Consider the following 72,089-nt stretch of genomic DNA (forward strand, 5'->3'; position numbering starts at 1 on the left):
TCTTCTCCTACTCTGTGGCTTATATTTTCTATATCTGAATGACATCTTTTGATGTTATAAACATTGTCAAATATACACAACTATTCCCATAGGATCATATTTATATGCTCTCTTAAAAAATATTCCTCCCAAAGATCATAAAAGTGTTTCTATATAAAATTGTGAAAGTCCTATTGTTTTGCCATTCTGATTTATTTAAGAAAGTCTTTAAATATTATACAGGAGATTTAGAGCCTGAATACACCAGTATATCTTTGGATTTCCTGATTTTGCACAAATAGGGCTTATCTTCTTCCAGTCTGTTGCTTGACAGCAATATATCATTCCCTTAATTTTCAATTTCCACAGTTAATTAATAAAAGTCCCTGTTAGTGACCTTTGTTTGTATTGTGGGTGTATGTGGTTAAATCAGGGACAGGAAACTTGATTGGATTTTGTTTGTGAAAATTTTTTCTCAAGCAATAAGGACACACTGAGGTAAGCTTGACTCCTTCATTTGTGCTACAGTCCCATAGAAGAATAAGCCACTCAGTTACGTTGACACTCTTGCTGTATAATCAATGCAGTCCATAATGAGCACAGACAGCAGTGTAAATATCACACTGCAACACATGTCAGGGAAAACAATTCTTAAAAAAACACCCATTTTCTCTAATGTGTTTCTATAGGAACTGAAATTGGATGTCAGCCTGATGCCTGTAAATAGATTATTTTTGAATCTGAAGGTCTATGCTGGAAGAAGCCATTAGTTCTCAATCCTGAACGAATCATGCTGGATCATGAAAAGTGGTCTGGTGATAAATTGATCTGGTTATTGTATTTTAGAGTCTAAAACCTATGGAAGCAACAGTTGTAATTAAACATCTTTTTATTCAAGCACATGGCGAAAAGGTCACTTTAGTTTTCATTCGAGAACATGGATCTGAATTCATTAATATTCATTCATCACCAAACATTCATTGAATGCTAAGTGCATTTACTGCAGTCACTGTGTTGTCCGCTAGAGTTCCAGGAACACCTATTATTGCCCTTAAGGACCTCTTAGTTCACCATAAACATATCATCTGTACCAGAAAGATTGCACTCTCAATAATCTGCTTGCAACTCTGTGTGTGTGTGTGTGTGCACGTGCACACATGCATGCACACGTTTCCTAATGAGGGCTTGTCTCTCTGTGTCTCAAGATAACAATAAAGATTGAATTAATAATTGATTTTAAGGCTCTGATGAACTATAAATTAGAAGTCGATGTAGGACTTCATTTATTTTGAAAAGTAATTTAACAGTATTTTCATTATGCAAGATAAAGCACCAGCTACTTTCTGTTTCTGAAGATGTATATGGAAGGACCATATTAAATATTTTAAAGCAGTTAGACCAATTAAGTATTTAAAACTCATCAAGGCCTGTGTTTCTAAGCAGGCAAATTTATTCCTTCATATTTTCATAACATAATTATACTAATGACCTCTATATAATGAAATATAAAGTTTTGTGAATTTGTGTGTGTGTAGTAGTAATCAATAGCAAAAAGTACAGAATGTTAGATGTAGATGTTCGTTCTGATGACTGGATTTTTCCTTTCAACTATGAAATTTTCTTTTTCTCTAAAACTATTAACACGTTTTGTTCTTTCTGATCTTGCTCTTACACTTCATCTTGCATAATATGTATCGCACTTATTTATTTGATTTATTGTCAGCCTCCGGGTACCCCCATTGGAATGCAAGCTTCAGTGGAGCAGAAAATATTGTCCCTTAGTACACAGCTTTGTTCCTACCACTTATAAAAATGCCTGGTACATCGTGAGAGCTCAGTAAGTATTTTTGAAAGAATACTTCTCAGTGAATATATTTGAATGACTGAGTAAAAAAAAAATCTAGGAATAATTTCCAGGGTAACAAAAATTTTTTGATAGACGCTAAATGTTTGCATAGGAGTCGCAATTTACTTTTTTTAAATATGATTGAACAATTAGCACCACGTGAAGAAGAGTAACGTCATTCTTATTCTTGCATGTGTTTTCCACTTCCCCCCACTACCAATCATCCAAGTTGCCCTCTTGTTTAACTCCTGTATAGCATCAGAAAACCCTATTCCTTTATCCTTTCTGGATTGGATATAGACACACAGCAGTCCTATGTAGTAAGAAACATAGTATGGTATCAGCTTTTGGAAAGTTACCCCAGTGTTCTAGAGGGGCGTATACACTGTTACCATATTATCCACAGGGTCCACGAAACACCTGTGGACCAAAAAGAGAAGGGATGAGGAATCTGGCCAAAGCCTCAGTGAAGAAGCTAACCAAAGACCTGTTTTATTGGGTATCATTGTTTCTAACATACACCAGAAATATTTGTTACAAATAAAACTGCTCATTCTAAACATTACCTGTCATTCTACAGATAAATCAAGTGACAATTTTTGAAAAAAGAGAAATAAGCCATCTGTTGCTCATGTCAATGAGAGTCCACTCTAGCTTGATGTGTCTTTCCAAATAGTTACCACTTTGGGGTAACTAAGGCAGTATGAAACTGGCTCAGTCCTTGGTTACTGCGTTTATCTGGCTCTTCTTTTTATTTTTATTTTATTTATTTTTTATTTTTATTTTTTTAAAGATTTTACTTTCATTTTTTTGAAGAGATAGAGACAGCCAGCGAGAGAGGGAACACAAGCAGGGGAAGTAGGAGAGGAAGAAGCAGGCTCATAGCAGAGGAGCCTGATGTGGGGCTCGATCCCAGAACGCCGGGATCACGCCCTGAGTCGTGAAGGCAGACGCTTAAGGACTGCACCACCCAGGCGCCCCTGGCTCTTCTTTTTAAACAGCACTGAGCAGTTTCCTGCCTGATTTCTTCGGTAGACTGATTAATAAATTACCTTTTCCTTGTTGCCCTAGAAGTCACCCCCACTTTAATCATTAAGCCTGTGATTAACTGACAACATTTTATTACCAAGGAGGTGTAATGTTTGGAACCAAAGAACTTAAATCTGTGAAGAGCATGAAGTAACGTGCCACAGCACTTGTGTTCCTAAATGACTATGGACAGGATTTAAGAAGTGTGGCAAATTGTATACTTTCAGGAAATGTGTTTTATTGACTTTGCGCCTTACAGAGAATATGAATCTTTGAGATTTTTCTTACATTGCTTTGTGAACATTATTTTGCTCAAGTAATTAAAGTCACAGTTAACAAATGTTTAATCTAAACCCCGCAAATCAATTCCAAAAGATGATTGGAACACTACAGCTCCAGTTTATAGAATATTTACTGGAGTTTTTTATTCTGGTTAGAGGGGTAATTGGATCATGTAGTCTATAACATTTATTTTGTTTCATTTTATTTTGATAGATATTGTCTGCACATAGTTTAAAAATGGTAGAGTGGTCAAAGGCCCAAACAAAAAACACAATTCCCCCGCACTACCCATAACATACTCACTTTTCGAACTCCAGAGGAAAACACTTTCAATGCTTTATCTGTTCCGATGTAAACATAGCAGTTACCAAATAATAGGCTTATAGTGCTATTTTTTTTCTTACATACATTACCCATCATCTGCTACTACTGAAGAGATAAATTCTCTTAAATTTATTGCTGAGAAAAGATGCACTGGAGATCAGCTTTTGAGATCTTGCAAACCTGAAAACATGCTCATTTTACCTTCACATTTGATTGGTAGATTGTCTGGATTTAGATTTTCAGTTGCCAGTAAAGTTGCCTTAGAACTTTTAAGGCACTACTCATTGCTCGTCTAGCTTCTTGTGCTGCTCCTGAGAAGTCCATTGTCCTTCTCATTGTGGTCCTTCACATGACCTGAACTTTCTTCCCTCACTTTGGAAGCTTTTAGCATATTCTCTTTATCTTTAATGGTTTGCAGTTTCATAAATGATGTACCTTTGTGTGTGTGTGTGTGTGTGTCTTGTATTGTGCTGAGCATTTTACACACCTTTCAATGTGAAAACATATTCTTTAGTTATTCAGTTGTATTTTTTATGTAATTTTAAAATAATTTCTTCAGCTCCTTTTTTCGTCTCTATTTTTCCCTTTCTGTAACTCATGTTGGTTAGACTAACCATATTAAGTAACTTTCCTATCATCTCTCTGTTACTCAGTCGGATTTTTATTCTTCTATATGTAATATTTTCTGAACATTCTCATCTAATAGTTTTTGAGTCTGTAATTTGTTTTTTAATTTCCAAAGGCTTTTTATTATCTAAATGTTCCTTTTTACATTTTTAATAATAAACTGGTCATGTATAAGGGACAAAATATCTTCTTTCTTCTTTGAGTATATTAACTGTACATTTTGCTTATTGTTTATTCTTTTTTTCATTTGTTTTAGTTTCTTCTCGGGTTAAGTTTTGTTTACTGAGGTGTCTCGGTTTTTAGAACAGCAGGTCAACAAATATTTGTTGGATAAATAAATGAATGGATGGATGAATATTTGGCAGTCTTTCTTACTTAAAAAGGAGACACTAAAAGTCTATAAGAATTCCTATGAGGGATGCCTGGGTGACTCAGTAAGGTGAACGTCTGCTTTTGGCTCAGGTCATGATCCCAGGGTCCTGGGATAGAGGCCCACATTGGACTCCCTGCTCAGTGGGGAGTCTGCTTCTCCCTCTGCCTGCTGCTCCCCCTGCTTGTGCTTGTGCGCTCTCTCTCTGACAAATAAAAAAAAAATTCCTATGAGCATGGGGTGATCTAGTAGACATCTCAGTTTTAGTGGCGAGGTCACAGGGAGAGAGCTGGACCATTTGGTTTGATGACCTTTGTATCTATGGACTTTTTCTCTTCATCCTGTTTCTAAAAGTGTTTTCTAATCTCCCGTTTGATGGAGGTGACGATAGTTGATTCTGCCTTCTAGAATCTGTAACCTGAGTGGGGAAAAGATACCGGAAGATTTTACCCTCTTCCTTATTTAGACTTTCACTTAATCCCGGTGTTTTAAGGATGGTGACTCACCTGATTTGCCCTAAAGAGTACCTGTCGCTAAATCCAGTCTCTGGTTCAGTTTCTCTAGGGAGCAAAGTTCTACTACCCGCTGGGCTGTAGGAAGGATGTTCTCTTCTATGAGTGGGGTGAGAGATGAGATCTAGAGATTACAGTGCTTTCTGTACCCACCTTCAACTATTCATATACAGATTTAAGTACCACTTCTTACCCCATTCTCAAAGCAGGTGAAAGATTTAGCATATAAAATTAGAGGATGCTTAGTTACATTTGAATTTCAGAGAAGGCGAAATTTTTTTTTTTTTTACAATTAGTATGTCCCCTGAAATGTTTCAGACATATCTGTGCCAAAAGATGTTATTTAATTTTCAAATTTAACTGAGTGTCTTCTATTTTATGTGGCAACTCTACCAGAGTCACCCATTACCTTCAGTTCCTAATCTCTTCTGGGGTATTTTGCTCTACATTGATTTGGATTTTATGAGCTTTCCCCTCCCCTGGCATCTAGATTTCAACTTTCTGTGCTCTGAGAGTCAGCGTGCATCCACACGCTTTGCATCTGCCTAAAATATTGTGGATATATTTCACCTGCGTACTTCTCCTTTCTGTTCCCTATATGTTCTAGACTATATACCTTTTGTTCATTTATTGTCTTTTTGTTCATTTATTGTTGAAGTTTTTGGACAGAGTGATGATTAACAAATGTATTTCATATGATAGATTTACCTGGAAGTCTTTTTTTTTTTTAAAGATTTTATTTATTTATTCGACAGAGAGAGAGACAGCCAGCGAGAGAGGGAACACAAGCAGGGGGAGTGGGAGAGGAAGAAGCAGGCTCTTGGCAGAGGAGGCTGATGTGGGGCTCGATCCCAGAACCCCGGGATCACGCCCTGAGCCAAAGGCAGACGCTTAACCGCTGTGCCACTCAGGTGCCCCTACCTGGAAGACTTTATGATTACTTTAAAGCTTTGAGGTTTAGTTTCCAAACTATTCCTTCACATAATATTTCACATTTTTCCAGAATAATTGTCAAGAAGTGAATGAATACACAGAACTAATATTTTTATAATGTTGCGATAGTTCTCTTGGTTTTATAGGCAGATTGTAAAATAAAGCTTATAGAAAACTTTTATTTTCACATCCAATGAAACTACTTAAGCTCGGGATGCCTGGGTGGCTCAATCAGTTAAGCGTCTGCCTTCGGCACAGGTCATGATCTCAGCGTCCTGGAATGGAGTCCTGCATCAGGCTCCTTGCTCAGCAGGGAGCCTGATTCTCCCTCTGCCTGCTCTGCCTGCTGTTCCCCCTGCTTGTACTCTCTCTCTCTCTCTCTCTCTCTCAGACATAAAAAAATAAAAACCTTAAAAAAAAACCAAACTATTTAAACTCAATAATTAAATACTTTGACTTGATGAAATTGTTTAATTTTTTTAAAGACTTATTTATTTTAGAGAGAGAGCAAGCAAGTGGGGGGAGGGACAGAGGGAAAAGGAGAGAGAGAATCTCAAACAGACTCCCTCCTGAGCGTGGAGCCTGACGCAGGGCTCTGTCTCACAACCCGTGAGATCATGACCTGAGACACTTAACAGACTGAGCCACCCAGGCACCCCTGTTTAATTAAATTTTATATGGGTCACTACATTATTTGATGTATATGTATGGAAAATAGAAATAGTTTTGATATGCATGCTTCTTGTCACACAGTGATGCAGACCTAAACGATAAAGTCAGGATTGATTTCTCACTGTCAAAGAGATCTTTAACAACAGAAATAGATTTTCATATATTTGCACCTAGTAAACTCAAATATACATGAGCATGTTTAGTAAATTAAATGGAAAGATTGTTTTATTTGCCTTAAGGAGACATTACAGTACATGTTCTAAAAGATAAATGAAGAGAGTTGAAATACAGCATAAGATGGAGCATTTGTCAAATCAAAATTGAAGGCAGCAGGCAGTAAATTGGATTTTCTTTTACAATAACATGTAGTTCACCTTCTATCATTGTAACAAATATTATAATATATACTTTATGACATCATATCTTTCATCTACTTTTGTGGCTGAAATTTTAAGAATAAAATGAGTATTGTTGCTCTACCACAGTTCACCCTTAAGCATGCAAAGTGTGTTTCCTTAAGGATGTGTTTTTCCACAGAGAAAATATTAGCCATCAGTTGTCAACTCAGATACAGAATAAATAGCACCATTAGTACCCAGTTCAGGTTCAAAGGAGTCTCTGAATTGTGGTGTTGAGCCTGCTAGAGGTACTAATCACCTCTCAAGGCCCAGCTGTTCTCAACTGCAGGGTATTTCATTGTATCTTTTCTTCCCCCAGATACTAAAGAATAAATGGAAGAATTGGAAAAGAATAACATTTCTTCGTTCATCAAATCACAGAAAGGGTCTGCTAACTCAGGTGATTTGTAAGAATACATTACAATTGAGTTAAAAAAACAAAAGAAAACAAAACAGAAAAACACTTTCCCCAGGAATTTTATAACATTTATATTGTGATTTTCGGGTGTTTGATAAAGAGTTGCTAACTGATTTGTGATCAGCAGTGGAAAATAGCTGATGATTCTCATCTCCCCTTCAAGAGATAGAAAATGCAGTTTCCCTGGGACTATATTTCTTAAGCTAATGTGAAATATTTGATACAAAGAATTCTAAAAATTGAAATAGCACCCAGCGCTGAGAGGTAAAAAGCGCATGTTTTTATGGAGTTATTTTTCTTTCCAGAGAGGAAGCCTGGTGTAATTGTTGAGTTTCTGCTATGTGCTAAAGTGTAATCCGCTGGTGTTGGACCAGTTCACTTTATGTGCCTCTCATAATCCGCCACATGTGGTGAGTATTTTACTGTCATTTTAGAGACCAGAACAATGAGTTTTAGAGAGGTTATAAGCAGCCTTTCAATGTTTGGCAGCTAATAAGTGCTGCAGAAGGGATTTGAGCCAACATGGCCTGATGCGAAAGCCATGCTTGTCCATTACAGTAAGAGTCGCATGCAGAACTTGGTTCCATCAATCATCCATTCATCCATCTTTGAGAAGAACAAATACTTACAAGTATTTAAACATCCACCTGCTTGGTGATTAATAAAGATTTTTAAATATTTATCTAAAAGCTTTGGGGGGATTATTTATGGTAATTGGAATATTGAAATGTTTTAAATGATCCTGAAAAGACTAAATTTATCCCTTCATTGAGGAGCTAAGCCACAACATGGAAAGAGAAGGTAGATCAATGATAAATAGATTAGATAGATAGGTAGTTGATAGATAAATGATTGATGATAGATAGATGATAGAGAAACAGAGAGATGACATTTAGAGGCACTGCTATGATGACTCAGGAGACAGATGTGTTTGTGAAAGGAAATTGCCCATATGGTGCCTCTTCCAGAGACTTCAGTAAAGATTTAAATTACTTTATAGCATTAATTACTTTTAACATCGCTTTTGAGTATGACACCATTTTGTGACTAACCATAAGGAAGCACAGATTTTATTAGGGTAATATTGAGTACTTATTAGATGCCAAGCATGATCCTAGATGTTAGGAGCACAAAGATGAAAAAACAAAATGAAACAAAACAAACCCATGATCCCTGCCTTCCTGAAGATTTCAGTTTAGTAAGGGACACGTATGTGTAATAAAGAAATAATCATGCGAATGACAGTAGAGTCACAATTTTCATAAGGGTTCTGGGGGCAAGAAAACAGTACACTTAAAGATGATGGGAGATATTTTATGTTGAGGAAATTATAGTTAAATGCAAAACTGAAAGAGTATGAAGAGTTAAAGTGCCAGGAAGAACATTCTGTGCAAAGGAAGTTGCCAGGGAGAAAGTTCCCGAGACAGGAGCCTGGAGGAAGGCAAGTATGTGTGGAGGGAAATGAGGCTGCTTCAGTGGGCATGAGTCAAATCTGGCAAAGCCTATGCTTTAAATGTTTACAGCCTTGCCTCTGCTCCCATCTGCTGTTTGCCAAGCACTGCTCTAGATGCTAGGAATAGAATACTGAGTCTGTCCGCGTCCAGGCCCTCATGGGGCTTCTATTCCAGGGGAAAAGAAATAGCCAGTCAAATGATACATATAGGTGATACGGAATGTGAAGAAAAAGTACAGCCAGGGAATGGACTGAACTGGAGCCAAGGGGGTGAAATTATAACCAGTAGTACCCATGGCCTGAGTTTGTACAGCTACAAGCTATACTGCTCTTTATATTTTAGAAGTGTTATACAAATTTAAAAAACAACTATGCAACAGAGACTGTCTGTGGCTTGTGATACCTAAAATATTTACTGCCTTGCCCTTTCCAGAAAATGTTTACCAACACGACCCCCGGGTTAGAGAGAGGCAGGGCATACTCTTTTTGATTGTGTGGTGAGGGGCATCTTCCCTGGTGTTTCAGTAAAGACCTCTCTGAGGCAAGAGAGTATCCTTCCTCCTATCAGGTGACCTGCTTCAGGGACAGAGGGAACAACAAAAGCAAAGATGCTGAGGGGGAAATTGGGTTGTGTGCCTAGAGAAACTAATAAACCAATGATACCGGAGCAGTGAAAGATGTATGATTTCAGAGATGAAGGCAGGAATAGTATGAGGTTCAGCTTTATCAAGATTTTCTGTATCATTCCAAGCATGATAGAAAGCCTTTCAACGGTTGACAATAGAGAAGTTATATGATCCAGTGAGATTTTTAGGCGAATGGTCATGTGGAAAAGAGCCTCCAGGGGCCGGGGTGGAAGCAAAGAGATTGGCCATGGGCTGTTATGATTAAGGAGAGAGGAGTGATGGGGCTCAGTTCGGGGTGCTAATATAGCAACAACTTTTTTTTTTTTTTAAGATTTTATTTATTTGACAGAGAGAGACAGCCAACGAGAGAAGGAACACAAGCAGGGGGAGTGGGAGAGGGAGAAGCGGGCTTCCAGCAGAGGAGCCTGATGTGGGGCTCGATCCCATAACGCCGGGATCACGCCCTGAGCCGAAGGCAGACGCTTAAAGACTGCGCTAACCAGGCGCCCCAATATAGCAACAACTTAACAAGTGAGAAGTAGTTGGATTCTTGATATGTATTTTAATTAGAACTGATAGAATTTTGTTATGAATTGAATGTGAGATGAGAGAAAATATAGTATCAAAGGAGTTTTGCTGTAAAGTGGAGGAGAAAAATATGGCAGTGGCTGTTAGGGATTTTATTATTTTATTATTCTATTCTATTTATTTTGGTCTATTCTATTTTATTCTATTTTATTTTGAGGAAAGCTATTAAGCATGTTTGGCAGCTGGTGAGAATGATTCTGTACAGAGGAGGAAAAAAAATTAATTTGAAGGAGAGAGGGGAGATAATTTTGGGTTGAGTTCTTCAGTAGGTGGGAAAAGATAGAACCTATTAAAAATCGGTTGTTTATCTTAAATAATGGCACAGGCAGTTCATCTGTTCTAATTGAAGAGAAGGCAGAATGCATATATACATGTGCTTATTGATAGTGGGAAGATGGAAAAGGTAACATATTGATTATTTTATTTCTGTGAATTTCAAAGCAAGGTCATTAGCTGAATGGGGTGAAGACAACGTTAGCAGTAAAAAGCAAGAAAAAATGTGAAATACATAGTTTGGAAAGAGGGAGTATGAATTTGCTAGCAGCATAAGATAGTATTACTGTAAGGATATCAGGAAAACAGGATGTAAGACTATTTTTCTGAGCTAACATAACAAAACACTTGTTTCCCAGCTAAATTGAAATTTGTGTCCCTAACACTCAAACACTACCTTTCCAATGAAGTAGTTGCTGGCTACTTGTAGCTACTGAGCATGTGAAATGTGACTAGGATGTGTTATTTGTGTGCATGTGTATGTGTGCACGTTTGCACACACGTGTGCACACCTCATGTGTTACGGGCAGGGAGGATTTCAGTCATATTGCATGTGTTGGGTCATATTTTCAATTGCATATATGAGACTATTTTGCACCAGAGTAAAACTATAGAGACTAAGTGTGAGGAAGCACATGTACACACAGCTTTCTAGAAAAGGAGACAAACTGACATTAGGCATTTATTGAGTGCTTATCATGTGTCAGGTGCTTTATGAGTGGCATGTTTCATTTAATCCTGGCAAAATGCATAATAAGATAGGCATTGTTTTTCTCTCTTTAAAAAGCACAAGAAAACTGTAGTTAAGGAGCATGGAACCAGAAAAGTGGCAGATGCAGGATTCAGCACCCAGTCTGTTTTCCTCCTAAGACTGTATGCTTTTCAACTATTTCATGCTGCTTTTTTTTTTTTTCCATAAAGGCAAAAGTTAGATGTTTCTCGAAGCAGAGTCTCTTCTATATCCCAGGGTTTCCCATAAATCAGGTACACCAGTCCCACTTGGGTCCTGCATTACTCAATGTCACTTTTTTCCTATTCCCTCTCTAAAAGAGTTACAGAAAGGCAAGACCCGATTTCAGAACTATCTTTGGATATGCGTGCAAAACAAATGAATAGCATTGAGGGCAGAGGGGAAAAGTCTTGTCAGAACCACTCTGATCCTTTGGGCTTGGGCTTCTTTGGCTAATGACTGGGTCGTGAACTAGGCCAAGCCTCCACACCGAGTTCAAAACAATCATTCTTTGAAGTTGTGTATTTTCAGGAACATTTCTTTCATCCTTTATAGGCTTACGGGGATGAAAATCTGTTAGATGACACGCAACTTGCCCTTTCAAACCTCCTCAAGGACCCTGGGGATTTTGCCGCCATCTGGAATTTGCTGTCATGCTGTGATTTCTGCAGGTTTAACTTTTAATCTCTCCAGTCACATCTTTTATTATTCACTCTGTGCATAATTTTTACATTATATAGTCTTTTTTTTTTTAAAAAACAGTGGGCTGAAATTGCTCAATTTAATCACAAATGTGGCTCTGAAAGGACTCAATGTCTTAAAAGTTATTTCCCTCCTTTCTCACATTAAAAAAAAAGAAAAAGTGTTTTGGCTGCAGCAGATTTGTTGCTCAGAAATTAAATCCCATCCTCAGAAGGAATGCAATATAGAGTAGGTTTGAGTGAAGGCTATGTGCTCTCAGGATTACTTATTAGCAACCGAAAGAAATTTATCTATTCATATGCTATCTGTATTTTCCTAGGTGTTAGTGCCCTTGGATTTTAGCTGTTTATCATGCTTTTGAACCCTAAGACCAGAGAGAGAATTGCTGATTTTATAATTATGAACAGGATAGCTACCCTAAAAATCAGTTTGCTAAAGACTAATTAATTACCAGGTAACCGTTTGCCTAAAACTCATCCTTTTTTGAAAGTGGCACCTTTTTGCCTCCTTTTTTCATAACAATTTTCATTTTTATAGTTTTCATGTAAAGGGCAGTTTCCATTTTCTTCGCAGAGGTTCCAGGGTTCCCTTGACACCCCACGCACGTTGAGGGGCCTATCCCTCATGCTGCAGCTCTGTCTCTCTCAGGTGTGGCTTTGCTGAACTGCATGTGCCCACGTGCATACAAAGTCATCATCTTTTCTACAGCCATCGTTGTGTTTGCTCAAGTTCTGTTTCCAAGTATCTCCCAATTTTATTTTTTGCTCTCTGGTTCTCTCAGACTTCTGCTCAAGTCATCACCGTGTCATTTCTAGGGATGGATTCTGACCTCTCATCCAAGCCATGAGTAGAATCCTACTCTGAGCTGAACAGAATATCCTGTCGCCACTCTGCTGTCCGTTTGACTTAAAGCATTTCTCCTCTCTAGGAATTGTGTTCTTTCTTCACCTGCAAGACACTGCCAACTTTGATTCAACCGAATGAGTGTCCCTCTCCTTTCCCAGTTACTTTAATTTATATTTCTATCACCCAGGCCAGAGAACACCCTGACCTTGGTAGATGGTAGGGTTTTCAGCTTTGCTACTGTAACCAAATTAAAGGAGAATTGTCCACCTGATACACAGCAAGCCACTAAAGAAACTGACACTGAACTTTTACAGTGAAGAAAGATAGGCTTGATTATTGGTGTGGTGACACCGAGGAGAAGGGGGATCTAACGCTCACAAGTCCTGAACTCCCCAGTGGCTTACAACTGAGAGTTTTTAGGGGCAAAAATCAAGGGTAAGAGGTAAGGAGTAAGGGGCTTAGGGAGTGGGTTCTTCTGATTGGTCAGGGATTGGGTAGACTTCAAGATTGACTAACTGATGCAGGTCCATCTGGTTTCATCAAGATTGTGGTCAGGTGGTCATTCCCTTCCCTGGTGCGGGTCTGCCAAACATCTCAGGGATGTGTGTTAGTGATGCTATCTCTGTTAGCAAAAGCAGAAGCCATACACCTTGTCATCATGATGACGGTGCAGGCTATTTCGTTTTTTGTTCCCTTGGGGTAGATTGTCATTGTCCTCAGGAAAGCATATTCTAAGTCCCTTCCTGGTGTTTTCTCTGATGGTTTTTAACTACAGGCTGTGTGTCCTCCAGACTTAATTCTGTTGGTGGTTTTGCTTCTATCTTGGCTCTGTATAATCATTCAGTCATTCATACATCAGGTAGCCTTAAATGCCTTCCATGCACGGATACAAAGATGCAGGCCACACGATCTAAATGAATGTCAACAAATAAAAAGGAAAAGGTATTTAATTTTGAGGTGAAGATTCAAAAAAAGTCAAAGCCACAAATGAAAAACTTGGTAAGTTTTATTATATCAACTTTAAGTTATTCTGTAAAAAATAATGTGATTAGAGTCATTCTAAAATGGAGTTGGAATGAATGGCTATTGGAGAGAAATTGCTTTACTCGCTTTTGTTTGAACTGGACCAAAACCTTTGGACTGGGCAAAAGAGCAACTGTTTCAAACAATTGTTTGAGAAGTCAGCAGGAGAATGGGCATCTTGATCACAAGACTGATGATTGTGGGCTTTCTGCAGGTAAAATCAGCAGTGAATTATTGTATAACACAGAGTGGTGTAGCTTTTAAAACATGCACAGAAAACTTCTTTTCTCTCCTTCAACTCATGTGTAATTGCCCTCTTCCTTTTTCCTCATGGAAACCTCCTGCTTTTGGGGCACCTGGGTGGTGTAATTGGTTGAGCATTGCACTCTTGATTTTAGCTCAGGTCATGATCATAGGGTCGTGTCAGGCTCCATGCTCAGTGTAGAGTCTGCTTAAGATTCTCCCCCTTTCCCTCTCCCTTCTTCTCTACACCTCTCCCCTGCTCTCATTCTCTCTCTCTCAAAAAAAAAAAAAAAAAAAATCCTGCTTTCACCCTCTAAGCAGGAACACTATTTGGGTTTCTACCTGAATCTGTACTCCTCAGATTGCAATTCTTTAATGCCAAATAAACACTTGTTTGACTTTCTTTGTGGCTCTTTATGTTCAGTTTGACAATTTTATATGACAAAAAAACCCTAAACCCACTATCAAACCAGTTAAAGGACAGGGAAAGAGTAAATGTAGAAATATTTGAAATATGTAGAAATAATTACATCGAATTATGTGATTAGTTTTAAAAAGCAAAAAGGGAAATCTACAAGTCAATAAGAAAAAGATCATCAATCTAGTAAATACGAGTAAGGAATCTAAACAGATGATCTAAAGAGAACAGTATACAAAAGCTTGAAGAGATACCTTTGTAATGGGAAGAAACTCAGCATGTCTGATACCATATTGCCTCTGTTTCCCTTGCTGCTGTGACCTACAGCTTAAAAACTTCTGCTTAGCCCTGCGGTAGGCATGTTACTCATTAAAGGAATTTTGCTTCCAGCTGAGATTTGCAAAAACTGCTTCTTACCGGAAACTTACCTCACCTGAGGACACAAGGAAGTATGTACAGAAATGACCATGTTATGTTTAAGATTTACAGAAATGACATGACCAGGTTCCTATATGCAAAGATCAACTGACCAAGGACAAAGAAGTTCTATGACCTTCCTCGGATGTTGACAGACCTCTGCCACATTTTGACTTTAATCTTCTCCTCCGGCTACCCCCATTTGCTAAGGTAAAAGAAGCTCCAGTTTCATGTGTGTGGGAAGGGCGGGGGAATTCTTTAGGACAATCGTCCACCATCTCCTCAGTTAGTTGGCTTTCTGAATAAAGTTGGTTTTCTTACCCCAACACCTTGCACCTTGACTTACTGGCCTGTCGGAGATGAACAGAACAAGCTTGGACTCCATTTCACCTTTGCTTATTCATTCATCACATATTTATTAGTTGCCTCTTCTGTGTTAGGGACCGTGAAAACACTTGAGATATACTAGTGAAAAGGCAATGAAAACTCATACTCTTGTAGGGAGGTAAAAGAGAAATTATCAAAAATTAGAGACAAAAAAATGAACTGGGAGAGAACATAGTGGGGAAGGTTTCTTTAACGAAGAGTAAATGCAAACAATCTGAGGTCAATGCTGTTATTTTGAGAAATGCAAATTAAAACAATGGGATTCATTCTTCTTCTGTCCCATTGGAGTAGAGAAATGATATCAAAACTTGGGGAGTGTTGTGGGTGAAATTGTGTACCCCAGCATATGTGTAGAAATTTTAATCCTCCGTACTTTAGAATATGACCTTATTTGGATATAGGATCTTCACAGAGGTAATCAAGTTAAAATGAGATCATTAAGTCTAATGCAATATAACTTGAGTCCTCATAAAAAGGAGAAAATTTGACATAGAAGCAGACTTGCACAGAGGGAAGACATGTGAAAACACACAGTGAGAAGATGGCCATACAACCGGAATGATGCATTTCCAAGCCAAGAAATGTCAAAGATTGCTGGCAAACAGAAGCTAGGCGAGGCAAAGGATTCTCTTCTCAAACTTTCACAAAGAGCATAGCACTACTGATGCCTTGATTTGGGACATGTAGCAAAAATAAATTTGTTGTTTTCAGACAATATACGTGAGACAATAAATTTCTGTTGTTTTAAGCCACCTAGTTTTTGGTACTTTGTTGAAACAGCGGCAGGAAACTAACACAATGAGTTTGGGGTTATTAGCAGAATCCTAAAATTAAAAGACTATTCAAAGAAAAAAAAATAGTTACAATATAATTTGAAGAGGACCAGAATAAAGGGAAATAACTTCCCATGGCAGTTATGCGAAGAGCCCCTGATCCATATAGATTGGGCAGAGAAAGCTTCTCTCTGGGTATGTTGCCTTGGCAGATACTCAAAGGCTGACCTGGAATTAGGTAATATAAGAGGTTGGGCATTTCTACAGGCAGAAGGGCAACAGTGGGAAAGGCATGGGGACAGGAGAACTGGGGGTCTCTGGGACTATAATTATGCTAGCCTTGGTGGAACTGTCACAAGGTCAGGTGAGGTAGGCAGAGGCAAGGCCCTGTGTGATGGGCTATGTAGTTCACAATCACTCTGAACAATCAAGAATCCTCTGATGAGAGGAATTCAAGGCAAAAATAACATCTGAGTGCTTCTCGATGACCAAATCCATTTAAGAGATTAAACCTTAATGCAAGGATGTGAATGGGAAGCTGAAATACATCCTGTGTCCAACTCTCAACCCACACACCTGATGGAACAAGTGGAACAAGTGACAACTCTGTCATTTATCTATCCAAAGCGACAAGCTTCAGTAGGATGCCCTGCCATTATTCCAAGCATCCACCTGTCATTTGCCAGGCTTTCCTAGAAAATCAGAATAAGTGCTTTTTAGCCAACCACGATGTGCTTTCTTGTGCAGCACCCATAAACCCTACCGCTGACAGTGCCTTTCCCTTTCTGTTCTCAGGAATCAAATTATCAGGACAACCACTTCCTCTATGATCTGGCCTCAACTATTAGAAAAACAACTTGACTCTTGGGGAAAAGATCCTCTGCTTTAGAGGATATCACTTCATTTCAATCTTTAATTCATTAAATATAGTGATTTAATTCTGTGTGCTAGAAACTCTACTATCTGTGGGATTCAAAACATTTGTTTATCTCTGCAGCCTAGAAGTTCAAGTCAACATGAAAGAGAGAATCATGGAAAAATGAACCAGATGTAGTCTGTAGGGCTGATGTCGTTTTTGGAGTTGGAGTCTGGAGCCGCGGCCAAGAAAGAATTCTTGAGACATCTTCCGTGCAAAAAGGTGATTTTTTAAAGGATGGGGACAGGACCTGTGGGCAGAAAGAACTGCTGCCCTGTGATTGTGAGGGGCAACTGATTATATACTTTGGGGTTGGGGGAAGTAAAGATAAGCGAAGTTCCAAAAGAATTTTCATATGCTAAAATACTCACAGGATACCTGAGGCCTTGCTGTGGTCAAGCTACGGTGTTTTTTCTTCTAGCGAAGCATTTACGTTAAGACAGTTGGGAGCTTCCTGGAGGACCATTATACTCTGCCTGCCTCAAGTATTTGTCAATGGGCTGCAGGTTATAAGGACATTTAATTTGATCTACATTTCCATCTGCCTTTGTTTCCCGCATCATGGGGCACAGAAGGAGGTGTGGAAAAGCCTACTGCTACAATAGGTGGAAGAAGACTTTATAATAAAGCTCTAAAAAGTATTCAGTCCTTGATCTGAATGTTAATAATCTGAGGAGGGTTTTTATGCTAGCCTACAAAGAAAGAAAAATATTTCAGGCAAAAGAATCAAGCTGAGATAAGGAAATGAAACATGGAGCTACGTGGTTTATCCAGAAGGCAGGGATGTGGAAGGTAAGAAAAGCAGGAAATAAGTCTGGAGAGTTAAGGAGACAGATAAAAGGATTGTATATTCTGTCTTTATGGGTTTTGAGGAGGTGGAAATAAAACTATTTTTCCCCTTCTTAGTTCAGATCCAAATGATAAATAATGCACCATAATCAGACAGTCGTAGATAAGTTCCAGCTTTAATACTGATAAACCTGATGTGGAGAATGTGGGACTTGGATCATCATCTTCATTCCCCTTTCACGTGTAGGCCTGGGGACTGTGACAAAACACTGGGACTGTAGAGAAAGTTTAATACCCAGCATTGTTCTCTGCTGTGATAGGGTGAAAGAGAGTGACACCCTCTGTTTAGCACCTTCCCAAAATTACAAATTACACTTTCTTGAACATTCTTACATGTTCTAGAAGTGAAATAAATTCAACATAGGCTAGACCCGTATTCAACCTTATCAAATATTGGCAATTGCTTTCTAAAATGGTTGCACTGTGGAAGTAATGTATTTTATGTTTTATTTTATTTATTTATTTATTTATTTATTTATTTATTTATTTATAAATAATTTTTATTTTGTTATATTAGTCACCATACAGTACATCCCCAGTTTTTGGTGCAATGTTCCATGATTCATTATTTGCATATAACACCCAGTGCTCCATGCAGTACGTGCCCTCCTTAATACCCATCACCAGCCTATCCCGTCCCCTCCCCCCCCGAAGCCCTCAGTTTGTTTCCCAGAGTCCATAGTCTCTCATGGTTCATTCCCCCTTCTGTTTACCCCCTCCTTTCTTCTTCCCTTTCTTCTCCTACCAATCTTCCTACTTCTTATGTTCCATAAATGAGTGAAACCATATGATAATTGTCTTTCTCTGCTTGACTTATTTCACTTAGCATAATCTCCTCCAGTGCCGTCCATGTTGCAGCAAATGTTGAAAAAGCGTTCTTTTTGATAGCTGAGTAATATTCCATTGTATATATGGACCACATCTTCTTTATCCATTCTTCTGTTGAAGGGCATCTCGGCTCCTTCCACGATTTAGCTATTGTGGACATTGCTGCTATGAACATTGGAGTACATATGGCCCTTCTCTTCACTACGTCTGTATCTTTGGGGTAAACACCCAGTAGTGCAATGGCTGGATCATGGGTAGCTCAATTTTTAACTTTTTAAGGGACCTCCACACTGTTTTCCTATTTTATGTTTTAAACAAAAATATATTTTGTGGCCCCACTTTTTAGTGTGAAACATACATACAGAATAGTGCAGATATGTATGTACAGGTTTTTTAATTTATTTATTTTTAAAAAGATTTTATGTATTTATTTGTCAGAGAGAGAGAGAGAGCACAACCAGGGGGAGTGGCAGGCAGAGGCAGAGGGAGAAGCAGGCTCCCCGCTGAGCAAGGAGCCCGATGCAGGACTTGATCCCAGGACTCTGGGATCATGACCTGAGCTGAAGGCAGAAGCTTAACAGACTGAGCCACCCAGGCTACATGTACAATTTACAGATATTTATAAATGCTGTGTGACTGCAACCCCAGCAAGCAAGAAAGTTACTAACACCTCAGAAGCCTACCCCTGTGCTCCCACCACATCACAGACCCTTCCCTCCCCCCACCTCAGCTAGCTACTATATGATTTTTATGATCATAACATCTTTGTTTTAACTTATATTTTACTACCTATTAATAGATCCCCAAACAGTATTGTTTAGTTTCGTCTGTTTCTCAGAAATCTGTACATGAGATCATAATGAACGTATTCTTTCGTGTCTGGCTTCTTTGTCTCAACAATCCAATGTGAGACACAACCATGTTGTTGCAGGTAACCGTCACTAACTTCTGTTCCAGTATTTTGTTTTGGTTTTTTTATTTTGTATGTTGTTGGATCCTATTATATAAATACATCATAAAACGTATACCCCCCTGCTTTGGATGAACATTGGGGCTATTTTCTAGTTTATACTATTATGAAAGGTGGTGTCATGAACTATTGTATATATCCTGGCAGATATATGAAGAGTTTCTCTAGGGTGTATTCCTTCCAGTGGACTTAGGGTATGTGTATCTTCCACTTATCAGATAAGGCCTGTTTTTCCCAATGAGGGTACCGGTTACACGCTGGTACGTGTGCTTCAGGCTTAGTGCTCCCATCATCAGTGTCTCATCGTCACTGGTACTCAGAACTGTCAAACCTTAAACGTTTTAGTCAATCAGTGTGTCTCTAGAGGTGTTTCATTGTCATTTCAGTTTGCATTTCTACGATTTCTAATGAAGTTGAGTACCATTTCATATATTTATTAGCTGTCGGTTAATCCTGTTTGGGACATGCTTTTTTGAGATTTTGCCAGTGTTTTCAGGTTATTCTTTTTTTTTTTTTTTATCATGGTGATATCGAAAACTAAATGTGAAAAGTAACGCTATTATATTTTTAGAAGAAAATGTAAAAGCACATCCTCTTGACCTAAGGGCACAGAAAGACTTCCTAAACAATACACAGAATATTCAGTGTAAAGGAACAGACAGATAGATTCAACTTAATATTTGAAACTTCACCGAAGGCACTTTAAGGTTTGTAAAAAAGATAAGACAAGTGAGAGATGATATTTATAACCAACATAACTGAAATAAAGAATTCCCACTTTTACTAGTTTAATGGGTTAGCTCCAGCCAGTTAAAAAAATGTCCGGTTCTAGGAATGTTAGATTTCTTGGGATGGGAGATGGAGAGAGAGGGGAAGGAGGGTCAGGGCTGTGACTCTACCTGAGGACTCTCATGGGAATGAGACCAGCACAACAGAAGTTGTTTTCTAAGGCTCCCTGGGTTCCCTTTGCTTGTTCCTTTTCCTATTAGCCAGTTGAGTTTGGCCCTTACTTCTCTAGTTACCCAGGAAATTCACTGCCCCTTTTGGGCGAAGGAAGTTAGCACTCCACAGGAAAGCCCTATGCCCACTTTCATAAAGCTGGCCCACGAAAGTTTCTTTTTCCTTTTTTTTTTAAAAAAATCAAGTTAATCAGTCTTTTCCTTCAGTTTGTCTGCATTTTGAGTTAGAACAATTTGTCCAGCATCTGTATTTTTCTGTAATACTTGTATGATTTATATTTTACATCCAGATTTTAGAAATTTATCTGATAAAGAGTGAATCTAATTTTACCTTACTTCCTGTACAAGTATCCAGGTGTCCTAACACCACTCATTAGATGGTTTTAACTACAGATTTTGTCTAATATGTTTAATAAAACAATTTGGCACCTGATATCCCTCCAAAGCCAAACTCCCTGGTCACCATTGTCTTCAGGCCAGTAGACTAAGCCCTGCTCATTTTTGTTCCATTGCTGTTTCATACAGATGGTGCAGTAGGTGCTATGGACTGAATGTTTCTGTACTCCCCTAATTCATATGTTGAAGCTCTGATCCCAAGGGTTATGGTATTTGTGTTGGCAGGATTCTTGTCCTGCAGAGTTGAAGAATGACTCTCGTGGACACAAAAGGGCGAAATGGTAGTTTATTAATAAAGGTGAGAACAGAAAGAAAGCTCTCTAGAGTGAGAGGGGCCTGAACGGGTTGCCAAATGATGTAGTTTTAGAATGTTGGTGAGGTCCGGAGCCAACAGCCAAGGAAGACTTCTTGAGACGTCTTCGGTGCAAAAAAGGTGATTTTATTTAGCATGGGAACAGGACCTGTGGGCAGAAAGAGCTGCACTGGGGTCATGATGAGTGGCCCATTATGTACTTTCAAGTTGGGGGGGGGTTAAGGATAGCATAAGTCTCTTAAGGAATTTTGGAAGCAAGGTTTCCAGATCTTGAGGGGTCTAGCCATTGTTAAGAAAAGGCCATTTATTACTATCTAATAAAACCTGAGTCACGAGACGCTTCAGATGTCTATCGGTGGGTCATATGTTTGGGGGATGATTGCCAACATGTATCTTGGGGTAGGGATAAAAGAAGTTTCCAGAGGAGTTTTTGTATGTTAAAGTAGATTAACAGGATCCTGGGGGTCGGGCTAAGATTGCCTCTTGCCCTCAGCAAAGTTTCAACATCCAGGCAGTTGAGTCCCTAGAGGAATGTCGCTCTGCCTGTTTCAAGGACTTGTCAAATGGGCTAAAAGTAGTAAGGAAGTTTAATTATTTTTCTTCTGCCTTTGTTTCCCACATCAGTTGGAGGTGGGGCCTTTGAGAGGTAATTAGGTCATGAGGATGGAGTTCTCTTGGTAGTATTAATGTCTTTATAAGTAGGGACACAAGAAAAATGATCTCTTTATGTCATGGGAGGATACAATAAGAAGAAACCTTTCTACAAACCAGGAAGAGGGCCCTCACTAAGAAACCAACCATGCTGACACCATGACTTGAAGTCCAGCCTCCAGAAATGTGAGCAATAAATGTTTGTTGTTTAACTAGTCTAGGGTATTTTGTTATAATTGCCAGAACTAAGAGAGCAGGCAAAATAATGGCCCACCAAAGATGTCCATGTCCTAATCCCCAGAATTTGTTAATATGTTATAATATATGGCAAAGGGAAATTAAAGTTACAGATACTATTAAGGTTGCTAACCAGTTGACCTAACAATAGGGAAATTATCCTAAATTTTCTGAGTGTGCCCAGTGTAACCACAACAGTCCTTGAAGATGGAGGAGAGAAGCAGAAGAACAGGTCAGAGTGGTTTGATGTGAGAAGGACTTAACTCACTGTTGATGGATTTGAAGCTGTGCGAAGGGGTTATGAGCCAAGAAATTCAGGCAGTTTCAAGAAATTTGGAAAAGGCAAGGGAATGGATTTTCCCCTAGAACATTCAGAAAGAAAGGTTACATTCCTGATGCCTTGATTTTTAGTCCAGTGAGACTTGTGTTAGATTTTTAACATAGAGAAAATAAGGAAACTAATTTATGTTGTTTTAAGCAATTAAGTTGTGGTAATTTGTTGCAAGAGTAATAGAAAACTAATACAGATAGTTGTTATTTTTGAACTGGAAATCTTTTCCTGTTTTCTCCTTTTATAGCCCATGTATCATTGCCATGTTTTAGGAAAAGGGGGATTCTTGAAATGAGGAAGTTACTCAACCATCTTAAGTGTGCTAATCATTCTTCCACTACATCTTCTGCAGTTGTCAGATACGCAATGAGGTATAATTTTCCTTTGACACATTCTTTCAAGAAGGCATACTTCTGCATTTGCATAACCTGATTAAGTTGGTCTTTTGGCTTCTGTGTGTCTAGTGTTGGGTGGCAGTACTCCCCTCCCTCCTTTAACTTTGCTTTTGCTTTCAGGCTCAAACGTTTCAGGTTCAAACATTTTCTGATATAGCCTCTAGGTTTTTTTCTTTGAGTTCACTCTGAGTAAGAAATATGAATTCAGTCACGTCTAAGTGAGCAAAATGCATCTGTTACTTAAAAAAAAATCTTGTCGACCTTTACTTCTCTGAATGGGCAGTAGCACACAGGAGGTGTTTTCTAATTAGGCTAACAATTAATCCAAAAAACCATTCAATCTGTCATGGTCCTGCCAAGAGCTATTTTAGCATATCTCGTATTCTCTAGTCAGTATAGATCACAGACAATACCTGTGTCTGCAACCACAGTAATTTTGCCATGTGAAACTCTCCTAATAATATTTTAATACTTTGTCTGACATTCCTGTTTTTGCCTCTTAAATCTGTTCATCTTTTTTATAACCACTTTGCAAAGCTGTCTCAGTCTTCAAGGGCTTGTTCCTCAATTGCTCTCATTACAGACTCTCTGCATTAACAATATGACTCCAACACTGTATTGGACTTGGGATCCCTCTGGACGAATCACTCTACCCCGACTCTCTTCATTTTCCTTTTGGGTAATAATTATTCTCTTGGCTCTAGTAACACCTAAAGCATCTTTCTTTTGAAATCTTCTCTTCAAAAGCAACTGGGCTCAAATTCATTTCTTTTTCATATCTGTCTTTTCTGTTCTCTAAGATTTCAAACATTGTCCTAAGGAATTCTCTCTCTTCTTTCAGTTTAACAAGCTTGTTTTCCTTTATAATTCTTTCATACTCATACCGCTTCCTACCTCTCCTGTTTTGAAGATAAAACTAAAGAAGCATGTCTTTAAAGAAAATTCAATTATTCTTTGATCTCGTATGGAAATCTGATTTTTGGAAAGACTGTCTACCAGGCACACATGTTTCAAATTCTCTTCACCTTTGGTTTGCAATAATGTCAAGACGTTTTCTCTTTATTGTATTCAAGAAGGTGGCATGTTCCTTTCACAATTAGGACCCTGTTCTTTTCTCACGTTTTCTTTTTTAAATTCTAGCATCATAGGTGATTGCCAAAGTCTAGATCTCCAAAATCTAAACCCAAGGGTACAGCTTATGTGATTAACACATTCGGAGCCAACGGAGATCCATGTGGCAGACTGCAAATATTTAGCCATGAGTCAGCCTCATGAATCCCACAGTTTAGTTCCCTCACATGGCCATGAACGAAGTAAAAACAACAGAAAGGAAAGTATAAACTTAGAGAGTAAACATAATACCTCTTACTAATCATAGCACCTTTTCTTTAGAGACATGGACATTATTAATTCATAGCACTTTTTATTTCAAGGCATAAATCGATGCCTAATTTAGGTTAAGCTCGGTCCTAGCCTCCTACATACCTGGCTGAAACATGAAGTAAAAACAACCAAAAAATCGCTCTTCTCACCAATGCCCTAAAAGCCTGAGGCTAGAGAAAACAGAAGTTAACTAAAAGTTGAGGAAGGTGAGTATAGCAGTTTGTCCAGCAGAGAAAGGGTATGTGCCAAGTTGCTGAGTGTGAAGAAACATAAATTGTCCAAAACCATGCAGCGTGGCTGAACTGTAGATTACATGTGAGGAAATGTGGTGAGAGCAGGGAGAGAAGACAGCAGAGGAAACATTCCTTAGCAATATAGATCATATAAATATAATGTCCCTTACAAACATATATAAATATTTTATCTTATAAACTATATTAAAGAATTTGGCTTAAAAAAAGTATTTGGTTTTTACTCCTATATCAATGTGATGGCCGCAAAATATTTTAAACAAGGAAGGAATATAAAATGCTCATTTTAGAAAGATCACTTAGGCTTCACCATGAGAAATGGATTGAACAAATACAACCCATGAGTCAGAAATGTTCACCAAGGAAATGTCAGAGTCATCCAGGCAAGAGATGACTGTGGTCAATCTTAAAAACATGTAGTAAACATGGAAAATAGGTAGATGAATCTGGGAGATATTAATTAAATAAAACTCAGAGGATCTGAGAAAGTGCTGGCCTGTCACAGCACTGAATCATCCTGTAATATAATTGTTTCGTTCTGTGTCCCTCACTAGACTGAAAGCTATGGAATAGCAAAGGAACACATATCGTGGATGATTTTGTCTGAATGAAATTAAAAAGTAGAAATAATATAAGTAAAGTCAGTGAGAGGTAGAGAAAGGAGCTTGTGGTCAGAGCTTGCAATGTTTTTGATTTCAGAAGTAGGATCTTTTTTGATGGTAAATTCTAGATCATGACCCTGATTATGATTTATTGATTTGCACTGTAGCTGATGATTATTGGAGGAGAGAGGCTAAATAATTTTGAGCTTGTTTTGCTGGATAAGGCATCCATGACGACGTGTGTGTGTGTGTGTGTGTGTGTGTGTGTGTGTGTGTGCACGTCCACAAGCATTTCTTTTATGGTTATGGCAGAAATTAGAATGAGTGGAAAATTTTAAGTTCCTTATACACTTCCTTCGTGAGTGAGCAGTGGGACAAAGCTGACAAGTCGGTAGTCTTGAAGAGTAGTACCCCCAGTACTAGACATAAATGCCCAATATTGGAAATAAAGATCCTCAAAGAAGTAGAAATTTTAATACCAAAAGTAATGGCATAAAAATAACACTAAGCATTAAAGCATCAGACCATGATCTATAATCTTGGGAGACCAAACGGTCAGGAGGTAAAAGAATTTCAGAGGAAAGCTTTTCCTCCACAGAGAAGTAGGTATGACGTAGAGCCTGATGCTTTTTCAGGTAAAGCTCGGAAAACTCCATGTTGCTGCAGATGAATGAAGGACCACCAACAAACCAACAGGGATCAGCTGGATTAACAAAAATGGTTATAGACAGTAAAAAGGCCTGAGAGTGTGAAGAAAAGGACATAAAATGCTGGACCGTAGGAGAATGTTATTATAAATAGTTCATATCTCCAGAGAACGCTTTTTGCTAGATTTATCTAAAAATATTTCAAGTAGAAACTCTGAATTGAAGCGTTTTTAAGAGTAACAAAATATATACGGATATTTGTCTTAGAAAATTGTATACGTGAAACAATAGACTAAAAGAATCCGAGTTTGTCTGTCCCCACATAAATATAAACCTCCAGAGACACAGACAAGGATACATACAAGCACAGATGAAACCAAATGATACACAAGTGCCTCAGAATGAGGAAAGCTGTCTTCTTTTTATTCCAGTTCTTTGAATAATTACTTTAAGAACATTGAGCAAAATGAGAAATATGTGTTTAGTTTCTTTTTTTTTTAAGATTTTATATATTTATTTGACACACAGAGAGAGAACAAGTGGGGGGAGCAGCAGGCAGAGGGGGATAGAGAAGCAGGCTCCCTCCTGAGCAGGGAGCTGCATATGGGGCTCAATCCCTGGACCCTGGGATCATGACCTGAACGTAACTGACGAGCCAGCCCGGGCCCCATGTGTTTAGTTTCAACGTTTTCATCAGGTATTTAGTTCTTATGGTGTTATTGTGGGGGGGCTGAATATAGTTTATCTATGCCAATAGAGAAAATAGTACTTCTATCAACAGTCTAGAGGTATACTTACTCATTTTTATTTTTGTACCATTTCTGATGACAGCTGATGTCAAGCTTGCTTTAGTTTAGAAGGGACCCAAGATAGAGTCTATTTCAGCAAGCAAATGAACTGGCTTCATTGGTATGTGTCAAACTGTGCTTATTCTAAATGATTTTTAAAAACTGGTTCGTTAACTTGTTTTTGGAAGTTGTGCGCTGAATGATGTGATATCAATGACTTAGAACCGCTCACTAGATTCATTAGCATAGCATCTGGGAACGCTGAATTGCCTTAAAGGAAATGGATTTTTGTTCAGCTATCCTTAGGGCTCAGTATGTGAAGGTGAATGTTAGTGTGTGAATGTGTGTATGTGTGTCTGTGTGTGAAAGTGTGTGCAAACACATTCATTTGAATTTTCCTAATATCCTGGGTCAAGAGTATTGCCTTTCTCATTTATAATTTTTAATGCGATATTTTTGATTGGCTGTAGTGATTCTAAAGGGCAGGGGAGATCTAAATAGCAGAAATTGCTGCAGCATGGAAAATAGGAGGAAGATGATGGGACGAAGTAGGGAGTAAGTGAGTTCTTTAATACCATACTTATGAGCGGATCAACAAGCTAATGCCAGAATTATGTTTTGGTACAATTTTAGGTTTTATTCATAATGAATAAGGCGAGTGCTATGGTCTGAATGTTTAACATCCAAATGTCCCAGTGCCTCCAAAATTCATATGTTGCCATCTTAATCCCCAAGGTGATGTTATTAGGAGGCAAAGCCTGTAGGCAGTGATAGGACCACCCTCAGATTTGGTATTAGTGCTGTGGGTAAAAGAGGCTCCACAGAGCTCCCTAACCCTTGTGCCATGTGCATGCACAGTGAGAAGATGACTGTCGGTGAGGAAGCAGGCATTCACCAGACACCAAATCTAGTGCCTTGATCTTGGACTCCCTAGTCTCCAAATCTGTGAGGGCATTGGCTTACCTGATTACAGAGACCAAGGAGTCCCATAATCTGCCATCTGCAACTGGAGACCCAGAAAAGCTGGTAGTATAATTCTAGTCTGAGTCTGAAGACTTGGGGACCAGGTATACACCAGCTGATGGTGTGAGTCCCAGTCCAAGGACACGAGAACCCTGCAGTCCCTGCTCAGGTAGGCAGGGCAGGAAGGGGCCGCATTCTTTTTTGTTCAACTCAGGGCCTTAATGAATTGGGTGATGCCTGCACATAGTGCGGAGGACAAACTTCTTTCCTGAGTCTACTGATTCAAATACTAATATCAGCCAGAATCACCCTTACAGACACACCCAGGAATAATGTCTCATCTGGGCATCCTCTGGCACACCCAAATTGACACATAAAATTAATCATCACAGACAATTTCTATATTATTTGCTAAATAGATATGTTTAACTGCTGTCTTCATTTTAGATTATGGCTTTTAATATTATAAAGTAATTCTTCTTTGGTTTCATTTAATTTAATGTTTTTTGGCTTGAAGTCTATTTTGGTAACAGATTTGCAAGCTCTGGTAAATCTTTAAGCATTTTGTTATTTTCAGCCTGTTTGAATCACTGCATTTGAAGCGTATCTCTTGTGCACAGCATAGTTAGATTTTGTTTTATAAGCAAACTTTAAAATATTTTTATTTAAATAGGCAAGTTAAGCCCATTCCTAATTGTCAGTATGATTCATTCTTATGTTTGGTCTCAATTCTGCCATTTCGTCTTGCATTCTTTTTTTGTATTTATTTATTTATTTTTAACTTTTTTCTTTGAGTATAGTTGACACACAATGTTACATTAGTCTCAGGTGTACAACATAGTGATTCAACTTCTCTGTATGTTATGCTGTGCTCACCACAGTATAGCTACCATCTGTCACCATACAACATTATTACAATACCATTGACTATTGTCTCTATGCTGTGCCTCTTACTCCCTTGACTTACTCCTATTGTAACTAGAAGCCTGTGTCTCCCACTCCCCTTCACCCATTTTGCCCATCCCCTAACCCCCTTCCTCAGGCAACCATCATCCTTCTGTTCTCTGTATTTATAGGTCTGATTCTGCTTTTGTTTGTTTATTCGTTTGTGTTTTTAGATTCCACATCTGAGCAAAATCATAGGGTGTTTGTGTTTCTTAGTCTGACTTATATCATCATCTTTCATTCTAAGTACATGTTTCTTTATATCTTTGGTTTTCTGGTTTTTTTTTTTTTTCCTCCCCTCTAATTTCTTTGGGCTTTTTAGGAAGGTTTGCCTTTCTATTGTGGTAGTTACTTTTGTGTTAATACTACTTGCAGATTCTTAAACCCCTTTTTCCTACCTAACTTTGTTTTCTGAAAGCTTTAAATGGTACCCTTGGAATCCCATCCATTCTCCCACACTACAGTCGATTTATATTATTCTACCTTCCCTTTTCTTCTCCTCTCTTTCTATTAGCTGTATTATTTCCTTTTTGTCAAAATAAATTTTGAAAATGCTGTTAAAATTGACAGACTTTCATTTAATCCATGAATCCACCCTTGTTTTAACCATAGCTCTGTAATTAAATACATGAAATGCTTACCTCGCAGTTCTTTCACATTATTGTCTCAGTTACCTCTTGGTTTGTTGAAGCTCATCCTTTGGTAGACTTTTTGGAAACATTTCTAAAAGTGTTCCCTGAGTTCTGCCATGCTCGAACCTCTTTTTCTATGCCCTTGGAAATTAAAGGACAGCTTGCTCTGCACTCCTTTAAGTTTTTTGGTTTTTAGTTTATTTCCTAAAGTTTCTTGAAGGCTCCATATTGCCTTTTCTTACGTGTATTTTAGAGAGGACTTTGATGTCATTCTGATTCTTCTGCATTTCTCATCTATTTTATCTTTTTGCCTGCGGCCCTCCGGATTACTTCTTTACCTTTAGAGTCTTATAATTTCACTAAAACAGCTGTTAAATTGTTTGCTCTCGGTCAGTTTCCTCAATAGGCTCTTCCAAAGTGGATAGTCACATTTTTTGTTTGTTGGTTCCTGGAAATTTTTCTTGAATTACTCTTTTAGGTTTTATTTCTCTTCCGTTGTTTTGGCTTTCTTCTTCATGGTCACCATTTTTCATGTACTCAACCTTATCTGCTCATCTTCCTTTCCATCCTCTTTTTTTCTTTGGATTGTTTTGTTTCTTCTTCTTTTTTTAAAATCTCATTTTCACTTCCTTGGTTATTCTATTTCTTCTTCCAAGTTTTTTATTAGTTTTTCATTTTAATCTACTCCCCCTTGGGAACCTTATAATTTAGTCTTCAATTCTGATATGATTTTTCCTATTTCTTTTTTTTTTTTTAAAGATTGTATTTATTTGACAGAGAGAGACAGCCAGCGAGAGAGGGAACACAAGCAGGGGGAGTGGGAGACGAAGAAGCAGACTCCCAGTGGAGGAGCCCAATGCGGGACTCGATCCCAGAATGCCAGGACCATACCCTGAGCCAAAGGCAGACACTTAACGACTGGGCCACCCAGGCGCCCCTGATTTTGCCTATTTCTTATACTACTTTCCTAAGTTCATTCAATTCTTATTTCAATTGTTTCTGGGTTTTACCTATTTCTTAATTTTTATATTTCTAACTTAAAGTTCTTTTTTTCATATTCTCACATTCTTGAATATTCTAAGGCATTCTCTAAATCTTATTGAGATGTCATTTCGTTTTGGAATGTGGTGTTAACAGTTATCTTCACCTTCATTGGTGACATTTTGCCAAGATTTTTCATCAACAGAAAAGCTTTTATTCATATTTTTGCCTTTTTGCAGTGGTGTCTATTAATGGATGTGGTTTCCTTTTTTTTCTATTTCTATTCATTTGGAGGTCAGCAGTTCTGGTTTGAGAGTGCTCATTCCTATCAGCGTGAGGCCTCTTCTGTGCAGATTCTTGATGGAGAGTAGTATTGATAGTGGGGGTTGGGGATAATAAAGAGTTGGTGCATTTGGTTTCTCTTTCATTTCTTTCTTTTTTTTTTTTTTAAAGATTTTATTTATTTCTTCGACAGAGAGAGAGACAGCCAGCGAGAGAGGGAACACAAGCAGGGGGAGTGGGAGAGGAAGAAGCAGGCTCATAGCGGAGGAGCCTGACGTGGGGCTCGATCCCATAACGCCGGGATCACGCCCTGAGCCGAAGGCAGACGCTTAACCGCTGTGCCACCCAGGCGCCCCTCTCTTTCATTTCTATAGGATCTTTAATTTCCCCCCCTCTTATTTGCTTCTTTCCCTTTATTGCTTCATTGAAAAGCACAGCATTTTTTTTTTTTTTGTATTCATCTACTCTCTACATCTCATTCTTTCCCAGAAGCAAGACTAGGAGGCTGCCACTTCCAGTGCTGTATACTTTCACACTCTTTTTCTTGAGCCTGTTCTGTGAACCACAAGTCTTCATCTGCATTCAGTAGTCTGCCATTTCATGTTGTGCTAGTTTTGTCTATACTTTCTGTAAGTTCTTTTCTGTTCTGTTTCATTGAGTTTTGGAAAAGCTCCTCTCCCTTGCTGTCTGCATTCCCAGGTTTACAATGAAGGGCAGGCAGAGGGGTGTGGAGTATGTTAGAATTTATTTTGTTTTATCTTTATAGGTATTTTGAAGATTGTGATGTTCTCTTCTGGTAATGCTGAAGTTGTTGGCTATAATGTTACTTTTTCTTCTTGATTTTACATTTCTGGAGGGAGTATAAGGTAGATATTAAGAATTGGATTTCCACCAATTTTCTTCAAACACATAAGTCCTTGTAATAAAAAATTTTTAAGCGTTACAAAGAAGGCAGAGTCTCATTTGTCTCTGCACTGGCAGTGTTCTTCCCTAGCACTCCCTAGGCAGGCATAACTAGTGTTATTAGGTTGGTATATTATAGTCCAGAGCTATGTTTTAAAATGCAAAAAAATATGTAATATTTTTAAATAGTAAAAGATAATATGCTCCTTTTTTCATTTAACCATATCTCTTGAAGAAATTTCCTGTTAATATGTATAGACCTGTATCATTCTTTCAAAATGTTTCATGTCACTCCATTGCATTTACATATCATAACCTAGATGTGTCCCTATACGTGGGCATTTAGTGTGTTCAAAATTTGTACTACAACAAAAATTCAGACAGGATTATCCTTTTAAATTCTTATGAGCATAATCATATAAATGATCCAGATAGATGAGTGTGTTCCTAGAGTATGCTGGGGTATAGAGAATGTCTATTTCCAAACTGAACAGATGCATCAAATTGCAGGTATTTCTTTTCCTAAAAACTTCAAAAAAGTGGATTATAAATGTGAAAAAATCCGAAAGTTCATAGTGACTTTTTAAGGAGAATTATCAGAGTTCAAGAACAAAGAGTAAGAATTTTAAAAATGAATAAAATGGAACTAATCTTTAAAAAACACCAAGAGTGGACCTGGAGATTTCTTGAAATGGTGTCTCCTCAGGACTTGAAATGTGATGACTCAATGAATGAATTAGAATCAACTTGAAAGCAAATGCCATTTTACAATCAGGAGTGACCCTGACAGAAGAGCATTTTCAGGAATAAACCTCCAAAGAAGGACTACAGAGAACTCCTTAGTTCGCCGTGTGTTTTTATCCATGAGATCAAGGCCTTCACTTGCCAAGGCCAAATATGAGACTTTCTCAAATAATGAACCTGTGACTCTACATAGTATAAGGACTTTTCCTAATGAAAATAACAGCTGATGATTCATCAAACGAATCAGAAGAGAGAATTTTTCTGTAATTGTCATCTGAATAACAAATGTGTCTCTCAAAGATCTGACCTTTAAATTTATGAAAATATCTACAAAGAAAAGAAAACCCATCAATCTGACAAGTGTGGTAATAGCTTCATCTAGATTTTAAGTCTTCATATTTAGTGGGAAAACCACACAGGAGAAAAATCTTTATACGAGTGGGCACCAGCTTAAGAAACACATCACGGCTAGTAGACACAAAAGAATTTCTGCAGGAGAGAAACTTCATAGATATTAAGTCCTGTGGCCTTTATATGGAGCATTTATGTTCAAGTTCATTTGAGAGTTCAAAAGGTGAATAAGCCTACTTATTAATGATTATAGTAATACTGTCCTCTATAATCTAACTCTTGGCACCACCAGGGTCCACCCAAGAAAACACAGTGCCAAAATATGAAGATGATAAGGTGTTTCGTGAGAGGTCAACTTTTGAGTCCATGAGAGTGTCTATATAATTTATATGAAAAATAGTTATAAAAGTAAAAACTTCAAGTATATAAGAGGTTAGGAAAGAAAGATTCTGTTAACCCTTAGTGTGCTAAGAAATATTTACCACCATCTCTCTCTCTCTCTCTCTTTTTTTAAAGATCTTATTTATTTATTTGACAGAGAGAGCACAAGTAGGGGAAGCAGTAGGCAGAGGGAGACGCAGGCTCCTCGTTGAGTGGGGAGCCCGATGCGGGACTCGATCCCAAGACCGTGGGATCATGACCTGAGCCAAAAGGCAGTTGCTTAACTTACTGAGCCACCCAGGTGCCGCCCACCATCTCTTTTAAAGACTATAATTTTATGTCATTAAGCTACTCTGCCTTCTTCTCACTGAATAGGAAATCCTTTTAAACGTAAGTCAACAACTAAATGCCAGATTTTATTCATGGAAGTATATATTTCTTGTTATACACCTCCCATATCTTTCTAATTCAAAATGTCACTTGTGGAATCTGAAGTTCTGAATCTTCTTTTACAGAAACGTTTATTGTATAGCTGTCTATAAAATACAGTAGAAACTAAAATATAATTAGTAGATCGATTAGTAGTAATGATGGGTTTCATTAACAGTTCTGTTGATGTCTATGGATGCTAACTCACTTGCATTTCTCCCCCTTAATCCAAGTACAGAAGCCTATGGATTGCAAAGTAGGCAATTCACATTTTGAAATTACTCCTGTATTCATTTCAACTCCCACTGAGTTTTCCATTTAACCTACAAGTATTTCTGAGATCAATCTGCTTATATGCTCTTGAAATTCTACCCTAGATAGCATTGAAAGCCCTTTATATCTATGAGTCATATAAAAATCTGATATCCAAAGGATAAGCCTTTGGATCTTAAGATCTTAAAAACAAAAATTTAAGCCAAAAGCATGATGGCTAAATGTGCATGAGAGTGGTTGAAAATAAGCAAATCTTAGCATTTTCTCTATATGATATCGCTTATTATATTAGCACTCAAAAGATTAAAATGGATCATAACATTTGGTCATTAGCAGACCAAGATTTCATTGATAAATTCATCAGCAGAACTGAATTTTAATGCAAATCTCCCTACTAAAGAGATGGTTTATTTTACATGTGATTTAATATGCAAACTATTTTGATTATCCTCCATAAAACTGCAAAGGATAAAAGTGAATATTAATTTCAAAAGCCCAACTGACAAGATTGTCTTGACACTTTTTATATCATTATTCTGGAGCATTGAAGAAAGATTTTCTACATTTTAGTTAGTAGAAAAGAGGTTGAAGTATAATTAGTAGACTGATTGATTCAATAAAGATGGGTTTCGTTGACAGTTCTGTTGATTATCTGATCACCAACCCCTTGACATTTCTGAGCCTCAGTTTTCTGCTTACAAAATTGTCATTACAATAACTTTCCAATATTCTTTCCAGTTCTATCATTCAGCTTTCTTTAGGGAAAAAAAATGCATCATTTTATCATATTCTTTTGGGAGAATAACTCTAATGCTAATATGGCTATACTAGAATTGTCACGAGTGAATGGTATGTGATGGTCTCAGAAAAATTCCACACAGTGTGCATGCTCAGGAATGCAGATGGAATTTCTTTTTCTCAGCAAACAAAATTACTGTTATTTAGTGCTTGATGATTGTTGGGAAGAGGAGTGAACGATGATAAAGGATGAAGGCCAGGGAACTTGGGGAGAGATAACTATCTAAAACTTCAACTGTATTCTCCATTTTATTTAAAAGTACTTGATCATATTGCTTTAGCTGAATAAGCCATATGAGCGGCATGTAAGAGCAGGAAATAGCAATTAAAATCCAGGACAAAATCTCCATGGATGCGGGGGACAAAGGCTGAGTTTGACGCCTAGTTCAGAGTATGAATATTTCCATGAAATGTCAGGCTTTCTTCCTGAGAAAGTGACTGTGCAACTTAACTCAAAGTAATTCTTTAAGTGACGTAATATTTGGGCAGTGTTGTCACATGTGGTTTAAATGTGTGCATTGTCTAGTGGTGCTATTCAGTTGTGCCTAGAATATCGAGTCATAGCCATCTTTGTTTTGAATCTGTACATGAATATGTGTATATATACATACATACATATTTAAATTTATTGATTCCAACACAAGCAATTTTAGACTTTTCTGATAGGTGATAAAAATATGTCTTGTTTTGAAAAGGTCAATATACTTTGACAATTTTCCAATAGATTAAAGTATAATGTGATCTCTTTTGACACAATGAGAAACGAAGTTGATAATCCAGAGTCCTTGTTGTTTTAATATCTCAAATAACCTGTATTGGAGGTATGTATAAAAAATCCTAATGTGTTTAGAACTACCTAGCATATAGTAAATGCTATAAGTCTTTCTTCACTTATTACTGTGAGATTCTGCATTTTTGGACAGATATATTGATGGTTGAATATTTCTAAATTACGAAAAAAATCTACTGGCAATAATACACCAGTAAAATTTGATATTCATATTGTAGTATATATTGTTTGCCATTTGTTAAAAATAATGGCACAACTTTTTTCCATTTAAAATTATAAGTTCTTTATGATGCAATTCACTTGTGACTGGTATTCGTTTATCACTAATAATTCACCTGGTAAATATTACCATGTGTGCATAACAGACTGCTAATTATAGCAAGAGTTCTGTTGTTGCCTTAGAAACTTAAGCAGTACAAAATTACTAACTACCATTAATATGTAGTGATTTTTAAAATACATTTTACTGAAAGTGTAACATAGCCTAGCATAAAATAATAAATTATTATATTCCTATTCTCTGGATACTATGCAATTTCAGTTTTCTTCCAGGTAATGTAGGTGCGTCAAATTGATTAAAGGTAGAGTGCAAGACTATACGGAAAAGGAAGAAAACCTGGAGATAAGTAAAGACATTCCAAAATACATTTTGCAGCTAAATGTCAGCATAAAGAAGGAATAAGTAAGGATGGTGGGTCACTCTGAGTATCTGGGACTCTACTATTGTTGATTTCTCTTGCTTCCTTTTCAACACTTCCTTTGTTTCATTTACTGATTTGGTTACTTTCTCTCATACTCTACCACATAAGAATTTCCAAAATTCATGTCTCTGTGCTTTGCTTTTCTCTATCTGAATTCTTTTCTCTCTAGATTATGACAGCTTTCATCACTTTGATTTCTCAGATGCCCATACCTGTACCTTTGATTCCAGCCTCACCCTGATTAAACCTCTCATTTTTATCATTTTATCTCATTTTTATCTTTTTATCTTTTATCTTCCTCATTTTATCTTCCTTTTAAGTTGGACTTAACCACCTAGATGTTTTCATGTACACCAGACTAACCCTTTTAACAATTTACTATTCCCCAACCAAGTTCTCTAATTTTACCCTAAGTGTCACCTGTGTTAAATGCTTTGGATTTATATTTGTTTCTCCTCTTTCTGCTTTCTCATAATTCACTGGTTACTAAGTCTTATGAAATTCATTCTATAAAAGAAAAGAACTCAAGGTACAAATATGTTCAAGCTACAAAGTTTTGAGAAATAATATGAAATTCTTACCATTGTGGTACTGATTATGCAGTTTTGACATCATTGCCTTACTTGACTCCTACTTCTTTGTTCTTAAAGGCAGTGCTTTATCAAGTAGTTTTCCCATATTCCAAACTCCTGTGCATTTCCAGATCCAAAAGACTCATTCTTCTTGAAGTCTCCTATTCGCAGGCTTGAAACTTTAGATCTCATTTGTCTCAAGTAAATAATTAAAATTCCAGGAAACCTTCAGATCTGCCTAATCACTTTTTAGAAAAAGATCTTATTTATTTTAGAGTTGGAGGGAGCAGAGGGAGAGGGAGAGAGAGTCTTAAGCAGACTCCTTGCTGAGCTCAGACCCCAACACGGGGCTAAGATCACAACCTGAGCCAAAACCAAGAGTCAGATGCCTAACTGACTGCACCACCCAGGCCCCCCACCTAATCAATTTCAATGGACTTCCTGCCAGTTTCTTTTAGAAAATAGTTTCATTTAGCATCTTTGACAATGCAGTGTCAATGGAATACACACCTATTTTAAAATTCTGCCTTTTGGATACAGTTTACTTACAAAAAATTCATCCATTTTAAGAGTACAATTTGATGAATTTTGAGAAGCACATCCAATTTGGGGACTACCATCCTAATCAGGACATAGAGTATCAGTATCACTGCAAAATTCTCCATAGCAGTTTATATCAATTCTTTCTTCTCCTCCATCCCTCCCTGTCCCTACAACCAGAATTCTGTTTTGCTTTATTCAGGTTGGCATAAAACATAGTCTTTTGTGATTAGCTTCCTTCACTGAGAATAATACATTTAAAGTTCATCTGTGTGTCTGTATGTATCAATCCTTTTTCCTTTTTATTGCTAAAGAGTATTCGATTTTGTGAGTATACTACACTTTGTATATCCATCCACATTGCTGGTCATTTGGATAGTTTCAAGGGTTTGGCTATCAAGAATAAAATTGCTGTAAACATTCTTGTACTTGTCTTTCACTTGTCTAAGGTGGGTTCTGCTGAGTTTCTTTATTGCAGGTTTACTATTTTTTCCCTTTGTAATTGAAAAATATCTTAAGGAACATACTTTGTTACTATGCTTATATTCTATTCCCCCCAAATTTTTACCCACTGATTCTTAGCAAACTGCAAGAATTACTACTGTTTGCCTAATGGCACTTGGCCATTTCCTTAATTTCTCCTACATTCATTAATAGGAATTCTTCTATGAGCAAATCTATCATTTGTCCATTTATTTATTTATTCAGTGATACAGTCATACTAGAATGGGCTCATGATATTTTTATTTTTTGTGCCATAATCCAGTATTACTGTTATTATTATTATTACTACTATTTTTGCTCTAATTATTTCAGTTTTGGATTCTGTGTCCTTTTGCCATTTCCCTATCATTTTTTTTTCAAGAGCTTTGTTATTATCTGACACTATAATACATTCCAGGCTTACCTTGTATTTTCTCTGCCCAAATAGTAGGAATTAACTATTTCTCCAAGGAATTTTAATTCCTTTTATTGTAGAATGGAATTTAGAAACCAAAATCTGGGACTAACTGTGTTCATTGTTACTGGGATGTCACTGATTCTAAGTCCTCTCAGCAGACAGGGCTATGATATATATGTATGTGTTCTGATTGATGAATGCTCACACAGTTGTTTCTCTCTCTCTCTCTCTCTGTAAATCTTAAAAACCACAAGTTTACACTGATTTGTCAAATCTAATAGTACTACAAGTTCATGCTAGCCTTCCCCCTGTTCTTATTGTAAGGCTTTCTTTCGTGGCAAGAAACTTCACTCTTATTATCTATAATACATTTATTTAAGTAATCTTAATAAATGTAATAACAGGATTGCTCACCCATGCCCCCATGGGAAACTGATTTACTAACTAATGTACACTTCCTATCCTTAGCTTTAGAGAAGATACTGTTTTCAAAAGTTACATAGGTTAGTTCTTTTCTCCGTCTCTGGAGAACTCTAATACACTATGTGTATTCCATTTTGATTTCCTTCCTACATCAGTGATTTTAATTATTAGTTTGTATTTTTGGTTATGTGAAACTATACTATAGTTCCTGGGATCAAAGCTATTATACTCAAAGAAATATTTTTTCCCCCTTACCACCATATTTCTTCATTCCAACCTCATGAGCCTATTTCCTGGTAGGTAATAATCTCTTTAGTGTGTAGAGTACCTCTTCTATAATTCTTTAGCACCAATGAGCAGATACATTTCTGTTTTCTTTATGCCCTATATATATTTTTTTAAGATTTTATTTATTTATTCGACAGGATAGAGACAGCCAGCGAGAGAGGGAACACAAGCAGGGGGAGTGGGAGAGGAAGAAGCAGGCTCATAGTGGAGGAGCCTGATGTGGGGCTCGATCCCATAACGCCGGGATCATGCCCTGAGCCGAAGGCAGACGCTTAACCGCTGTGCCACCCAGGCGCCCCTATGCCCTATATTTTTACATGAAGTATAGCATACTACAGATTTTGTTGCATCATAGTTATTTCATTTAACACTATATTCTGGAAATCACTACAATCAATGTATAAAGATCTTTCTGATTATTTTTATGGCTACATAGTACTCCATTATGTAGATGTAGCATACTTTTATCAATATTCTTCTATTGTAAGGGTATTTAGGCTACATCTAATATTTTGCAACTATAAACAATGTTAAATAACTTGGTCATACGTATTTTTGTATCGTTAGAAGTGCTTTAGGGTAGGTTTAGAAGTGGGATTGCTGAGTCAAAAGATAAGCACATATATAGATTTCTGAGTTATGACCAATTCCCCTTCAGAACAAGCATACTAATTTATGTTCCCACCTGCATTTTATGACAGTGATTGTCAAGAGAATTTATTGTCATACTTTTTAATTTTCCCAATCTGATAGAGGAGAAATGGTATATCAGTGTTATTTTAACTTGCCTCTCTTTAACTATGAATGTGATTGAATCTTTTTTCATATGCTCTGTATATATTTAGACATATATACACATATGTGTATGTTTATGCACATACATACACATATATGACTGTTCACATCTTTTTACCATTCTCCAGTTGGAAATGGTAGAATCTGGGGAAAGAAGATGAAATTAGATCTATGCATCATAGAGACTAGCAAACATACTAATAAACATACTAATAAATTCCAGAATGATTGGAGACCTAAATGTAAAAAAAACGAAACCCTGCAAGTGCTAGAAGAAAACACGGGTAGGTTCTTTCTTAATCTAGGTGTAAAGGAAGGCTTTCTAACTGTGATTCAAAATTCAGAGAGAATTGAAGACAGTAATGGGTAAATTTTACTGCATAAAAATTAAAACAGTTTCGCATAGCAGATAGCACCAGAGAGAGTCAAAAGACAGCTGGTATAAATAAGAGATGTATTTGCAAAATAGATCAGATAATGTGGATTTGTTTGTTTGTCTGTTTTGATGGTGGGAAAAGGTCATGAATCCTATTTTATGGTTCTCTTTTGCCTTGTAGGACCCTGAGATTTCCCCCTTCTTTTTACCTTCACCACCCAAATGCTAAACACTTTTCTCTTCTTTATGTCCATTTTTCTCTACCAGAAGCTATGCATTTCAAAAACTGCTCCTTTATATGTGCCTGTCCTTACCTTGCCTGTCTTTACATTATGTCTACTTCTTTAAATAGCACCTGTTCCTTTAAACCACACACAGTTTGAAATCTCTTCCCAGTAGCCGATGCTCTGATCTGTCCAAAAACGTTTCCAGCAATTATAGGTAGGGGATGGATTTAATATTTCTGGTGATCATGCCAAATCACCCTGAGGCCCCTTCACTAGTTTCCATCTTCTATCTTCCCCACACCTTTTCTCATTATGGCTTTGCTCTCTGCATAGCCTTGTGGCTGGTTAGGGCTAAGGCAGTAGCAGGAGAGATTTCATGCTGGGATTGGTGATTTTTCTCTTTTTGCTCAGTTTGTACTTTCAGCTTTCTCTTCCTTTCGTTTATGCTGAGGACATGGTTTTGTATAGAACGTACTTATCCCTTCTTATTTTCTTATTTTATAGGAGAGGACATTTAGGGATGTAGATAGTTATGCTCTTGCCTTTGTCCTCAGCTACACTTATGCCTGATAACTTTTTATTGGCTTTTAATCACAGAAAACCAGAGCAGGGTGAAGTTGAAGCAGAACTGAACTCAATTCTCAATACAATAAGAAAAAGTCGGTGACAGTGGATGGAAAATTACTAAAGGAAAAGTCAGCGGTGAGGGGGATTCTGGCAAAACCAACTTGACAGGATTCTTGCTGAAGGCAGGCCAGAGTGATTGGATACCAAGGGTGTGGGATGCAGAAGTTGATCAGATATTAAGGGAGGGTTGGAGATTCTTGCTAGATGGACTGAACATGATTCTTGCTAGAACTGGACTGTACAGAGAAGGACACAGAAGCCCTAGATTTGAATGGGAGCTCAGATGAGCCTGTTTAAAGTTTGGTCACAGGAAAAATTTTGTCAGTTTCTAAATATTATTAATTTTATATTACTAAGTGTGAGCTTTTGTTGTATTCCTTTAAATAATGTGCGACTTTGTTCTTTCACACAGGCAAGCTATCTGGGATCAGGTCGAAACTTTAAAAGCTTGCTTGATTAGTCTATGGTTATTTTGTCACCTCTAATAGAGTGAGATCATTCTGAGGCTTCTGCCTAATGCGCTGTGTATAAATAGGTCTTATGACTCCGTCAACTCCGATCTCTGTCTCCTTAGCTGCTAGACTATGTTTTTGCTACCCTTCCTGCACTACAACTTGAGATTTACCTCCAGGATTTAAAATGGGGGCTGTCACCCTGTGTGTTTCCTTCTCTCAGGATCAAAGTCCTGTGCTGGCTCTTGTCCCATTTCTGAAAACAGTTGTTTCATATGTTTTGCTTGGTTGTCTGGTTGTTTACAGTGAGAGGGCAATTCCTATAGCAGTTAATCCTTCAATAACATATGAACGAACATCTTGATTCTCACCATAATACTTATTTCATAACATGCATGTCTGTTTGAAGTTTATGACAATGGTGAACATGCTGGGGAAAATGTAAAAGAAATTCATGTATCTTTAATCCATAATTTTCTTTTGTATTCTCTTAAAGTAGGGCAGCTGCTTCATACCCAGCTGTCCCCAAATTCTTCAAGGTAATCCATGTGTAACATAAGAAAATGGCCTAATCTATCTTCTATATTAGGAAGAAAAACAAACAATTTATCTTCCTTTGCCTTAATTTGAAAATAGATGACCATACTTCCAAAAAATGTTGATTACAAGTTGATCATTTCTTTCTTTCTTTTTTTTTAATACTTCCCAAGTGCTAAATTTTAAAAGGATCCAAGAAAAGCTGAAGCAAATTTTCTTTTGGCAACAATTAAAGTAAGAATTACTCCCTAGAAAATGTAAGTTTTAGAATATATAAAATATAGAGAGATAAATATAAAACATATAGAATATAAAACATGTAAATTTTAGAATGTATAAAATAAAGCATGCCTCATTTCTTCCCCAGAAAACAGATTGTAATTTTTGACTAATGTCATGTATTTAAAATATATTAACTGAATCTTCAAGTTCAGTAATACATGTGAAATAACATGATCGTGAAGAGATATGGTGCTTCTAGTCAAACAGATGGAATTAGTATGCATCATTAAAAACATATGAGGTAAAAAGTATAATAACATTTTGTCAAAAGGATTTGGTGAGCCTCAAAAATGCATATTTTTTGAAAGATCCCACAGATTTCTAGTTCCCTTATTTATTACTATAGTTTAAAATTTTACAGGAACCAATTTAATATCATTTAATTTGATGCCTTATCATCCTAGCCTTTCATTAACTTAAAAACAAGAAAATAAAAATAGAATTGGCAAAATGACTGTGAAAGTTTTTAGTCTCTATATGAAAATTTGACTTCTATGTGATTCTAGCTCTAAATTTTTACTGTTTCCTACCAAATTGCAGTTATATCAATTTCTAAAGTACCCATTAGAAATATTTTTGTGAATTAAATAATTTGAGAAAAACAGTTAATCAGGTAGAAATAGTTAATCAGCAAGTCAATAGTTAATCTCATTGCCCAGCTGTGATCTACCAGTAAGTATAGAGTCAACTGTTTGTATTGTCCTTGAAGGCCTAAGTCTTTGGCTTGTCATATAGACACTTCCAAATGTGGCCCAACAATCTATTTTCCTAGCAATTTGCCCTCCATGATCTGTTCCAACTCCTATATGCATAATAACATATTATGATTTACTAGGACACAAATTTTCTTGCCATGATCTCAAAATATTAGGCAATTTTATTGATTTTAGGCTTTGAACTAGCTTTTTGTTATACCTGTAATGTCTTTCATCTTACTATTCTCCCATTTCAAACTTGGGAAATTTTTTTACTAATAAAAATATTTATATTGAGTTTTAATAAAATCCAGGCTATGGTTAATGATTTTTTTGCAACTACTTCATAAGTGATATATTAGCATCCACCTTATACAGATAAAAATGTCGACTCCTGATTGAACACTTCCTTATAACCTGAAAACCCACCTGTGAGTTTTTTCCCCTCTTTCTGCCTCTGTGGAATTTTAAATGAACATTTACTGTGATTGATAACAGAAAGGTATCTGAAAAATCTCCAAATATTGGTACACTAAATAACATACTTCTAAATACCTCAGGAGTTAAAATACACAGGCAAAAGAAAATTATAAAGTTTTTTGAACAGAATAAAAATTAAAATATAGTATATCAAAATTGGGGGATGTTCCCAGAGCAGTACATATAGAGAAATTATAGAACTAAATGTCTATGTCAGAAAAGAAGAAAGATTCCAAATCAATGACTTAATGTTTGCATTTGAACACTAGAAAAATAACAACAAATGTAAGCAGGTGAAAGAAAATAGTACATGGCAGGGCAGAAAACAATGATACAGAAACAGAAAAGAATACAGTGAAGAAAATCCATGAATCTCAAAGATGTTTCCTTGACATCATAGATGAATTCAGTAAAACTCGAACAAAATTGATCAGAAAAAAAAGAGAGATGACAGTTTCCCAAACCAGATAGTGATATGAGATAGATGATACATGAATGATAAGACAGTGAGAGAGAAGACATCACTACTGATTTTACAGAGATTACTAGGATAACGGGTGAATATTATTAATAATTTTTGCCGTAAGAGTGGCAATTTAAGTGAAATAGATAAATTATTTAAATACCACAATATCCTCAAGGTCATTCAAGAAGAAAATAATTGTAATAGCCCTATTTCCGTTAAAAAGATTAAATTTGTAGTTAAAAATTTCCTACAAGGAAAGCTCCAGATTGTGTCATGGGGGAAGTCTAAGGAATATATAAGAAATACCGTTGATTCTTATGTTTCATTTCCTTATCTCTTCATTTATTCTTAACTCCCTCTATATTTTTGTGATATTTTCCCCAGTACTTCTGATTTTGAAACAGAAGAGAGAATTTTGTACATCAGGCTTTAAAGATTCACGGTATTCTAGTATCAAGCTGAGATCATAAGGTAAAGAAGTAGTTAATATAAACAATAGAAGTATAATTTTACACAACTCCAAGTATCAATTTACAGAAAATGATCTAATATTTATCCTTTCTTTTGCAATTTATCATATATATAGTTTGCTCCCATGAGCTCAATAAAGCAATTTCTAAGGAAGTACTACTCTATGTACTAATTCCAGTAACACTTAAAATGATTGTTTTCATTTTCTCTCATCTTTGTAACGTTGGAAAGATGTATAAATTCAGGCCATTGAAAAAAATGGATGATTTATACCCTGTGTATTCTTAATTTTTCAGCTCATTAACAAGTTTTTTTCAGCACCATTTTCACCAATAGGGTTTTTCATGTGTGTGTTCGCCAATGAATTACCCTTAGGTTTGGTCATGTATGGATACACACACACACACACACATACATACTCACAACTTTTTCTTTCATATTGAAATGTTTTTGAAGGAAACACAATGCAATATTTTTTTTATTTTTAAAGAACTATTGATACTAAATATCCCTAGATTCTGCACTCTCCTACTACTAATCAGATTCTTAAGACAATATAAAATACTTCAAGAGGAATATAACCTCAATTTATTTTTTTAATTTAAATTCAATTAATTAACATATAATGTATTATTTGTTTCAGGGGTACAGGCCTGTGATTCATCAGTCTTATACCCAGTGCTCATTACAACACATAACCTCAATTTATGTGTCAGTTTATTTCAGAGGCGAAATCAGTTTTACATACAATACCCACATGTAAAACATTATTAAATATTATTTAATTCATTTCTAGAGTAGTTTAGAATGCAAGTGAATCTACAAATATCCTTATACCCTGAACTCAAGCTACGCAGCTGTGTCTCCTGGATGAGGCTGGGTTGCCTGTCCAGGTTTACTGTCAGTAAAACAGACAGAGGGTTAGGAGTCTAAAAAAAATAAATAAGGCACCAGGGGGGCACCTGACCTGCTCAGTCAGTAGAGCATGCGACTCTAGATCTTGGGGTTGTGAGTTTGAGCCCCACATTGGGTTCAGAACTTAAATAAATAAATAAATACATAAACAAGTAAGTAAGTAAGTAAAATAAGCCACCATGGATCTTAAGTCTCTAACAGCAAGTAAAAGCTAGAAAGTATTAGGTATGTGACAGGGTGGGGTGGTTATAGATTCATCCATTCATTAATTCTTTTTTATATATTCATTCAACAACTTATCAAGTTCCTACTATGAATCAGACAATGGGGATACAAAGTTAGAAAGATACAATCTTGCCCAGAACAATCCAGAACAAGTAGTATGATCACTAGACCCAGTAATTTATTTTTGTCTCATTTTTTATCATTTGTCTCTCAGAAATTGAAACTAGTTGTACTTTTACATTTTACATATTATTGAAAGACACAGAAGCCTTTGATAGATGGTAATTCAACTCTTTTGAAGAATAATTGCTGTGAAATAACTTCATTATTGAATTTCTTATCAATTAAATTTAATTTTCAAAAAATAAAATTTTTTCTCATAACTCTGTACCTTGTGAGTCCCATGATTCCAAATTAAAATGATTCTTACATATTTAAGTCAGTTGCTCATCATTGCATATGAATACAATCCTCTCTTTAATATCTATCATCTATTTATCTATCTATCCATACACACATGCACAAACACATCCATGAAAATGTATTCATACATATATTCTTTTTCCTAGGTTTTGAAAATTCTGATTATTGTAGCTGGTTTTAAGCAGTTGAGAGTTCAATAGCTAAGGAACAACTATTTGTTGTATTGTTTAAGAACATTTGAATCTAGCAAGGAAAGAATGTATGAAACTCAAGCTGCTTTAAGTAGACAGTAGTTAAAAAAAAAAGTACACAGCAGTTATGAGCATGTATGAGTTAACTGTAGAGAGGACGGAAGGACTAAGAGCACTGATTATTCATGAGCTATTAAATGTGCATGAGGCACCGGAAGCTCTAACAGGATGCATTAAATATACATGGGACATATGAAGCACTCATTATTTATAACATCTTAATTCAGCTACCCATTGGTGACACCCATTTTGGCCCTGACAATTCTGTGTCCAAGAAATTCACATAAAACCCATGACCGTTCTGTTCAGCAAGTTAATCGGCAATATATAGCTATTAGCCAGGCAACCTTGTCTTGTGTCTCTCTGATAAAGCAAGAGTATATCATTTGCTCTGTGCATCTTCCCCCAGTTGGGCTTTCTTGCTTGAACTTCAGCTTTCATTCTGGTAACCATGTCATTATAGGAAAGGCAAAGAGATAAGGCAATTGAATATTGTGTACCACGGATGTAGGTAATATAGTCCTTCCAAGACACTTACATACCATCCTAAATGTGTTAACTTACTTCATTTCTTTTCCCTTGTTTTATGCTATATGTTTTAAACATAATTAATAAACTTTGTGATTTGAGCATTTTAATTTCGTCTGTGAACCTTTCTGTTCCATGACTACTGGAAATCTTTCTTTTTAGTATACTTGGGGCTTACTATTGTATCAAGGTATTTCCCCACACAAGGGTACCAAGCCCTAAAGGTCTAATCAGTACTATCTTCTTAGTTATTTTGTTGGCAGAGAATGGAAACAGTATTACTTTCAGATGAATGTATACTGCAGTTTTTCATCTTCATAGTAAATTGACAATTTTCAAATACAAATTTTGTTGACATAGGTAGTAGATAGATATTTATCTGTAAAATGTGGATAAAAATAACTCCTACTCACACACAAACACACACACACAGAAAACAGTAACTGAAGCAGCTGGTAATTGTAGCGAATGAGTAAATTTATGTGTGGAAGATATGATCATAGGTAGGTAGGACTCATTTGTTGATGTGAATTATGATTCCTCTTTTTAAATGATCCCTTGATACTGAGTAAAATTGCAGATGTTAGCTTGGTTAGCTTTGGAATGGAAAGATGTTACTCACTCTGCTACAACAATATTCTAGACTATTTCACTGTTTGTGGTAAGTACTTGCTGAGATATTAGCACCTTCACTGAGGCCCACTTGTGAGAGGCCAGTGGACTCCTCACAAGTAGGTCAAAACTTTCTAGTTTAAACTAACCAGCCAATGTTGATGTCAGATCTGTGACCTTGACCCACTGAGCAACATGAGAACCCTGGTTATTACAACTGTCTTTGAAAAGTCTCTATTAAATTAAGATTGAATGTAGGGTCTAATTTATCAAAAATGTGATGTTACTGAAAAAACCAAAAAGCCCATTAAAATGTGTGCCTTCTGTTTGCTTTTTTGAAATGCCAGCTTGTAGATGTGTTTTTCACCCCTCCTTTGCATAGCAAGTGTTTCATAACTCCTTAGTGGTGGTGTCTGAGCATTCCAACTGCTGAGGCAAGATTATCTATTTCCGCATCTTTTTTTTCAGAATCTTCTTTTGAAATGTAAACATTTCCCACAAGTAACAAAACCTAAAAATTAATGTGAACATAAGAAAATATCTACAGTGGGGAGCGCCTGGGTGGCTCAGTCGTTAAGCGTCTGACTTTGGCTCAGGTCATGATCCCAGCGTTCTGGGATCAAGCCCCGCATTGGGCTCCCTGGTCAGCGGGAAGCCTGCTTCTCCCTCTCCCACTCCCCCTGCTTGTGTTCCCTCTCTTGCTGCCTCTCTCTCTGTTAAATAAATAAATAAATAAGATCTTTTTTTAAAAAAAAGGATAGGAAAAAAATATCTACAGTGGAATAACAACTGTTATTCAATAATGATTTTCAGAAATACAATAATATATTTCTTACATTAACAATTTAGACCAGACTTAGTCCATAAACAGTAGGAAAACATTTTTCCACATTTTACCTTTTTAATTTTTGGAATTTTTTTTAATTTTGGTTTTAACTTTTTCCAAATTTATTAATTTCCATACATATGTATATTTGTGAATATGCATATTTACACATATGTATAACAATGCTTTATATTATTTTGTTATATATATTTATAATGTTAAATACAAATCTAAAATAAAATGTAGTTTATATACTACTATATGTTTATACTAATTTATATTAAGTATAGCGTACTTTATCTTATAATATGTAAATATTTACTTATACTAATGCAATGATACAGGTTACTTTGCTTAAAGTGATAGATTGTCTCTCTCCAATGTATCAAAACATCTGTAAATATTTTTTCTCAAAATATTGCATTTTTCTGTAATCTTTTATTTTAATCTTAAAAAATGGCCAGTTCTATGATATTGACTGACCTGATCTGTCAATAATGAATGATTTTATTAAATGCGTTATGGGATCTAGATTTAGGTTTATTTTTATAAAAAATTTCAGTAGTAGAGAAACAACTCTCCTTATGTTTTTAAAGATCGTATTTTAAATATCTACTGTGTGCCAGGAATTGTGTTATATCTTGGATATATGCAGACATATATTGAACATGCCTTGCTCTCAAGGAGCTAGACTCATATGGCCATATGTACTTTGACTTGATGGAAACGTTTGGGAACTAGATAGAGGTGGTGGTTTCACCATAGTGTGCAGGTACTAAATGTCACCGAATTGTTTCCTTTTAATTGTTTGATTTTGTTGTGTGAATTTCACCTCACATTATTTAAAAAAAAAAAAAGCTGGTACAGAGAGAGAAAAATGGAGAAAGAGTGCATCGCAAGTACCAATTGCTCTGGATTGACCTTTTGATTTCATGTGAATAAACTTTCATTTAGGCCAAAGCGCATGGAAGTTGGGTTTCACAATGATCAGAAATAGAAATGCACCACTGCATCACAGGGTGACAAGTAGGCTGCTTTCCGCAACAAGTAGTAGAAAAGCTCAACTCAAGTGGCTTAAGCATAGGAAACTTATTATCTTACATAACCTGAAATTTATTGGTACGGTTTTGCCAGGTTTTGTTATTTAATTGAAAACCCAGTTTTTTCCTTTTTCTCCTTGCCGCATTTAATGTGTGGGGACCTCCTCTCCTCTTAAGTCAGCAACAATTCTGTGCATCTCATTCAGACACAGCAACATCAGATAGAAAGACTGTTTCTCCCTCATGGTTCCTTTTTAAATAATGGACATTTTTGGCCTAAAAGTCCCTGAAGACATTTTTTCACATCTTATTGACAGAATTGAGTCACATTCCCATACACTATTCACTGTAAAGAAGAATGCAATTGGCATCATTGATCTACTTCAGACAAACTCAGATTATACTCCCTGATAAAGGAATAAAGTGATCTTCCCATAAGAGGGGACTAAATTGGAGTCTGTAAGCAAAGGAGAAGAAGGTAAAGTTATTTTAGAAGACAGTCACCAGAGGCTGCTACAAATGACAAAATAAAAATGCATAAATATCATAGGAAATACATGAGAACTAAAACAGTAATTGCCTTGATATGGTAGGATTTTGTAATTGAAATATCCATATATACAACATGTAGTTTGGGCATGATTACTTAAAAATTAGTGTAAATTCCTCTGGAAAACAGTATGGAAGCTCCTTAAAAAGTTAAAAATAAAACTACCCTATGACCCAACAATTCAACTGCTAGGTATTTATCCAAAGGATACAAACATAGTGATTCGAAGGGGTACCTGCACCCCAATGTTTAGAGCTCCCATGTCCACAATAACCAAACTATGGAAAGATCCCAGACGTCCATCAACAGATGAATGGATAAAGAAGATGTGGTATCTGAGAAAATTGGTAAATATTACTTATTCAAAGAGACAAATATTGTGAATTTCCTATGTTAAATTCTACCAATTATTTAGCCAAGTCCTCAGGTTCCTTGGGTACATTTCTGTATTCCAAGTTACCACAGGCAGCAGTTCTAACAGTTCTTCCACCACTGTATAATACAGGTTCCCAATTTTCCAAAAGTTTCACTGTCGCTTTCTCCAACCTCCACAATTTCCTTGCTGCTTTTCCAGTCTTCACCAACCCCAGACCCAAAACGAATGCAACATGTTTTAACTTTTTGTTACAGCAGCGCCCTGCTAGAGAGATATTAGTTGGTGTATCAGTTAGACTTTGCTATTGCACCAAAAAAAATCTAAAACTTAAAAACTTAAAAAATGTATCTGTCTTAATAAACTTCTGGACTTAAAAAGTCGACTATTTCATTTAACTCATGATCCTATTAGTGGATAGATAATTCTTCTGGTCTGAGGGAGTTCACATGATTTCCGTTGGGCTCTATCGTATACATGTAGATAGCTGGTTGGTCGGCTAGATGATCTAAAATGGTCTCCCTCCTATCTCTGGAAGTAAATTGTGACTCAGGGTGTTTACATTGTTTCCATGTGTCCCCTCATCTTCTAGAACACTAGCATGGACTTATTCATATGGCTCTCTTATGGTTTCAAGTGTACCAAGCAAGAGCAAACTCCAATGCCCTAGTCATTTCAAGGCTCTGTTTGTATCACATTTCCTGTTATCCCATTGGGAAAATCAGGTCAGGAGCCAAGTCCAAATTCAAAGGGTGGAGGAAAAGATCCCACTTCCTGATGGAGCAGAAACCTCTGCTAGCTTACATCATACATGCCATCAGAATTAGAAATAGGTATGCTCTTTCAAGCCCTTGAAATTTTGATGTTGTTACTATAGTGTTACCTATCCCATCCTATCCTATCCTATTACTCATTGGAAATGAGGTTACCATAACAGATGCCTAAAATGGCTGGCATTATTTTAAGGGCCAGGTGATCACCAATTAAGAAATTAATTCCTGAGAATGGAAAGATAGTACTCTATGTCTTGAGATAATAAAGCATTTAGTAAAACTCATCAGACCTAACTTGGAAGCCAGATGATATAGGCTTGATGTACTGTTTTGTTTTGTTTTGTTTTGTTTTTAGGCTTGGTGAACTTTTAGTTCTTGGGGAAGATTATGAAGAATTGAATTACAATACTATTTATTGATTGTTATTGACTAGATTTGACTAGGTATTTCATAAAAATGAAAAGCTCAGAAAATAATTAGAATGTTTTCAAACCAAAATAGAAAGTAATGAAGAAATCTGAAAATTTCTGGGTGTACAAATATTGAAGCAGTGAATTACTTTTTAACCTTTACAATAGGGGATAAAACCATGAAAATATGTGAGCAAAAAAGGCCTTTGAAGTTCATCCTCACAGCAAAAATTAGATTAAGGGTGTAACCTTTTTTCTTACTGTTGAACTTCTTACCTGATTAAGTTGATACAGGAAACTATATCAGTATAATGGTTATGACAACTAGTAGTACCTGTCAGTGCATAAAATGATTCAGGATACAAATCAGAGTAGGGGTACAGCTTTGCCAGAGAAGCCTGAGAGCATAATTTGTGAGAGATGCATTTGGCAAGAAAGTAAAGAAAGATAGTAGAACTAAAAACTATTTTTCAAAAATAACTGGCACACGGAATTGACTGGATTCAAACAGATACGAATAGAGACTGCAGTGCTAAACAAACTATGAGTCTAGAGGTGAAAATTGCTACGACTCTATGAAAGTAAAGAGCCTTTGGGCCCCCTGCCCACCTGCTGTGAGTACAGAGGGGACTTGAAGGTTGGGTTTATTCCTCAACAGCGACCAAGGCTGTGCTCACCGAGAACGAGAGCAAGGAAATGTCCCTCCATTAGTCAACTCAGCTGCCATTTACAAAATACTATAGACCTGGTGGCTTAAACAGCAGAAAAAAATCCTTCTCTTACAGCCCTGGAGGATAGAAGTCCATGATCAAGTCTGGCTGAGCTGGTTTCTGGGTTCTGATAAAGGCTTACTTCCTAGCTTAAAACTGACCTTCTTGCTATACCCTCACATGGCCTTTGTGCAGAGAGAGAGAGAGAGAAAACAAGCATGCTGGTGTCTTTTCTTGTAAGGACACTGATCCTGTTGGATCAGGACCCCATCTTTATAACTTCATTTAACCTGATTACTTCTTAAAAGCCCCTTTCTCCAAACGTAGCCACACTGGGGGTTAGGACTTCAACATATGAATTTGGGGAACATACAAGCATTCAGTCCATAAGAGCATCCGAGAGTGCAGAGTCAGGGACCAGAGAGAAAAATGAACAAAGGAGTCTCTGCTAGAAGTAAAATCAATACCTAATTAGGAAACAGTTATTACTCCCAGGAAAAGCACCCTCATAATATCAACCCTCACCATTTCAGAAATGTTATAAGCGGCTTTGTCCTTCTACCAGGAAAAATTCATTGTAATTGGGCTATCCCAGTTCCATCATTGTACAAAAGTATGAGGGGATAGCAACGGGATTTATCAGGTCCTCTGGACCAAGAAGAGACATTTTCAAAATGATGCAGGGACCACCACCTATCACCCAGAGACCACACACAGAGTGGACAAAGTTTGTGTTTTGTTCCCTTAAGAAGGATTTGATTTGGTTTCATTTAAGGAAAGAAAAGAGCAAAGGAATATTTGGGAACTAGAAGGAAACATTAGTAAAGGAACATATCCACCCAATATCCCATGTGTTTGTTCACAGTTTCCAGCTCCCTGATGGGGAGGCATGTGGCCATGTGACCAGTTCTGGCAGATGATCTGTGTGGAGAAGAGATGAATGCCAGGTCAAGCGCTGAAGCTCTCTTCTCCCCAGGTTTGAGAAGACTGCATGGTACCTGTGTCACCGCTATATGTCTTGGAGGCTCCAAAAGCCTGAGTACTGAGTGACTGTGTGGTATTGAGCCTTCACACCCACGTGGAGCAAGAACAGGGAGAAAGAACGTTTACATAATAGGTCACCGAGGCCCTGAGGTTGTACAATACAAGACTGCAAACCTGCTCGGCCTATCTAATATAGCTAACTTTTACTGAAAATTATAAAAATACATTTTCAAAATAAAAAATCAGGCAAGCCCCTTTTTCTTACTGCAGTGAAATGACATTGGTCATTAGGAACAAAAAGCAAAAATTTTAAATAATGGAATTTAAAAAATTCTGCCCTGGAATTATAAAAGAAGTCAAACTATATCTGCAGATTAAATTTAAAGGAGTGGAAAGAATAATTGATAATTAAATCAGAAGCAAAGTAGCCCTCAGAAAAAGTATAAGGATTTAAACAATTTATTGAAAAACAATATAAGAAAAAAATCTGTTAACAATAAACTGACATATAATCTGACAATTTATAGAATGTATATACTTATATAAACAATGACCATTTGAGGGACACCTGGGTGACTTCGGCTCATATCATGATTTCCAGGTCCTGGGATCAAGTCCCCACATCAGGCTCCCTGCTCAGCAGGGAGTCTGCTTCTCCCTCTCTCTCTGCCTCTCCCCCTGGTTGTGCTCTCTCTGTCTCTGTGTCTCTCAAATGAATAAATAAAAAATCTTTTTTTAAAAAATAAATAAGCAATGACCATTTGAAATACAATGTTTGATCTCAGTTGCAGTCTAGGAAATGTTAACTGACAAACCAATGTGATATTTTCGATTTATTTTACTAGCACAAAGATTTTCAATGTTGCTAGGAACATGAGAATATTAATTCAATAAACATTCACTGAGCCTACCATATGCCTGGCACTTGGGATATAGCAGTAAGGAGCACACACACACAAAAACCCTTACCCCAGCACATGAATGAAATTATAATTACATTTTTTAGTTTATTAGAAGGTAGAAAGTGTTATGAAGAGAGGTAATATAAGAAAGTGGGAGAAGAAATTACCAACGGCAAAATGACAAATTATATTTTGATGTATCCAGGGGTGATGTTGATAATAATTAACTGTTTTGGCCATTCAGGAAAGTTGCTGACTGCCCAGGGCACGGGAGCAAGATCTGCTACGCCAAGTGTTAGCTTTGTAGCTGCTAGGTCATGGGGCTCTGTAGAGAGAGGTAAGTTACCTGGGGGAAGTAGGAGGGCCGGGGGAATGCTACTAACTATACAAGTATGGAATTATTTCTACATTTTAAGAACTGCCGTGATCGTATCAGAACATACTGACTTAACATTAGCTCAGTATTAAACTTTAAAAAGATCAAACAAGATCTTTATATTTGAGAAATAATATAATGCGCACAAAAATAAACACCTTACAACTCTGTAGCCCAAATATTACATACATAACAAACACAGACATTTTATACTTATAGTGTGTATCTATATAAACTGTATACGGAGGCATATTATCAGATATTATTGCTTGTAAACATACACAAAAACCCTAAAACCAGTAACTGATTATGGGAGATAAAGGAGAATATGAAAGAATTTTAATTTGTAACTCATGATTACTAGTGTCCCATTTTTATAAGGAGAATGCAATCATTTTTGTATTACTTGTATTGCTCAAAAAAAAATGTGTTACATACATTTAGTATTGTGTCTCCCAGCTTGAGGGGAAAATGAAGTAAACAAATCCATAATAAAATCGGGCAAAACAAATAACTATTTTCCCGATATTTTGTTACTGGAACCTTACAGAATACTCAAGGAAGGTATAAATGATTGAACACAAATTTGCTGTGAAGTGACTGCTTTTGCCACATGTCAATGTCAATGTCACTTCTTTCCGGGTTGTTTTGTTTTCAGTGCAGGCAACGGTTTTGTAGCTCATCAAACACAATGAACATCTGTTCTTTCAAGTGTAGAGAACCCTACAGAGATTGAAGTGCATTTGCTGACAAATATTTTATGCAATACATCTTAGGTACTGTCTGGACTACGACATGACAAATTTTTCAGTTCTCTTCCACATTTATCTCTCTCTTTTTTTTTTTTTTTTTCATTCTATAACCATTAACCTCTAAGAGCCCAGTATGTGATATGCAAATGGAGATTTGGAAAAGAAAATAGATCCTTTGGCCTTGTGAGGACAGATTCTTTTCTGTGGTGGCAATTATGATTACTATTTCTTTGCTTTTGTTTTGGGGGATTCACCATGTGTGTTTGCATTTGACCTAAAATATGTGCAACCTGAGATATATAAATGATGTAGTAGATTTCAAATTGATTACTAACATGCCCTGTGATTCTTCAAGTCACTTAACTTTTCTGTGCATTAAGTTTCTTACTTTGTTGTCTGCAATATGGCAGCAAATGTCAAGCCAGCAGGGAAAGTCTCTTTAAAACCTACTTACCTAGGATTTTATTAATAAGGAAATGGAGATCTTAAATTGACCTTATGCTTGAGGAGATGGGAGATCTTAGATAGGGTGATTTGCCCAATTACACAAGGAATCTTTGGCAGTGGGAGAAAAAATTAGATCCAAACCTGTGTGTGCTAAATTTATGAATACCTCTCTTTTTCAGGAATAAATGTAATCTGTATCAAAAATGATGTTGTGATAAAATAAAACAAAAGGTAATAATGCTATGAAATATGTCAGTCATGAGTGCTATTCAGCAAAAAGTTGTGGCATTTCTCCTCCAAACACAGGATTTCAATTCACTGCTCCTAAAGCTAGCTGTGTTTTGGTGAATAAAACATGGGTGAAAACATGCACTTTGTAAACTTCCAGCTAAAAATGTTGAGCTTGGACCCATTTACTATGTGCACTCCTATCACCTTAGCAAACATGGCAACCCCCAAGTGGAACCTATTTAGCATGGGCCCTGGGTGAAGACAAAGTAGAGTAGAGCCCCCATGATGGACATTTGCCATGTGAGATACTAATGTTGGTTTTCTCAGCCACTGCAAATGCGGCATTGTCTTAACATATCAGAGCATGTCTTCATTGATATACGTAGGTTTGCTTACTTCATATATCTGCCCTGGAAGGTAAATGATTGAATATAAGATTTTAGGCATAGGTCTCATCAATTACGTAGGGAAGGTACAGAGTCATGAGTCATTTCTAGTCACTTCACTAGAAGTTCTCATATGTTCTTCTAACGTAATTTGGACATGTATACAAAAGTATATACAATAGTATATATTGCCTCTAATGACACATTGGTCTACTGCACTCCTGGGTTAGAGTTAGATCAATACTCTCTTCCTCCTTTATATTTTCTAGTGCACCTCCTCAAGTTCTTTTTGTTTTCATTACTGATATTTAGTTGGCTTTCTTAGTAAACATCAAGCAGAAATGGCCCATTTGAAACCATATAGGATTGATTAGGAAAATGAAAGCTCTTAGAAACTCATTTTATCGTTGAGGAAATTGAAGTTTTTCAGAAAGACCAACAGGAAGATAAGTATTTTTGGTTATTACATATGTGAAAATACTTTTATGTTGCCCTTATATTTGACTGTTTTGTTATATATAATTCTAGGATCAATAATAGTCAAAACTTTCAAGACAAAGGACTTGCTACTTTGTCAGTCAATTGACATCAGGCTTAACTAATGAGATAACTCACGCCAGTGTTCTTCTTGCTAAGGTAGAGGTAAAGTTGTTGATGTTGTTGTTATTATTATTATTAAAGAAAAATTTAGCTTTGTTCTTAATCTTTGTGAAAAATCATAAATATATTTCTAGATATATGTATATTTAAAATAAGTTTCTGTTTGTCCTTGGTGAACTCTCTAAATGTGAAGATTAATTCAAGTCAGACATATTTTCAGCTATCATTTACTGCTGTAAATTCTCTCTGTTCTCTCCTGTTGACACCCTATTTATATGGATGTTTGAACTTTGGCTTTGTATTCTATCTATAACTTTAAACATATATATTACATTTTATATCTCTTTTACTTATTTTTCAACCTTCTGGGAGATTTTTCTAATTTTAAATTTCAGGTCACTTATACATACATTCTCTATCTTCAATTCTCTAGCTATCTATCTTCTCTATCTATCTTCAATAGATATTCTATTGAAGTTTTAAAAAAAACTTTAGGAATTACATTTTAATTTATAATTATTTCTTGTTTTCCAATTAGAAATTCTGAGAAGTTCATGCATTTTTCTGAATATAACATGCTTTTGATTCTGTGGTTACACAGTGTTTTGTTTTTGTCCTCATAGATCCAGGTTTTGACTGGACCAGTTGTTCTCACTGTTCATGGCAAACTTTTCTTTAATATTGTTTACATTTCTCAAATATTTATTTGTCCTTTGTTGTGCTCTTATATTTCAGAGTAGCACTATGAGAAGTAATGTTTTCCCTGTAGTTGTGCTAGTCTCTTTATTCTCCCGAATTATCTACCTTTGGTTATCTTCTGAGCATGTGTCTGTCATAAGGAGACTAAAATAAGGACTGTCCTAAGTTGGAATGCCTTAGGCTAATGTTACATTGTTGAATGGAGGAACATTTAGATTCTGTCCTTTTCATCTGTGTCCCCTGTAGTGGTCTGTTGTGAACTTAGCTATGTTCTGCTTTTCAACCATATGAGCTCCCCATGCAAATATTTTGCTGTGGTTAGAAAGTAATTCTCACAGCTTGAACTGGAAGCAAATGCTGCTTATTATACTGGAGGGGAAGGGTGGTTCCAGACCCAATCTTGGTGGGTGGTCCATTATTTATTTACCTATGCTAACAATCCTCAAACTTTTGGGCTTTAGGACTCATTTCTACAGTTTTATTTATGTGAGTTATCTCTTCTAATGTTTACCATATTAATAATTAAACCCCCAAAACATCTGAAACCCAAGACTATACAAACACACATTCCATTAGCCTTCAGAGTGATGATGCCACTGTGGTATACAGTCTCTGGGAAGTTTCCCAATCTACACAGTGAGAGAATGAGCTTGAAAAAGACAACAATAATATTAAGAATTTATCTTATTACAAAAATAGCCCCTGTTTAACAGTTTGAAAACCACTGGACTCTTATTCAGTGGTTTAGCTAGAGTAAACAATGCTTGGAAGGAACATAACATGTTTCTTGCACATTTTCTTTCCTCGTTGCCTTTGCTGGAATTTGGTGTGGAGCTCTGCAAGTTACTACTGAGTGGTACCTGGAGACATATGTCATCTCTCTCTATCCTGTTTGCTTTATCCCTGACCTGCAAGTTGATAGACATATTGCTCATTTCTGTACCTTGTATTTGCTCACTCTGACTTTGCTTCTGTTGGGAAAGTGATGGCTAACTCTGCAGCAACCCTCTTTGTTTGGGTTTGATTTTTTTGCTTCTCTATACGTTCCAGTAGTTTCAAGCCATCTGCCTCCTGTGTTCTTTTGTAGTTAGTCTCTTTTTCTCATTCCCATCTCCTGGCAACCACAGATCTGCCATCACTATGCTTTGCCTCTCTATGAACTTAAAAAAATGCAGTCATCCAACATGAAGTTGTTTGTGATAGACTTCCTTCACTTAGCATAATGCCTTTGGGATTCATGTCTATTATGTATATTGGCAATTTGTTGCTTGTTATTGCATAGTAATTGGATCCATTTTATTGGTTATTCACAGACATTTTGGTTGTTTATCTATTTTTGCTATTCTAAATAAAGCCATAATGAACATTTTGTACAAGTCTTAATGTGGACAGGTTTTCATTTAACTAAGTTGTTTTTAAATATATTACTTGATTATTATTTTGATTTTGAAGTGATTTGCCATCTGCTGCAAACATAAGTCATTTTTATGTTAATAAAGAGACAGAAGATGAAATAGAGATATTAAATGTATTGATTTGAGATAGAAAACTTCTTTTTAAAGTTTATTTGTTTATTTATTTTTGGTAATCTCTATACCCAATATGGGGCTCAAACTCACAACCCCTGTTATCAAGAGTTGTGGGCCTTTTCAACTGAGCCAACCAGGTGCCCCAGAGACAGAAAGTTTTGATACAAGGTCAGTTACAATGGAGGAATTATACATTAGGGTATTCTGAAAAATGTCAAAGGTATTGGGAATATTTTGTTATCATAAGGGGTCATAACACAAAATAGAACTTTTAAATAAATTGATTTGTTCTAAGTACTTGTGACTACAATTGATGCTACACTGGAATAATCAAACTTTATGACTTTTAAAAATGTCATAGGTCTTAGGGAACATTTTAATAATTTAATATCTAGCACAGGAATATTATTAAGTGTTTTGGGGAATATTGGTCTTTATTAAGACTAGTGAATGTTTTGATCTTTTAAACTCATTTGTTATTTTCATGGCCTTTCTCATTTTACAAAGTATTTTACCTTATTTTGCTCATTAAATAAACATTTGTTGAGCATCACTATATGTTAAGTACTATCAGAGAGAGGACATATACATATGCACAGAACATTTCATATGTTAAGACACAGCTTCAACTGTGTCCTGTAACCATGGACATAATGACACAGAAGAAAGGCAAATTTTTGAGAATGTCCATCCTTAATTCAGCCAGTTTTGGGGGTTCTCTAATCTCCATTTGTAACTTGTCCCCCAAGAAGAATTCCATTTGAGTAACTATTCTCTAAGTGAAATATTTTACTTTTCCTTGTGGTTGGTTAACAAAAATCTCTATTACTACTGAGTCCTCTGAATTCTCATTGGAATTCTTCAGTCATAACCTATTCTTTTCAAGTAAAAATGTGTTTTTAACAACTCATCTGCTAGAGACAACTTATCTATAAATACTGGTCAAACTTCTTAAAATCAGGGAAGGTCTTTTATTTTTGTACCAATACACCAACCTACCATGAATCTCTAATAGGAAACAATGAGTAAATGTGGAATGAGTTAATGAATAAATGAAATTTGAGTGAATGAATAATTAAAAATCTATTCTTTCTATTTAGGGGAAAAATTGCTCTTCCCATTAATCCTATAGATTCCCATTTCCCCATTAAAATATTTTAATTATATAAACTTGAGCAACTTAAAAGAAAATATGAATAGGAGAAAAATTAATAAAACAATTTCAATAATAGATTAGATCTAATATCACTAGAATGATAGAATGTTGTGGGACACCTAGGAAAGTTGGTTATTACTGTCTGAGAGAACAAAGAAATCTTTATTTGCTTAATGCAATTATTCAAAAAATAAAATTTAATCTTTCACTGAAAAATCTGAACTCTGATGTTATATTTGTATCATTTTTTTCTACAGCTATTTAGAAGTTTTAATGAACCTTGAAACTGAGGCTAATGTCCAATTTACTCAACAATGTATTATTACAATACTAAGATCTATTCTGATTCTAAATATATTCTATGAAATACTATTGTGATTGACATGTCATATATCAAATATTTATTGAAAGTACTAACTAGAAATCTGTATGGTGCCTTAAAACTCGAAAAAAAGACTAAAGCCCTCATTTTCCCCCAATACATATACAGTACTATAAAAACCACATTAAAAAAAAAAATTATTTGTCTGAGAGAGAGACAGAGAGAGCACACAAGCAGGGAGAGTGGCAGGCAGAGGGAGAAGCAGACTCCCCACTGAACAAGGAGCCCGATGTGGGACTCCATCCCAGGCTCCTGGGATCATGACCTGAGTCGATACCAAGAGTCAGTCGCTCCACCAACTGAGTCACCCAGGCGCCCCTAAAAAACACATTTAAATATGTCATACTATACTCTCCTTCCACCCTTTTCTTGGAAGTAATTCTGTTCTACTGGAAATCACTGGACATTGTTTCAGCAGAATGTTATCAGTACTTTTATCAAAATATATCATTGAAAACAAAATGAATGAACCAACCAAACAACAAAAAAATCTCCTTACCTTGGTTCCTATTTTTTCACCATCGTTTCCGGAATTCATCTTTTAACCACTCCAAGGAAAGAAAAAAAATATGTCACTACTTTCAATTTGAAATAACTTGATAAAAGACGATATTGATTTTTGAAGTTTTTTCCTGGTTGGTTTGAATCAGAACCCAAAGATTTTATATATATATATATATATATATAACAAAAATCTCTATTACTACTGAGTCCTTAATATTCCTAGCATAGGAATATTATTAAGTGTTTTGGGGAATATTGGTCTTTATTAAGACTAGTGAATGTTTTGGTCTTTTAAACTCATTTGTTATTTTCATGGCCTTTCTCATTTTACAAAGTATTTACAAATATATATATATATATATATATATATATATATATATATATATATATGTAGGCATGTATTTTTGTAAACATAATCTCTTTGATTACAAGGCTACAATTTTGCATCAATAATGCCACAAACCCTTTGTGATTTGGGCATAAAATAAGTTATCCATATAGAAAATTACATAAGATAAATCTAGATAATTAGGAGATGCTTTTGTGGTTTTAGGAGTGATCTCATGAAGGAATCTATCCTCTAGATCAGAGACTCTTTTCTCAGTCATGTTCAGTCTACTAGTAAGCCCATCAAAGACCTTCTTAATTTTTATTACCGTGTTTTTGATCTTTAACACTTTGTTTTGGTTCTTCCTTAAGAGTTCCGTTTCTCTCCTTAAAATGCCCATCCGTTCCTGCATGGTGTCTATTTTATTCATTAGAGCCCTTAGCATGTTAATCCTAATTGTTTTAAATTCCCAATCTGATAATTCTAACATGCTGCCATGTTTGATTCTGATGCTATGCTTTGTCTCCTCAAATTGTATGTTTTGCCTTTTGGCATGTCTTCTAATTTTTTCTTGATAGCCAGATTTGATGTACTGGGTAAAAAGAAATTTTATAAATAGGCTTTTATTAATGTGGTGGTGAAGTGTGGAGGAGGGGAAGCCTGTAGAATCTTATGGTTAGAGCTCAGTCTTTTAGTGAGCCTGTGCTTGTGGAAGGTGAACTTCACAATTGTTTTTTAGGTGTTTTTTTCTCTCCAATTAGGTGGGAAAAAATGGCTAGAGTATGTATATTTGTGGCTAGAAAAGTGTATTTCTCATCTCCCTTTGGAATTAGGTCTTCCCCTTTCACAAGTCGGTTAAGTTCTGATAAAAGGACAGCAGGTTAGGCTCTGGTTAACTAGTTTCCCCTAAGGGCAGGCCTTGTTAAGAACAGAGTGCTCTGACATTTCAAAATTTTTTTTTTTTTTTTTCCCTTCCTCTACTTGAAGCCGGAGGGATTTTTCTCCTCTATTTACTGTGGAAATCTGGTTGAGATCCTGGAAATAAATCTCGCAATACTGTGGGTGCCCATCTATGACAGCGCCCCTGGAGTGTTTAACACTCAGAGTTGTCCACACCAAGCCACCAGCAAGCTGTCAATTACACTTCAGGTTTTCCTACCCCAACAATGGTTGCGTCAGTGGTTTCCACTTGTGAATCTCTGCTCCAGGAAGCCACAGGTCCTACTTGCTGGTCTGTCTCTCCATTCTTGGGGGCTGTAGGCTGCCCTGTGTCCTCCCCTCTCTAATAAATCCGAGAAGAGTTGTTGATTTTCAGTCTGTTCAAGTTTTTTTGTTTTGTTCTTCTTGTTTTTGTTTTAAGAGAGAGCGCCCGTGTGTGAGCTGGGGGGGGGGGGGTGGGGGTGGGAGGGAAGAGTAGGGGTAGAGGGATAGGGAGAGAGAGACTCCCAAGCAGCCTCCACACCCAGCCTGGAGCCTGAAGCAGGACTCAATCCTGACCATAAGATCATGACCTGAGCCAAAATCAAGAGCCCCACTCTTAACTTAGTGAGCCACCCAGGTGCCCCTAAGTTTTTTCATGTTTTAGGACTGAGTGGTGACTGCCAAGTTCTTTCTATGTAGACCTGGAAATTGGAACACCCACTCATATTTAAAAATTATTTGAACCTAAGAAAAATAGGAAAACAAATAAAAAGATAATAGATGAAGTTAAGAAATGATTAATTAGATATGTTGAAAGTGTATTACTGAGTTCAAAAGTCTTACCTTAAAAATATTTTAAATGTGTAAATTTCAATAGCTATTTGCATTTATCACAGAAGTATAAGGTTGTCCACTGTCATATTTATTAGTCTAACCCATTGTATCAATAGGAAAAGGCAACAAACAAATGTATTATAACAGCATAATCTGAAAACATATTTCATAAGACCCAGTTATTACTATTTCTAATAGAAAGTCTAAATGACAAAGTAAACATTCTAAGTATAATAAAAACTACTGACTAGAAATCACTGCAAATATCCTGATGAAATATTAAGACCATTTTAATTAAAAGCAGGAACTAGACAGGATACTTGTACCAAGATTATTGTTTCATATTATATTATAAATTTTGGCAAATTTAATAGCATACACACAGAATGCAGCAACAAAATAATAACTCTAATGTATATTATATTTTTCTTCTTATTTTTCTGGAACAGCGAAGTTTAGCTCTTTCATCACTCCTTGCATATATCTTTCTCTAATTGAACTACGATTATCTATTTTTATATAATTTTTAATTCTACAAGTATATACAATTAGGAGCCAAGTTACTATAGTCAAGAAGCCCTCTTAGCTACCTAGTATCTCAAGCTGCTGGATATTATAAGAAATTTAAGGCAAAAAGTTATTACTCTCCTCTGATGTTATTTTGCTTTTTCTTATCATTTTTAGAAAGAAATTATTTCTCCAAAATTTTGGAGGAATTAACTATGATTGACTAGATCAATAATTATCAAATTATCACCTGGAACCTAAAGTTACCGATCCTTCCTCCAATTTTGCTTGGGTCCTACTTTGCATCCTATTAAATGGGAAGGTCCTAAATATCTTTCGAACATGCTTCTACTCTGTGGAAACTTGGTATATGTTATGTACAGGTAATGCTAGAAACATTTTATGCTATGAACTAATACAAAAAGAATTTAAACATTGCAGTTGCTTCAGGCTTGCCCGAGTGTAGCAAATATTTTATTCTGTCTAAGAGCTTCTAATTAGTTTCCCTTAGACATCTAAATAAAACTGTACTTTTGAACAGAATGATTTAAGGAAAGGTTTTAATTAGTTTCTCAATGGCTCTGAAACAAATTTTGATACCATGTAGCTTATTTTAGGACTTAGAGAAATTCCTATTTATAATCTTACAAATCTCACTTAAAAGAGTGCATTCGTAATTTGAAGTTTATACCTTTGTTCTTTTGATTGTGGGTTGGTTTATCTTAGTTTTCTAACTGGCAAATTCCAACTAGGCCAAACCAGTTATATGATAAACATTTGAAGATCTGTAGTCTCTCTTTTAGTTACGTATATACGAACAAGCAGTTCTTGACTACTACTGCATGGAATTTAATGTGAAAACTTGAACTCAGGAGGGGGGTTGTTAGCACATGTTGCATTCTGATCTCCCATGGCAGTAACTCATTGCCCCAAGCAGAGTGTACATTTAAAAAACTGTTTAGTGTCAAGAGTACTAGATATACCATTTCATTTAATTATCTCTCAAAAATGCTGGGATGTAATTTTTATTGTTCTTATTTTAAAGACTGGGTTGGTTTGAATATGTTAACCAAGATATAGTTACCACCACACAGTCAGTGATGGAATAGAGGTTCAAAAGCAAGTGTGCTGGCTACACATCCTCACCTCCTTTATGCTCACTATCTTCCAGTCACAGGCAGAATTTCTAGACTCAGGAATCATTGTTGCTCTTCTTCTCCTCGGGCAGAAAGCAGAAAATATGTCAGGTGCTTCCCTTTGTGTAAACCTGGTGGTTTTGAGGAAAAAATAAATGCTGGCTGGTTTCCTTCCTTCCTCTTTCCCTCCCTTTTTTCCTTTCTTCTTTTCTTTTCTTTCTTTCCTGGGCTTAAACCATCCTGTCTAATTCTCCTTGTTCATTGTTTATAATTAAGTACTTACTATATATACAAAATGTATTTGCTATTTCCACTTCAGACACAGGGCCTATCTTTGCCTAGACAGCGTAGCCACGACAATAAGAAAGTGTTCATGCGGGCCGCCTGGGTAGCGCAGTCGTTGAGCGTCTGCCTTCTGCTCAGGGCGTGATCCTGGCGTTGCAGGATCGAGCCCCACATCGGGCTCCTCTGCTGGGAGCCTGCTTCTTCCTCTCCCACTCCCCTGCTGTGTTCCCTCTCTCGCTGGCTGTCTCTCTGTCACATAAATAAATAAAATCTTAAAAAAAAAAAAAAGTGTTCATGCACAAATAGAAGAGAATATTCTGGTAAATATTGTTCTAGATTTTATATGCTTAAAAAATTCTGCACCAATTAATTCTTAAAACTCATGTCTTCTGATGGAAAAAGAAATCAGTTTTTTTTTTTCAATGTCTTGGATCATTTAGAAGGAAATATAAACTGTGTACAGTTTCTGTACAGGGTGGATTCAATCCCTCTGGAGGCTTAGCAGAATCTGTGTAAAATTGTAGAATGAGAAGGAATTCAGTGTGTGTGTGTGTGTGTGTGTGTGTGTGTGTTGGTGGGTATACTTATATATATTTATATCTAATTATAGGAACATATAATGCGCCTCCTGTCAAGTATCTGTATGATATAACTTTTTTTTTTCTTTTCCCCACAGCTACTGGCTCTGTCTTTATCAAGTAGATAGGAATGAGTGTGAAACAGAGTGGGCTTTTTTTTTTTTTTTTGACTCACTCTCTCTTTTGAGTGTTAAACAAAGTAGAAGAAACTAATAGCCAATTTATCTACATCTCTGTGCTGTGTGTGGTACATAGTCAGCATGAGATAAGTAATTTCAAACAAATGTTACAAAAATATAATATTACCTTTTGCACATTGACTTGTTTGGTAGTAATATTTTAAAACATCACCCAAATGGTTTTTTTTCCCTATGTGTTCCATTTTAGCAACTAGAAGCTAGTATCTTGTATGTGCAGTTTAATGTTCTGCAAATAAAGCACAGTGACTGTTCTTCATGTTGGTGATAGCCAAGTCAAAAATAAAACCAATGAAAACATGATAGCATTTACTCTTTCCTCCTATATAACATATTCAAAATGTTCTTCTTAGTTTATTATATTAATATAATAAATATAGTGGAAAATTCTACTGTCGTTTCCCCCAAATTAAAACTATTGATAATTTATGTTGAGCTAAAAAATAGCTCAAGTTAGAAATCAGCATCTCTATAAAATTATTACATCATTACCCCCTTAGGTAATCATTTTTCATTTTGTTTTCTTGTGGATGACTCAATAATTAACCTGAATTATTGAAGTAAAAAGTTTTAAAAATTCAAAATAGAGTTAAGCTAGTGAATTTTATCCTTACTATCCCTTAAGAGCATGGCTTTTCACCATATGTATAAGAAATAACTCTGCTTGAAAAGGAAGCATTATTTAGGGAAGAATTAGTCATTTGGGAAGTTGGAAAGCAGACACAAGTTATACAAAGTGAAGGCTTCTAATATTCATAGCATGTAATGCATAAGTGTTCCCAACATATGGTAGCTTAAAGGAACAGTAAAATGGCCAAACCAAAGAAATAAAATCCTGATGCTAGTCTTAGAATTTGCTCTCAATAGCAAATAAAATATACAATAGATGAAAGAATGTTTTATTTATGAGAGTAAAATGAATAGCACCATAGGAAATAAGTTATTTGCTATAGTAAACATCAAAAGGGCAAGTATTACAATTTGATATGTCTCCCAAGGAGTGTGAAGCTCAGATAAACGATGTGAGCCTGAAATTGGAGAAGTGCATGCTTAATATTAATGGAAGTCTCCACTCTGTATCCAGACCTTGAAGTGACATATATCTTCCATACTGTGCCTTAGGATGACTATTTCATTTATTAGAAACTACCATGCCTATCTTTATAAAGCTGGGTTTGTTTATAGCAGAAGTACAAAACGCATTATGATTCTGTGAAACAAAAAAGAAGTGAAAGCAACTTTTAGAAATAGCGTATGAGAAAAAAATAGTTACAGTTATATTCAGAATAATATTTTAAGAAACAAGCCTGAAATATTAGAATTCAGTCAAATGTGTTATATGTATTTTCAAACTTAAAACATGAACCCTTCCACAAAAATGACTTTTGGTAGAGGTTGGGTACTAACTGTGTGCCAAGTACCTTTCTGATCCCTTTATATATATTACTTAATTTAAATTTAACATATCTCAATCATATAATTACTATTTTTATTCCATTTTGCAGATTAATGAGTATATAAAGATAAACAACTTGCCCATGGTCACAGAGCAGGTAAGTGGCAAATCCAAGGGTTGTGTCCCTTTTAAATAAAAAGCAATTCAGCCTTCAAGTAAAATTTAGTTTGCATTAATTATTTATTGCTGCAATAGTAATTGCCTTAAAATAATAAGGAAAATTTTTAGTTCTCATAGTTGGGGCAGATGAGAAATTTGGCAGCCTCTTAGCTGAGCAATTCTTCCTTGGAGTCTCTCATGAGGTTTCAGCCAGCTATTCAGTCATCTGCAGGCTTGACTGGAGCTGAGAGAACTACTTCCAATGTGGCGCATTCACACGGCCAGCTGGAGTAGGCAGGAAGCCTCAGTTCTCCACCCAATTCCCTATAGTTCTTTCCACATGACTGCTTAAGTATATGACATGGCAGCTGGCTTCCCCCAATTAGAGAGGTCCAAGTGACAAAAGCAGAAGTCAGGGTGCCTTTTATGATCTAGCCTCGGAAATTACATACCGTCACCTCCACAGTACCGTACTGATCATATAAGTCTACCTTATTCAATGTGAGAAGGGAACACACATGGTCATAAGTACTAGAAGGTGAGGATCATTGGGGGCCATCTTGGAGATTGGCTTCCACAAAGCTGTATCTCAAACAAGAATACCCTTTTAAGTACGAAAATGTACTTTTGGTCCTCCAGTGGGAGGTTGGTTCCACTTGATTTTTCTATACTATTTTAGAAAAAGTCCTGTTTCATTACCAACAGGATGTTGGGTACAGAGTTTTCTTTGAATAAGAATAGGGAATGGGAAGTTTGGAAGCCTTCTTCCTTGAAAGGGTTTGTAGAGTATCTTCCTGATTTTATCAGAACATGTTTTGAATAAATGTTGAAATACACATGCATCCTAAAAGCAACCAATTATGTAAAATTATAGGCTGTGTTGGCTTGTAGTGTAACTTCCAAGGTATTTCAGGTGACAGCTTTACTGATGTTTTGCCGTGGAATAACATACATCATTAGCCTTCTGGCCTGCTCTGCATTTATCCTTCCGTCTACAATATGACTGATAGAAATACAGGCAATTTTTATGACAGCACCCTACTTTCTTATACCACTTTTCTACAATAGCTAGGATATAGGCTACGATGATTGCATCAGTAAACTTTTGCTGCACAACAAACCAGCAGCAGCTTAAAAAAGCTCAGCAGCTTAAAAAAAACAAGCATTTGATTTAGTTCCTTGTTCAGGTTCTTCTAGCTGAGGTGGTTCTGCTCATCTTGATCTGGCTGTATGATTTGGGGAGTCTGATGGTAGCTGGATGATCTGGGTTAGCTTTATTTATATGTTGTACAATAGCAGATGTTGGCCATGGGGCTGGTTATCCTCCCACAGTTTGCCAGAGGCCTACACTTGTTTACATGGGGCTTTCTAGTTTCAAATGCATGAAGAGAGATCAAGCCTCAGTTGATAGATGCCTTTTAAGTCTCTGCTTGAAACATACTTGATATTATCCTATTGGCTAAAGCAAAACACATGACCAATCCCAGATTTCAGGGGTGGAGAAATATATTCCATTTCTTAAGGTAGCAAGTGCAAAGTCACATCACATAAGGATGTAATTTTCTAGAGTCTACCTTACTGGCTGCAAATTATGTTAACCACAATTCTAGGTCTCTCAAATATCTTTCCTGAATTATGGCAACAAGCTTGAGGTTGAGGAGCTCACGATTGAAGTCAAGTCTAAAAGCAGTGGAAGCCCCTTGGATGTGGCTCCTCCTGATCCATAGACTTATTAACTAAAAGATTAGCTCTACGTCATCCACTGACCAACAAATAATGGGGGAGGGTGAGAACAGATGGGCTCAACAGATGCTTTTTTGCAGAGAGGGTAAAGGGAGACCAGTAGAAGTCACTGGTCTATAAAGATTCTGAAATCTCACAGGGCAAATACTTTGAGGTCTCTTAATCTGGGGGCAGAAGATGTTCCTTGCTTAGGGCCTGGTTCTGCTCACAGGTAGTATGTCTCCAGTTCATTGTTCTCCTTGAATACTGCCTTGACTTTCTGGGTTCTTGGCACCACGCTCTAAGCTATCCTTCCTTTTTCAAAAGAAATAGCCTAGGTAACTGAGTAGGCTTTCCCACCTTCTTTCCAAGTGCATATTTGGGAGTCCAAAGCCTCTTTTTATTTTTACCATTATAGCAAATGCTGTGTCAGTTTTTTCATGAATTTCAAAGTGCTTAGAATTCATAGAGATTCTGTAATTTACTTTTTTTGAAATTTGAATGGAGATTCTATAATTTAAAAGAGCAAGACTTCAAGACATATTTTTAAGCTCCTTAAAAGGCCTTTTGTGTAGCTGAAAAGATCTGTGATCTGATGTCTTAATATCCTACATATCTATCCCTGATACTGATGTAGTATTTGCCTTGAGGGTATTTCTTTTTTTTAATCTTTATAGAGACATAATTGACATATAATATTGTATAGTTTAAGGTCTACGATATAATTACTTGATTATGTACATTTTGCAAAATGATTCCCACTGTAAGTTAAATTAACATCCATTATCTTGTATAGTTACGATTTTATTTCTTGTGATGAGCACATTTAAAATCTACTCTCTTAGCAACTTTCAAGTATATAATTCAGTATTATTGACTATAGTCACCATGCTGTACATAATGTCCCCAGAACTTATTTATCTTTTAACTGGACGTTTGTAGATTTTGACTCTCTTCACCCATTTTCCCTACCCTCCACCTCCCACTGAGTCTATTTCTTGCCTTGATATCCTTTGCTGGAAGACACTAGGATAAGAAACACACTGTTTTGTTATGTTTTGTTTTGCTCTATTTTGATGTGTGTGCATATGATTTTTTTCCTTTCAATATTTTATTTAAATTCAAGTTAGTTCACATATAGTGTAGTATTAGTTTCTATGTGAATGTTTTAACAGACTACCTAAGATGCTTTTTATTTCCTCTAAATCCTACCAAAAGTTTATATATATATTTTTTGGTTTAGTGCATCCATCTTTTATTTTATCCTAGACAGATAAAAAAAAAATTTCCAGATTTGTATGGAAGACACCCCAGCTAGACATACAAGTTCATTAAGTACTTTGCTAATTTCTCCCATGTTGATGTTGCCAAACTTCGTGCCATTGTATAAAAAGGGTCCAGTTTTTTCTAGCGTCCAGTGACAGTTTTCTATCATTCAAGTTCTTGTAGTCTTCCAACTTTTACTTAAAGTCTCTTTAAGATCCTTTCAGATTCCAACCTAGTTTTAAAGCCAATGCCACATGTTTTGGATTTCTATTATGGTGGCACATTACTGCCAGTTACCACACTTTGTTATGGCTGTCTCAAGTTTTGTTATAGGCTAGTTTTCCTAGCAAACTAATTAAAAATTTAGTGGCTTTAAATAACAAGAATTTAATTGTATTTCATAATTTTGGAGTCATGGAATCAGGCACGACTTGGCAGTTGGATTCTTCTCCATGTGGTATAGGTTGGGGTCACTTGGTGGTATTCAGCTTTTTGGCCTTGTAACTTGGTGGCAGTAGGTGGAAGAAAAGGATCATCTCACCCATTTCTCTTTCCATTTAGTCTCAATGTTTCCCCATATGGTCTTTTCAGAGGAGAGTTAGATCTAATACAGGGCATCTCAGGGCTCCGCAAGAGTGTAAAAATGTTGAAAGCCTTAAGGCATATGTTCCATGCTCCATGCTCTCCTGACTCAGACAGTCACAGGCCAGATCATATCAAGAGGGATATGAAAACAAACCTGCTTTTCAAAGATTCTGCAGCCATCTTTAATTTGCCACAATCCGCAAGAGTTTAAATCATATGAAACTTGAAATTTCCCTGCTTTGATAATCTTAATTTAGAAAGCCTGCCTACTTATTCTCTTGGCATATATGTCCCTACAGTTAAACTGGAAGAAAACATATTTCTTTGCATTGGAAGTAAAATAAAACAAATTGTACAGAGATGCTAACCTGAGTTGACAGTTACGCCCCAAAGAAAAAAGCCACAGCCTAGTTGACTATAAGGTTTTCACGTAGGCTGTGTGAAAAAATTTCTCCGTTCTACATTTGTAATTATAATGATAAACACATCTAGCAAACATAGTGAGCCTTGTCTGGTTGTAGGTCCAGAAATTTTACATTGAAGAACCCCATCTAGTTTAGTCTAAAACCGGAGTGGGTAGTGCTTGCAATTTTACGTGATAAGAAATAAGATAATGGCGAATCACGTTAATTAACCTATTTATTTTTTAATGGCCTTAATTTTCTTCTCATTGAGATCAAAATGATTAATGTAAGGACTGTGCCAAAAAAAGAAGGCATTGCTAATTTTGCAGGACGCACAACTGGGACACTCTGACATTCAGAAATAGGAACAAGCAAAGGAAACCAAGAAAGGGTGGCCCGTCTGATTAAAAGAATAGCTAGGTAATTTAGGGTAATGGGAATCAAGCAAGAAAAATTATTTCATGAGAAAATGGTCAAAATTTATAATAATTCAGAAAAATATAAGATTAGAAGTGTGTATTAAATTTTTGAACATGAAATTTATTGGTAACCTTTACAAAAGCAGTTTAAATATAGTGATGGTGGAGGAAGCCAAAATGGAATGGTTTGAAGAGGAAAAGGGGGAGAGACTCAGAAGAGAGCACTTACTTCATCAGTGCTTTCACTGAAGGGTGGTAGAGAGAGTGGTTTGGAATATGAGGAGCATGAGGGTGAGAGGGTTTTCATATTATTTTATTTTATTTTTTAATGTTTATTTATTTATAATCTCTATACCCAACTTGGGGCTTGAACTTCCTACTCTGAAATCGAGAGTCATTTGCCCTACCGATTGGGACAGCCAGATGTCCCCTTTTAAATTATTTTGGAAAACTACCAAGATGCAAAATGAATCCTATATAATGATGGGGAGGAGCGGCAAAAAGTTTTATAAAAATTTTTAGTTGCCAGCCTTTTCATAGGAAAATATTTCCCTGTAGAAAGTTAAATTTCTGTTGGATTCGATTTGGCAGTATCTTATTGAGAATTTTTGCATCCGTGTTCTTAAGGCTATTGGCCTGTAATTCTCCTTTTTAGTGGAGTCTTTGGTTTTGGAATCAAGGTAATGCTGGCCTTGTAAAATGAGTTTGGAAGTTTTCCTTTCCTTTCTATTTTTTGGAACAGTTTCAGAAGACTAAGTATCAACTCTTCTTTAAAAATCTGGTAGAATTCTCCTACAAAGTCATCTGGCCCTGGACTTCTGTTTGTTGGGAAATTTTAGACTACTGATTCAGCTTTTTTGCTGGTTATGGATCTATTCAAATTTTCTATTTCTGAAAAACAAAGAGATCTGTGCCCACCAGCCCTCTCTTCTGCATGACTTTATTGGCCAGACTACAACTTCGTTTTCTTCATTATTCCCTCTGCTTTCTTTGCAAAGCTTTCAACTCCTGCTTTAGAACGCTGTTTTCATTGCAACGGATAGTAAGAAATCCATTTTACACCAGAGCTAGATACACA

At 36.3% G+C, this 72,089-nt stretch overlaps 1 long non-coding RNA gene across 1 annotated transcript; it reads left to right on the forward strand.

Moving 5' to 3' along the window:
- The first annotated feature begins 7,288 nt into the window (after positions 1–7,288).
- On the forward strand, positions 7,289–52,461 carry LOC125282057 (uncharacterized). Its single transcript, XR_007189190.2, has 5 exons — positions 7,289–7,372; positions 7,696–7,800; positions 14,774–14,919; positions 16,867–17,007; positions 52,192–52,461. It is a non-coding gene; the product is annotated as an uncharacterized LOC125282057 (long non-coding RNA).
- The last annotated feature ends 19,628 nt before the right edge of the window (positions 52,462–72,089 follow it).

The sequence above is a fragment of the Ursus arctos genome, unplaced genomic scaffold (assembly GCF_023065955.2).
Source record: "Ursus arctos isolate Adak ecotype North America unplaced genomic scaffold, UrsArc2.0 scaffold_20, whole genome shotgun sequence".
NCBI classification, from domain to species: Eukaryota; Metazoa; Chordata; class Mammalia; order Carnivora; family Ursidae; genus Ursus; species Ursus arctos.